The 72,089-nt window shown below is 43.6% G+C and overlaps 1 long non-coding RNA gene across 1 annotated transcript; it reads right to left on the bottom strand.

Annotated features, from left to right (window-relative positions):
- Positions 1-29,031: 29,031 nt before the first annotated feature.
- Positions 29,032-53,888, bottom strand: LOC130311508 (uncharacterized). Its single transcript, XR_008859853.1, has 3 exons — positions 53,817-53,888; positions 39,175-39,285; positions 29,032-29,144 (listed from the first exon to the last, which is right to left on the bottom strand). It is a non-coding gene; the product is annotated as an uncharacterized LOC130311508 (long non-coding RNA).
- Between the last annotated feature and the right edge of the window lie 18,201 nt (positions 53,889-72,089).

The raw sequence follows: 72,089 nt of genomic DNA, 5'->3' as shown, positions 1-72,089 counted from the left end.
GACTCCAGAATAGCATGACAGCTGGACATTTTTTTTTTGGATGAAGCAATGAGGTAAAACATCAACCACTGTGGCCAATGATTGACTGAGCGGTCACTGAGTGGGTAGGTTCTATGGGGCTGGGACGAAGCAGAACCCTCTTTCTGCTTTTGACATACTCCTTGCCTCCACCATGCTCCTCTGGGCTTTATTACAATATCACCAAATGGTTCAACAATCAACATCTTCGGGAGGCATTTATAGACATCAGAGAAAAGTCATCCAAATCTGCCAAATTCAGCAGGAACGGCAGATTATATAATTTGTATCTGGGTCTTACAAATTTCCTCTAACAGTTGATGTTGAAAAGAAGTTTTAAGCATGTTGGATTTTATCTGCCTAATTTTTTTGCTGTCTGGGAGATAAGTGTATGGAGGGATCGGAAGAGAACGGTACCTCCCAATTAGATCAGAGTAACACAAATGGAATCCCATAAAATCCAAAATCTTCGATTAATCCAAATGAAAAAAGTGTAGAATAAAAAATATAGTTGAGTAAAAAACAAAACACAGACATGTTTCAATCTATTCATAGATCTTATTCATAGCAAACAAAAAATACAGTGGGGTAAAAAAACACAAAACACTGTCGCATTTCAGTCTATTAATAGATCTTATTCATATGAAATATTCGCTATAAGATCTATTAATAGATCGAAACACTGTTTCATTTTTTTTTTTTTTTACTGCACTGTAATTGTTTTTTCTACACTTTGTTAAATTAAGTTTAATTCATGATTTTTTTAATTTTTTTTTATTCTGGTGCTCTTTTTCCTTTCGTGTTAGGGTGGGTTCACACTACGTTTTGTCCCATACGGGAGCGCATACGGCAGGAGGGAGCTAAAAGCTCGCGCTCCCGTATGTAACCGTATGCGCTCCCGTATGCCATTCACTTCAATGAGCCGACCGGAGTGAAACGTTCGGTCCGGTCGGCTCATTTTTGCGCCGTATGCGCTTTTACAACCGGACCTAAAACCGTGGTTGACCACGGTTTTAGGTCCGGTTGTAAAAGCGCATACGGCGCAAAAATGAGCCGACCGGACCGAACGTTTCACTCCGGTCGGCTCATTGAAGTGAATGGCATACGGGAGCGCATACGGTTACATACGGGAGCGCGAGCTTTTAGCTCCCCCCTGCCGTATGCGCTCCCGTATGGGACAAAACGTAGTGTGGACCCAGCCTAACTCTGACGTCTACAACTGGAATCCGACCCTGGTTATCTGCATCTAAGAAATACAACTTGTCTCCTACGTTGCCATGATTGTTCGAAGTTACATACGGTGAGCAGACCTAATGGGTTTTGTTGATTCCGTCCCCACTAAATTTGTCTGACTTTTCTCGCATGTCTAGGAGGGCCTCAAGATGCTGAGCCATTTGATTATTAAATTGTAATAAATCCCAGAGGTAACCATGTGTATGGTTACCTTTCGAAATATTTGATATAGTGAAATTCTTTTATATGACCATCCCATTCATCTGGCATGGGATAAATGAATGCAAGGAGACTAGACATGTAATGAAAGGCAAATTTAATTTAGATAAAAGATGTCTTTGGGGCGATATGATCACAATGTACAAATATATGAATGGACAGTATGGTGAACTTTCTAGTGATCTTTTTATACATAGGCCAGTTACCATGACATCATCACAGATGTTTTTTGTTTGTTTTTTAAATATAATATTACAGGTTATGGATACTAGATTTATGGGGATAGACCATTGATCCTGAGATTTATTCTGATGCCATATTGGAGTCAGGAAGGAATTTTTTCACTGTCATGGGGCAATTGGTAGTGATAGGGGTACGTTATTCACTTTAATGGAAGATGTGCTGCAATAACCATGTGAATATACAAAAAAGAAGGTTGCAGCAGCAATCTTGGTCAAAAAATAGAGGCTCTTAGCGCACTTTTTGATCAAAATGTTTCCCTCATCGACTACGCGGAGGTGACCTCATTTCGGATGAGACCCGAACACTCATTTCACTCACCTCTGCTGGGCATATGGCCTCTGACTGGGTGACATACTGGATCGACTATCAATTTAAAAAACCTCCTGTGAAAGAGGGAGGTGTGCAAGGCTACAGAGGGTTGCCACTCCCCCTAAATTGCATAGCAAAAACAAAAAGAAAAATAGTCATCACAACTACCTAATACACAGGTGCACGCTGCTGTGGCAAATACAGAGTATACAAAAAAGAAGGTTGCAGCAGCACTCTTGGTAAAAAAATAGAGGCTCTTAGCGCACTTTTTGATCAAAATGTGTCCCCCATCCACCATGTGGAGGTGGCCTCATTTCGGATGGGACCCTAACACTCATTTCACTCACCTCTGCTGGTCATATGGCCTCTGACTGGGTGAAATGCTGGATCCACTATCAATGTAAAAAACCTCCTGTGGAACAGGGAGGGGAGCACGGCTAAAGAGGGTGCCACTACCAGTGTATTAGAAAATTGTGCTGGCTATTTCTCTTTTTGTTTTTTGCTATGCAATTTAGGCGGAGTGGCACCCTCTTTAGCCATGCACCCCTTCCTGTTTCACAGGAGTTTTTTTAAATTGATAGTGGATCCAGCATGTCACCCAGTCAGAGGCTATATGCCCAGCAGAGTTGAGTGAAATTAGTGTTAGGGTCTCATCCAAAATGAGGCAACCTCCGCATGGTGGATGGGGGGACACGTATTGATCAAAAAGTGTGCTAAGAGTCTCCATTTTTTGACCGAGAGTGCTGCTGCAACCTTCTTTTTTGTATGCTCTGTATTTGCCACAGCAGCGTGCACCCATGTATTAGGTAGTTGTGCTGGCGATGTTTCTTTTTTTTTTTCCTTTTTGTTTTAACCCTGTGAATAGGTCAGTGCTTCTTAACCAGGGTGCCACCACTTGTTGCAAAACTACAACTCTCAGCATGCCCGGACAGCCAACGGCTGTCCGGGCATGCTGGGAGTTGTAGTTTTACAACAGCAGCAGGCACCCTGGTTGGGAAACACTGGAATAGGCCATCAATAATGCTTAGAGTTGTAGTTATGAAACAGCAGGAGGCACCCTGGTTGGGAAACAACACTGGAATAGGCCATCAATAATGCTGAGAGTTGTAATTTTCCCACAGTAGGAGGCACCCTAGTTGGGAAACACTGGAATAGGCCATCAATAATGCTGGGAGTTGTAGTTTTGCAACAGCAGGAGGCACTCTGGTTGGGAAACACTGGAATAGGCCATCAATAATGTTCGGAATTGTAGTTTTGCATCAGAAGGAGGCACCCTTGTTGGGAAACACAAAAAATAGTACATCAATAATGCTGGGAGTTGTAGCTTTGCAACAGCAGGAGGCACCCTGGTTGGAAAACACTAAAACAGTGCATCAAAATAAGCACATGCAGTAGCACACAAGAGACTGTACTGTTACCTCTTTATAAATTAGAACCATATACGGAATATTGCGTACCGCGTTGGTCAGTGTACAGAAAATGCGTATAACAGCAGGGTTGAAGGGTAAAATGGGTGCAGTATCAAGGTATTACAGAATATTAAAACTGAGGTCCTTGAAAATGAGCAGGTACTGCTAAAAAAAAATCCCAAAATGTCTAAGCACCTGCAGAACAGGATAGACTCTTCACCCAGCCAATAAACAATGGAATTAGGAAACCGACGGAGCATGTTCAGCCACCAGGCGTTTGACATCACTATTGTTATTTTCCACCTCATTGAACACAAACACGAGTTTTAGGCAGCAGGAGGTATCAGACTTGCTTCACTTGTAGCCATGTTTCCACCAACAAGAACATGACAGTATCCTCTTTCCAACGTTACTGTAGCATAAAGAGAGATAAAGAGTGTCGTGTACGCTTCTTCTGGAGGTAATAAGCCATCGCAAGACCAACTTCACACTTTGCTCATCTGTCAAGGGGAGTTCTTGTACAAAACAATAACCTAATGTTTTGGTAGGCCGGCTCCAGGCCACTTAGCAAGTGAGGAGGCATGGCTGGAATGCCAGGTATGTCTACAGAGCGAAGCAGTGCAGGCAGGCTGACGCCAGGAGAGAATAGGCAGGTACCTATTGAGTTACAGGATTTCTACAAATCTAATCCACGGTGTAACGTGAGACTTACTACAGAGTCAGCTTCTGCCAGGCCTGCAAAAATATCAAGATCTGAGGAGCCTTGAAGCAATGATCCCTTTTAACACATAATAGCAATGGCCACATACATCATGAGGGATCATTTGTACACACTCCATTCTACGGGAGCGTGATATCACTTAATAGGCACGGACCTGGATCTGGAGTGTCCGCATTCACACATAAATCCGCTGCCGATATCTGGCGTAAGCCTGTGACGAATGCAAAGCAAGAGCTGCACGGGTTATGTCTGGATTGTGATGCAGATTTCCAAGCAGATTCCTTGTATATTTTACGCTTGATACAGTGAAAAGAGTGAACTCTATAGTGAAAACCTACAATGAGCATTGCAATTGACATGCTGGAGATTTTCACATTTCCATGCAAAAAAAATATTCTGCTGTATGTGGATAGGATTTGTTTTGAAACTATAATCCGCTAAAGAGTTGAGAAATGTAAATATAGTAAATTCACCAGGCATGAATTTACCCATATTGGGAATATATCAATTAAATACAAATGTAGAAAAATATATATTTTTTTTTTATTCCATGAAGGGGCTCATTGGTTCCTTCAGATGTATCAGGATACAATTCCACTTGGCTTTTATTCCACTGAATAAAAACGCCAGAAAAAACGCCAGTGCAATTTCTTGGTGTTTTTTCAGGCGATTTTGCATTTCAGTTGAAATAGTATTTTTGGCCCCTTTTGCATTTAAAAAAAAGGATGCAGTAGGGATGGGAAAAAATGTATTTAAGGACATTTTTATTTTTTTATAATGAACATTTAAATGAATTTTTAATAAAGTGTGTATGTGTGTTTCACTTTTTTTTTCTCACATTTTTTTAGGTAGTACTACTACTCCCAGCAAGGAACAGACTGTTCTATGATGGGAGTAGTAGTACCTGTACTAATAGACAGATCGCCCCGGGTGTCAGTCCTGACATCCGATGCGATCGTCCATAATATAGTAGAGATGTGGAGCGGCTCTATACAGTGCTTGCATCTCTGCTCTGTACTCCAGGCAGTGATGTGAATAGAACATCACTCATTCATATTTTCCGCCAAGAGTGGGGATTAGCTGGATGGTTGCAGCAAATCACTGCTCTCAGCGGGAAATATGAATGAGTGATGTTCTATTCATATCACTGGCCGGAGTATAGTGCAGAGATGCGGAGCGCAGGAGAAAGCCACTCCGTATCTCTGCAATAGATAGGACGATCGCAGCGGGTGTCAAAACTGACACTTGCTGTGATCTTTCCTTAACTGCAGATACTACTACTCCCATCATGGAGCACACTCTGATCCATGTTGGGAGCTGTAGTACCTGCAGTTAAGGAAAGATCACAGCGGATGTCACTCCTGACACCTGCTGTGATCCTCCAGTATAATGTATAGATGCGGGCGGCCGCTCTTCTATGGTCCCCTCCACTGACGTATATACACACCTATTCATATTTCCCAGAGAGAGTTGTGATTGGCTGGAACCATCTGGCCAATCACAGCTCCCTGCGGAAATATGAATAAGTGTATATATACGGTAGTGCAGGGGACCATAGAAGAGCGGCAGGCCGCATTTATAAATTATACAGAATGATCGCAACAGAACCCAGGGCAATCTGTCAATTAGTACAGATACTACTACTCCCATCATGGAACAGTATGTCCCATACTGGGAGTAGTAGTACCACCTAAAAAATTAAGACAAAAAAGAGAAAACACACACACTACATTTTAATTATTGTCGGCTATATTTTTAGTGCCCTGCACACATAAATTGATCCCTGTTTAAAAATGTATAAAAATGTTGTTATAAAAAAGATAAATTTAGGTAAATACGAATTTTTCCATCACTACTTTTTTATTATTTTTTTTTAATGGTACCCTATGAAATTTTATTAAAAAAGGTATCTCCATCACTTTTTTGGAAGTCCAAAAGAGAATAAACTGCCTGCAAAAATGCCAAAGTTTAAACCCACATGGTATTTTTTTTTGTTCTTTTTTTTAACCGCCATGATTTCAGGGAAAAAACACCATAGGCTCAACATGCTGCGATTTTGCAAAACCGCCAAGGAGCTGAAAAATGGCAAAAAAGAGTAAAAAAACTTTACTTAAAAAATGCCAAACTGAAAAGCACCATTTGGATAAAGAATTTTGTGATTTCTCATTGATTTACAGCTAACATCTGGCCACATCATTTTTTGGACGAAAAAACGCCATGCGGCAGAATTGGCGTTTTTACCCCCCCCCCCCCCCCCCAAAAAAAAAAAAAAAATTCCAGCCTCAGTGCGTGGCTTTATTCATCTTGTATTATAAGCAGCTATGTTTCATCTCACACAGCCCTGGGCGGGGACATATACTTACCAGCACCCCTGACTCTGTGACTCTGGCCATGGCCCTGTCCCATTGGCTTGATTGATGGCTTGCGTCATTGTTCTGCTCCCTAAGCAGACAGGGCAGAGTGCTGACGCGAGCCATCACTCAAGTTGATGGGGTGGGGCCATGGCCGGAGCGACAGGGAGCTACGGGTGCTGGTAAGTATTAGTACTTGTGACTTTTCTGGGGGTAAAAAATGTTCCCCTGTGGATGGTGAGGATACAGATTTTACCATATAAAATGTGTTGCGTTATATATTATAAAATCTGATGATTGGTTCCCTTTAAGGTTCAGTATGTGAAAGACCAATTTTTTTAGGCACGGCTAAATAAAACATTTTTTAAATCGAAATTGCAGTAGATGATACAATAATATACAAGTGATGAACTAAGATAGCTTCAGGAGCAATGCAGTAATGGACAATGCACACTATTGGATCTCTGCACAGTTTAACTCTGGGCAGAGATCTGAAGGTGGCCAGCATTAACTGAATCAGCCCCCCATAGCCAGCAATGGTACCTGTTATCTGCTCTGTATTCTGCCAAAAAAAAATGAATATGGTCATTCTTTTGGTGGTGAAAGCTCTGCCGTTGAGATACCATAGTGTGCACTGTGCAGCAGAATCCCATTGATAGAAATGGGACTCTGATGTACTGGAATTTCTTCACTTGAAAATTCTGTAGTGTGCATGGACCCTAAGTGTATGTCTTTACATCTATTTCTCAGGTCCAAAAGAGGAATATTCAAAGAGCAATGAGGGACAGAGGGACTTGAGTAAAAAGTAGGGACTGAAGGAGACACTTGGGAGCTATTGTGAGGTAGTTTCTTAAAATATGTAAAGACGCAAGTGCAAGTACCAATACCTATAGAAGTCCAGCATATTATCAACATAAACAATGCACTTTATATTATATACTGTGTATTTTTGCAAATAATTATCCATTTCAAGTTCATTTTTACATATAATCATCCATTTCAAGTTCATCTCTTTTATTTTTGGAGAAGAAACATAAATTCTGGACCTGGCTAGGGGAAAACGACATCATTATTTATCGTGACACATAAAAGAGCAACATAAAGGATGTGTTTAGAACGTCACATGTCCTTATTCATAGACTAAAAGAGTCAATTGTCCAAAATGTCTTAATCAAATGTTAAAGTTCATTTCTCTTTTCCTTTTCGACTACCGGCCTACCTACCATGTGCATTGCTGAGGAAGTGCTTTTCTTTGGAGCCAAGGGGACTAGGTAGATATTTTGTTATGGAGTCTCTTATTTTTGGAATTCTACATACAGTATACTTTATTTTACAATTACTTTCTCTGGTAAAATGGCTTTTTGTCACCAGGGACTCTTTAAGAAGACTGAACTGTGCTGTTGGCTTTTCTGTTTCAGCTTGCAGTATAAATGAGACCAAAACAAACCAAAATGATATTGACCCCAAGTCTCAGGTTTCATATGAGGTTTTAGGTGTCCATCAATGAAAACTGTTGTCCTAACTCCTTTCTTCCATTAATCAGTAGATCACTCCAAGCATGGTAAACACTACCGGACTAATATTTATCATGGTTTTGCGCAACTGACTTACTACACAAATGGTATGATAAAAAGATAATAGATAGATAGATAGATATTTTAGTAAGAAAAGATTCAAAATAACTTTATTTATTCAAATGTTTGTCCTAAGCACTGATTGAAAGGTATATCTGTATGTAAACTCATAAGGCAAGGCTGTCACCTACGGAGTAGGACCACCCACTGAAGCTTCAATCCAAAATGTGGTGTAAATGAATAAATTATTGATTATTAGTTATACAGAATATTTTTCCTCAAAGAAATATATATACCTGCTCAGCTTCTCCTGCTCTATTACATTTTACCTGCAGATCATACTTATTGAGCCCCTCTTTTCTATAAATGTAGCCTGTATGAGAGAAATAATCAATAAATAATATTTTATAGGGTATCCTTGTGACCCTATGGACCTACAGAATAAAGATAATTGCACTGTGTAGAAATAGAAGCCCCCAAAAGTAGCAAAATGGTGTTTTTTATTTTTTATTTCACCCCACAAATATATATTTTTCGGTTTTGCGGTAGATTTGTTATTAAATGATTGATGCAATTACAAAGTACAATTGATGATGCAGACAATCCCTTATATGGGTCTGTAGGTGAAAAATTGCAAGGGTTATGATTTTTAGAAGGGAAGGAGGTAAAAACAAAAGTGCAAAAATGAAAATTAGCCTGGTCTATAAGGTCAAAATGGGCTTCGTCCTTAAGGGGTTAACAGTGCTTTGAGGTATGGGTGGAATGCCAGTGTGAGTGGTCTCCTATTGTCTTATTTTTGGGAAATGTATTGACTCATTGAGCAATTAATTAATTAATTAATTAATCAGTTTTCAATAATTGCTTCTAATAACAGTGGAGGCCAAAGGTGCAAAAGAGAAAAGGTTTCAGTTCTTCTGACTTCTATAGTAACAAGGAGCCCCTAGTTGGGGGAACCCACAATCCAGCCTTCTTTTAAAGGGGTAATCCAGTGTTTAAAAAACATACAAAATAAATAACATGGTGCTGGAGGGGGAGTTAGAAAACTACTCATACACCAATCTTCTCTTCCTGCTTCCGAGACAAGGACTTGTTACAGGACCTGCCACCTCAGCCAATCTCTGGCCAAGACAGAATGAGACAGGTCCTGCAACATATCCATGTCTCAGAAGCAGAAAGAATAGAGAAGACCGGGGGGCATGAATGGAGGCAAAGGGAACCATTGGGGGACCAGGGTAGGTCAGTGTACATTTTTTATTCCCTTCCCCAGCACCATATCATTCTTTACAAAACAATGGATTACCCCTATGATTGTGGGTCTTCCCCCTCCTAGGGTGTCCTTTTTCCTGTAAGCACCTGTCATACTCATATCCTGCAGAAAGGCAGAGGAGATGAAACCTTTCCCTATGGCCCCATGCGCGTGCTCCGTTATTAGAAAAAAAACATTGGGTGAGTATTCCCATTTGCTATAGGGAAAGGGGGATAAGTGGTTAAAAACAATATCAACTCATTATAGTCAGACATAACCCAAAAGGTATATGATCAAGACAAGCACAAGTGTAAACTTGACCTAAATGACATAGAAAACTTGTCGAGTTATCCATTAAACTTAAAAATCCAATTATACTTTATCATGGAGAAGCTTCTTAAGCAAAGAGCAAATGCTCCTCACAGATCATAAAACTATAAAAAACAAAGACACAACGCAGTGGTTATAAATTTAAATGGTGAAAACTGTAAGGAATAAGTAGCATTTATTGTCTCCCCGGCGATATTTATTACCATAATTAATGTTATCTCTGCTTTGAGATAAACCAGATTTCCAGGATTTATTATTACTTCTTATGCATATATATTTTTGCACAATGGGATTAAGGCGCTCATACAGCAGGCATCTATTTATTTCACATTTTGACAGGTTAATACCATATCACTGTAATGTTTATGTTCTAGATAAAGGTTATAAAAGAAAAACCCTTTGCATCTGACCCTGTGGAATTTCATCAATCCAGGACTGATACTGCTTTAAGAAATGTGATATATGTATTACTGGGAAGGGTACAACATGTGAACATGTACACCCTGTTCCAAATTATTATGCAAATTATATTTCCCTCTTTTACCTAACTAATTGATGTAAATAACAGTCAGCATAATTCTCATGTGATCGAGTACAATTCATATTTTATTAAAATCCTATGATAACAGTATTTTTCTTAAACATTAAAAAACTTACAATGCACTGTTCCAAATTATTACACACAGTAAGTTTCAAAACACTTTATAGGTTGTAAAGAACTGAAAATTGTAATTTGTTGTGTTTGCAGCATATTTACTAAAATCAAAAGTTATTTCAATCAAACTTTTAACAACATTTTAACTTTTTAAACAATTTAACAGGTCACGTTGCATGTTAACATAGGACCTTTATTTGATAGCATCTTCACAAGTCTTGCATCCATTGAACTTGTGAGTTTTTGGACAGTTTCTGCTTGTATTTGTTTGCAAGATGTCAGAATAGCCTCCCAGAGCTGCTGTTTGGATGTAAACTGCCTCCCACCCTCATATATATTTTGCTTGAGGATGCTCCAAAGTTTCTCAATAGGATTGAGGTCAGGTGAGGATGGAGGCCACACCATGACTTTCTCTCCTTTTAACCTCGTAGTAGCCATTGATGCAAAAGTATTCTTTGCAGCATGAGATGGTGCATTGTCATGCATGAGGATGATTTTATTATGGAAAACATAGTTCTTCCTTCTGTACCAGGGAAGAAAGTGGTCAGTCAGAAACTCCACATACTTTGCAGAGGTCCTCTTTACACCTTTGGAGACCCAAAAGGGGCTGACAAGCTCTCTTTCCATATATCTGGCCCAAAACATGACTCCATCACCGCCTTGCTGACGTCGCAGCCTTGTTGGAACATCCACTACTCCATCCATCTGGACCATTCAGGATTGCACGGCACTCATCAGTGAACGTGACTGTTTAAAATATAGTCTTCATGTATTTTTCTGCCCAATGCAGCCGTTTCTGCTTGTGAGCATTGGTTAGTGGTGGCCAAATAGAAAGTTTATGCACAGTTGCTAGACTCTGGAGGACTCTACTCCTTGATGTCCATGGGACTCCAGAGGCACCAGCAGCTTCAACTATCTGTTTGCTGTTATGTAATGGTATTTAAGCAGCTGCTCTCTTGATCCGATGCCTGGATCTGGCAGAAATCTTCAACAATGTGCCTTTATCTACACGAACATGTGTGTGCTCTGAATCAGCCACAAATCTCTTAATAGTGCGATGATCAAGCAAAATTTTCGTGAAATATCTAATGTTTTCATACCTCGTCCAAGGCATTGAACTATTTCACTCTTTTTGGCAGCAGAGAGATCCTTTTTCTTTCCTATATTTCTTTAAAATGGTGCTCTTCTGAATAATGCGGAACACCCACCTAGTAGCTTTTCCTTAAATTGGGCTCACCTGGCAATCTAATTATCACAGGTGTCCGAGATTGTTTTCAGTGATCAAAAGAGCCCTGTGACACAATGCCATCCATGAGTTAAACTTAAAAACTAAATATTTAATCTTTGCGACACTTAAATAGAATTTGCATAATAATTTGGAACAGGGTGTAGAAAAAGCTAAAGGTCTTAAAGTGGTACTGTCACAGGGACATGTCAAAAGTTTTGATCAGTCTGGGTCTCAGTACCGATCAGGAGAACGAACCCCAAGAGGAGCTTGGTCTTGCTGTTCACTGCCCGGCTCATAGTGATTGTTGTCTCTTTACTCCATAGACTTATAATGAAGCACAGAGACAAAGATCACTAGATTGGCGGGGGTCTCAGCACCTTCAGCTTTGCTTCTATGTTTCTGCTTTAAAGCACAACTGTAATGATTTTTAACCCCCATAAACCAGCCCCAGCTTGACAAAGTTGTTAGAAATAACAGTGAAATCATACCTTTTTCTGCTTTCTAGCAGCTTTAATGATTCTAAAAAATGCTTTTAATGATAGTCAGCAACAGTCAGTGATGCAATGCGGGTGGCCAGATCATTCCGCTACAGCATTACACATTGGGCTATAGGGAGCAAGTACTAGCAGAAAGAGAACTAGTGCTTGCTGTAACTGCTGGCTGCCCGCATCACCGGAGTGCATAGATGAACGGGCGCCGTTTATTCTTCTACAGTACAGTACAGTAATAAGGGCTCTCAGTGCTGGGCCCTGCTGACCAATCACACAGCACTGATATACAGGGGATAGGCGTGGCGGTTACGGGCATAGCCACGCCTATCCGACTGTTGCTGACAATCCTTAAAAGTATTTTTTAGCATCATTAAAGCTGCTAGAAAGCAGCAAAAGGTATGATTTAACTGTTATTTCTAACAACTTTGTCAAGCTGGGGCTGGTTTATTGGGGTTAAAACTCATGACAGTTGCGCTTTAAAGGGGTACTCCGCCCCTAGACTTCTTATCCCCTATCCAAAGAATAGGGGATAAGATGTCAGATCGCCAGGGTCCCGCTGCTGGGGACCCCGGGAATCGCTGCTGCAGCACCCCGCTATCATTACAGCACAGAGCGAGTTCGCTCTGCACGTAATGACGCGCAATACAGGGGCCGGAGCATCGTTACGTCACGGCTCCGCCCCTCATGATGTCACGGCCCGCCCCTTTCAATACAAGTCTATGGGAAGGGGAGCAGCGGTCGTCACGCCCCCTGCCATAGACTTGCATTAAGGGAACGGGCCGTGATGTCACGAGGGGCGGAGCCATGACGTCACGCGGCTCCGTCCCCTGTATCGCCCGTCATTACACACAGAGCAAACTCGCTCTGTGCTGTAATGATAGTGCAGTGCCGCAGCGGCGATCCCGGGGCTCCCCAGCAGCGGCACCGCTGCGATCTGACATCTTATCCCCTATCCTTTGGATAGGGGATAAGATGCCTAGGGGGGGAGTACCCCTTTAAAGATGGGTGAAAGGTGTATAGATTCAGTCAAAGTTAAAGGGGTATTCCTGCCATAGACACTTTATAAAGGATAGGGGATAAGATGTCTGATTCCGGGGATCCCGCAGCTGGGACCCCCACAATCTATAAATGGAGGGGGCATGGCTTGACACCTCCAGTCCCGGAAACACAGAGGTTTGCGAGACTGGAGCATCTGCCTGGCATAGAATGCGGGTGCTGCACAGAGATCGTGCGGGTCCCAGCAGCTATGGATAGGGGATATGAAATCTAGAGGATTCCTCCTCTATGCGACTTTTCTGCACAAAAAGTCAAAGTTGCGACTTTGTGTGTGTCTTTCACAATAAATCTGTTACCACTGCAAAGGGAAAACGAAAATTTATTTTTGCTAGATCGTTTTTACTAACAGCCAAACGTCACAAAAAAGTTCTCTGGCGCACATGCAATATTTCTTGCGCCAAATATATTTTTTTAAATGCTCAAACGACAATGATAAATCTCCCCCCTATGTTCTCTTTGGTTTGTATGGGACTTTCACATGTTATTCTAAAAAGTCTTCTATTTTGTGTTTGCAAATTCTCCTTCATTACCTCTTCAAAGTATGGGATGCTTCCTCTGAATATTGATATTCGTCTTGACCATCTAATGTGCATGGGTCCTCCAGACTTCCATAGAACAACATATGTCAGGGATGTTAAGTATCAGGCAGTTTGATTTCAACCACCCAATCCTGTTATTCACAGGGAGATAAGTCATGGCTCTCCCTATGACTATGATGACTAAGGACACGCTGTCCGAAACACACCAGTCATTTTTTATGGATATTTTGTACATCTGCACATACATCTGTATGCTTCAATACACAATTGTTGATATTTTATGGACTGCAACCTTGTGAGCTGGATCTTCTTTGGGGGACATTTATCATTGGCTTTACACCACTTCAATGTTCTAAATGTCCCCGCAAATTTTGTGCAATTGCATTTTTTTGTGCAACTTTTGGTGCAATTTTCGGTAGAACATCTTTCAAAGTTGTCTACTGTTTGGTGCATCGTAGACCACTTTTTGCAGTGGATCTGTATTTATTATTGCGCAAATTAAAATTAGAAGTGTTGTGATCAGCATTCTAAGTATGCACTTTTAACTACTTTATATTTTGTATCTTAGCAATGTCTTCAGCTTCTTCTTGGGTTGTAGGTCTTTTTTCCCCGTGTTCCTGTCTTTATGTGTGTACCTCTTCCTATAGATTCTTTTGGCATTGTTTACTTATAGGCTGCAACAGCGACATACACAGGAAAGTGGAAATCTGTGAAACTTTGAGGACAAGAGAAGCTCCATAACTCTAGGCAACAGCTGGATTTTCATTTTTTACAGATGAAATTTATGCAACTCATTGCACAAATTTAACACATTATGAAAAGCATTGACTATGACTTGTTTGCATTCACGATATAGGGGTAAATTTATCAAAACCTGTGCAGAGGAAAACTTGCCCAGTTGCCCATAGCAACCAATCAGATCGCTTCTTTCATTTTTAACAAGGCCTCTGCAAAATGAAAGAAGCGATCTGATTGGTTGCTATGGGCAACTGGGCAAGTTTGCCTCTGCACAGGTTTTGATAAATCTCCCCCATAATGCTTATCTTTTGTAGTCAAGACTGACTACAGGTATTCATGTGTATTTTACGCTCTCCATTTGATAAGCCTACTTCATGTACCCAGGTTTGTGTTCAACTGAATTTTGGCTTAAAAAATCTTCATTTGACAGTTTCTGGCTGGCAGAAATCATCATGGCGGTCTGGGCAGAGGGAGAATAAAAGGAATAAAAATGTCACCAGTTACTGGATACTGAATATAACACTGTAATCTATATAGTTAACATTTAGAGTAATTTAGGTATGGTGAATTGCTTCTTTTTAGGTGGTTTTTAGGTAGATCAATCCCCTTAATACCCTCAGACACAGGATCAGTCCAAAAAAAAAAAAAAAAAGACTCTTTTTATTAAAGGGGTCACAAGAAGTGGCGGAGGTACTAAGACATCAGTTTGCTCTTTAAGTAAGTGGGGTGGGGTATAGTTTGCGCAATCCTTGTGAGGGGAGATATTAAAAGGGTCAGGGATTCTAAAGGGAGCAGTGATGTATTAAGGTTTCCTGCAGCCCTAGTTCAGCCTAAGGGTGGTGGTAATGGGCTTAGCCTGGGGAATGGAAGGGGCAAGTTCAGTGTAGGGGTGTGGTTCACCTTACCATAGCCATGTGCGAAGAGGACCAGTGTGGTGCCCCGGTACTGCATCCTATCCGGTACCTGTGTATATAGGTCCCCATAGCCAGAGTCCCTAGGACATCGGGTCCTTATTGTCTAGTCCACCCCTAGTCACCTCTCATCTAGGTATGAGTTATCTAGTAATTATTTATGATTTATATATAAAGGATTGTATAAATGTATAGAAATAGTTAATTACCTGTCCGGTGCGTAGCAGGACCTGCGGGTTACGTGATCAGGTAAACTCTATGGTTTTTGCTTAAGGACCTTTGGAGGTCCCTGTGACGTATTGCACCCACCATGCTTTGTGACGGTGAGTGACAGATATTTGGACCAATAGAAACAACCCCGCCCCTGCCCATATAAGAGAGCGGCGGCCATGATTTCTCTCGTTCCTGTGCAGCCAAGCAGTAAGCATCTCTCTTGTTCCCGGGCTGTCAAACGAGCAGGATCTGCGCAGCTATCTTCCGCAGTGAGTTAGGCCCGAGCCTTGGGGCAACGGCTGATCTCAGTGATCAGAATCATGAGTGTATCAATCCCTAAGCACTCTGCAAGATCACCGGACCTTATCTATCCCCTAAATCCGGACAGATCTTCGCAAATTACCCTAAATTCAGAGACTTGTATTACTATTTAAGGTCCGCAACAACTTTCAGTCACTGAACTATATAGAGACTGTTTGCATGAGACTGTTATTGTGAATTGGATGTACTGCAAGCCTTTCAGAAAAGTTTATCCAAGTTCAAGTACCTTGTGGACCTTCAGTCATTTTGTGTATGTACCTATCGTTACTGGGAAGGGCGGCGATAGGTCGGAGAATTACCTCAGCATACTAGCCCTCAGCCTGCCGTCACGAACTATAGGGTTAACCTTAACCCCTCACCTGCCTAAACAACACCCCAACTACCATACACCCCCCAAGGGCTACCACACCAGGGACTTGGTAACTTCAGGCTGCTGCCTCCTCTGCAAGCCTCTTCTCCTGCTTCACAGCCCCCCTAGGGTCGTCTCCCCTCTTCTCCACTGGGGGCTCCAGCTTTTCCTAAGGCATGGTAGGAGGTTGGTGGGAGGTTGACGCTCTCTTGGAGACAGGCACAGCGAAACAATGATAGATAAGTGGAAAGTGTCAGCTGAGGAAATGTTTGTGAATTGGCTTACAGTTATTGAGTGTCCCCTGCTGGCTCCGAAGTTGTTTATGCCTCTCTATGGCTTACATTCTCCCCCTCTCTCTAAGAAACAGTTCAGGTCTTTTGGGGCAGCATCTCTGCTGCACCATTTAAACTGCTTCCCTAGGCCTGGGCCTTGTTCGCCTAGTGGTAAATATGCCACTGATAGGGTAGATAGTGGGTGACATGGGGGGGGGTACAGAAAGGGGGTGGCAAGTCTTCCTACCTGAGATACAGTGGGGCAAAAAAGTATTCAGTCAGGCCCCAATTGTGCAAGTTCTCTCACTTAAAAGATGAGAGAGGCCTGTAATTTTCATCATAGGTATACCACAACTATGAGAGACATAATGGGGAAAAAATCCATAAAATCACAATGACTGATTTTTAAAGAATTTATTTGCAAATTATGATGGAAAATAAGAATTTGGTCACCTACAAACTAGCAAGATTTCTGGCTCTCACAGACCTGTAACTTCTTCTTTAAGAGTCTCCTCTGTCTTCCACTCGTTACCTGTATTAATGGCTCCTGTTTGAACTTGTTATCAGTATAAAAGACACCTGTCCACAACCTCAAACAGTCACACTCCAAACTCCACTATGGCCAAGACCAAAGAGCTGTCCAAGGACACCAGAAACAAAATTGTAGACCTGTACCAGGCTGGGAAGACTGAATCTGCAATAGGCAAGCAGCTTGGTGTGAAGAACTCAACTGTGGGAGCAATTATTAGAAAATGGAAGACATACAAGACCACTGATGATCTCCATCTGGGGCTCCACGCAAGATCTCACCCGTGGTGTCAAAATGATCACAAGAACAGTGAACAGAAATCCAGGAACCACACGGGGGGGACCTAGTGAATTACCTGCAGAGAGCTGGGACCAAAGTAACAAAGGCTACATCAGTAACACACTACGCCGCCAGGGACTAAAATCATGCAGTGCCAGACTTGTCCCCCTGCTTAAGCCAGTACATGTCCTGGTCCATCTGAAGTTTGCTATAGAGTATTTGGATGATCCAGAAGAGATAACTTTTGGTAAAACTTTTTGGTAAAAACTCAACTCGTCGTGTTTGGAGGAGAAAGAGTGCTGAGTTGCTTATAAAGAACACCATACCTACTGCGAAGCATGGAGGTTGAAATATCATGCTTTGGGGCTGTTTTTCTGCTAAGAGACCAGGACAACTGATCCCTCTAAAGGAATGAATGGGGCCAAGTATCCTGAGATTTTGAGTGAAAACCTCCTTCCATCAGCAAGGGCATTTAAAATGAAATGGGCTGGGTCTTTCAGCATGGTCACAAACACACCACCTGGGCAATGAAAGAGTGGCTTCATAAGAAGCAATTCAAGGTCCTGGAGTGGCCTAGCCAGCCTCCAGATCTCAACCCCATAGAAAACCTTTGGAGGGAGTTGAAAGTCTGTGTTTCCCAGTGACAGCCCCAAAACATCACTGCTCTAGAGGAGATCTGCATGGAGGAATGGGCCAAAGTACTAGCAAGAGTGTGTGAAAACTTTGTGAAGAAAACTTACAGAAAACTTTTGACCTCTATCATTGCCAACAAAGGGTATATAACAAAGTATTGAGATGAACTTTTGTTAATGACCAAATACTTATTTTCCACCATAATTTGCAAATAAATTCTTTAAACATCAGACAATGTGATTTTATGGATTTTTTTTTCTCATTCTGTCTCTCATAGTTGAGGTATACCCATGATGAAAATTACAGGCCTCACTGTACATTGCATATTAGGACACAATTAAAAAAAAATAATAATAATAACTTTCTGATACTTAAAGAATATTAGACTAGGAAGTCTAAAAATGTGCCAAAATATTTACATGCTGTGTGATTTTTGTGTTGCATCGTTACACCACCTATTAGTTGGCTTCCATACACAATGATGCCATTTTGGGGCATAAACCCTAAAAGAGGCATAATAAATGTGACATAAGGCATGTACACCATTTTATTAGCACACATAGCACGTGAATCCTGGCACATTCCCTATTTTAAAGCTGCCCCATTGTGAAACTTTTCATTATACAACAGCTTTATTTCAGAAACTGTTATACCCCTTTAGGTTTGAATGAAAGCTGAAACCATTTGGTAAAAATGTTTTAACAGATGAAATCCCTAAATGCCGATTTACCTACTGTATACATATATAGCAGCGCTGAACATGTCATTTAACGCTGTGGCTACATTTTCAGTAAACATAAGATAGCACATTTTTCTTTAGGCCTATGGAAAACTAAACGCAGCACATACAATTGTATGATCAGTTCTAGCAATAGTGGCTCTGCTCTATCTGAGAAACTCAGCTCTGCTTAATCAGATAACTTCAGCTTTGCTAACCTACTCAAGTAACCATGTCCTTCACATTCAGTAATGCTACTTTTGACCAACCCGGCATTTCTACAGTGACGTTCCTAGCTCGGCTACATCTCAGCCACTTTCCACAGCTCTTTCTCTGATGTAGGTCTCTCATCTCTTTGAAATGCCTACGTTTATTTAGTGGAAATTGTAGCAAAAGCCTATTACAAACATCCAGAGGTTATGTTACCTCTACTACTTCCACTTCTAGTACATTATATTGTTGCAATGAGCTTTTGAATGGTCCTAACCTATTTTTCCCGCACAGAAGAATGTCCCTGATCTTCTCAATGTGATTATTCTCCAGTTTACACGTCTTTACCATTTATTTCTGACAGATTGAATAGCAGATAGAATTGTTCGGTTTTATTGTTGCTACATCCTGAGTTTGAGAATATGTCCTTAAGTATAAGGGGAAACAATGATAAAAGAGTTTTCTTTATGGAAAGCGAATAGCAAGAAGCTTCTCAGATGTTCTACCATTGTGCAACAAGCTGGACACTTGGAGAAGTTTATTCAATTAAAGGGATCAGCTTGGTCTCCCTTGTTCCATGACAAATACGTTTAAGCTATTGTCTGTCCCTGTCAGCAAAAGAAATCGAATCAGCCTATAGGAGAAGTCTAATATGATTACAGTATAATTGTATTTAATCGGGGAATTCACAGTGTAAACCTAGACCATTCTCAGCATCCTGGATCACCGAGGAGTCTTTGATGTGCAGAACCATTAAGGGACATATGTAGAAAAAAGGAGATTTGGACCATGATGTTTTCTGCAAAAGATTCACAGAGATCTGCTAAAATGTATCAGTAGGTACAGAAATGGGTATAGGACCTAAAGCAAGGGGCAGCTAGCATATGTGTGTGTGGGTGAGGGGGATGTCTGTCATCCCATTTCACTTATCTATATATATAAAACTCAACGTGGGGGTGTGTGTGTGTGTGTGTGTGTGTGTGTGTATGTATGTGTGTGTGTATGTTCCCCAAAAACTTCCAAATGGCAAAAGATATTAACATGAAACTTGGCACACATGTTACTTATATGTCAACAACAAGCATAGGATAGGTGATTTAACCCTTACTCACCCCCATTTGCCAGGGGCGGGGTTTATGTTTAAAGTCCTATACAAGTCAATGGGAATTATATGTTACTGCATAACTTCCAAACGGCTGGAGATATTTCGATAATACTAGGTCACATGTTACTTATATGTCCACTTAAAATATAGGATAGTTAATTTAACCCTTGACTACCCCCATTTGTAAGGGTCGGGGTTTTTGTTTAAAGTCCCATGCAAATCAATGGGAAATGTATGTTCCCACATAACTTCCGTACGGCTGGAGATATTTCAATACCTGGTACACATAATACGGGTCGGGATATGAGGTTGAGATAGGAGGTCGAGATAGCAGGTCAAGATAGGAGGACGGGATGGTCGGGATAGGAGGTCGCGTTAGGAGGTCAGGATATGAGGACTGGATAGGAGGTGGAGATAGGATGACGGGATAGGAGGTCGGGATAGGAGGTTGGGGTAGGAGGACGGGATAGGAGGTCGAGGTAGGAGGATGGGATAGAAGGACGGGATAGGAGGTCGGGAAAGGAGGTCGGGATAGGAGGTCGGGATAGGAGGATGGGATAGGAGGACGGGATAGGAGGTCGGGATAGGAGGTCGGGATAGGAGGACGGGATAGGAGGTCGAGATAGGAGGTTGGGATAGGAGGTTAGAGATAGGAGGTCGAGATAGGAGGTTGGGGTAGGAGGACAGGATAGGAGGTTGAGATAGGAGGACGGGATAGGAGGTCGGGAAAGGAGGTCCAGATAGGAGGTCGGGATAGGAGGATGGGATAGGAGGATGGGATAGGAGGTCAGGATATGAGGTCGGGATAGGAGGACGGGATAGGAGGACGGGATAGGAGGACGGGATAGGAGGACAGGATAGGAGGTCAGGATAGGAGGACAGGATAGGAGGTCAGAATAGGAGGTCATGATAGGAGGACGGGATAGGAGGTCAGGGTATGGGGACAGGATATGGGGTTGGGATATGACAACAATATATGGGGATGGGATTTGAAGTCAAAAGCTTCCTCCTTTGTTGATTTTCCTCCCCAACAAGGATGAGGAAGGAAAAACCGGGTAACGCCGGGTATTCAGCTAGTTTACAATAAAACGGGTTGAGTCATCTTAAAGAGCTACTCCAGTTTTTAACACCTATCACCTATTATGCCCTATCTGCAGGGTGTGGGTTAAGTTTCTCATTGCACGGATCTAACCACTGAGACCTCTGCAATGTTCAGAATGGGGCCCCGTCTCTCCCTGTGCATGGAGCAGTGTGTCAGCACCCACTCCATGAATTCTTATGGAAATGCCGGAGATACACTGTAGACAGTGCATACAATATGTGCCGACACACTGCTCCATGCATAGGGAGAGACAGCCCATTCTGGAGATGGTAGATTAGGTCTCAGTGATCAGGCCCCCGGTGATGAAAAAAATGTATCCCCTTTCCTGCGGATAGGGTATAGGTTTTGAAGTACTGGTTTATCCACAGAATAACTATCGATTAAAGGGGACTTGACCGTGATCTTGAGAACTGAGACCCCAATCTCCCACTCCATTAATTCTTTATGGAAGCCAAGAAAATAGACTAGTACGATATTCAGGCTGATTCTGGCAGGTACCATAAAGAATGACCAAGGGCACACATGCAAGACCCGTAGTCCCATTCTAACCGGAGATCGGGATCCCCATTCTCAAGATCGCAGTGGGGAGAGCCAAATGGTCAGACCCCCCCACGATCAGCCAAGTAGGGGGATGGCTTTATAAGATAGAACCACCTCTTTAAAAAAGACTTATATTGGGCATTTGACACTGCCCCCCCATAGACACCTATTAAGTAAATTAAAACAGTCTGTGTGTGGTATTGCAAGTTGTTATACCACACACAATCTGAGGACAAGTGTAATGCTGTTTTTGGATGAAAGCAGCTATGTTTTTAAATCTAGATCAGGTGCTTCTGTGTTTTGGGACGTGACGTCACAGGCCTGCTCATCCAATCAGCAGTTTCCCGCCCCAGCCGCTGCTTAGCTGAACATGTCCCTTATTTATTATTTTTTGGACAGGATAATCCCTTTAAAATCAATGTTTCTGTTTTGGCAGATGACAAGATTTGTTCTTGAAGAAAAAAAGAAATCCAATGCAGGATGGATGGAGTGAATTAGTCCTTTCATTCCCAAAAAAAATCAACAATGGGGTGTATCAGGTATGTACCTAACTTAGTCATACTGATTTGTTCTCTAGTACAATCTATGGAAGATGTGCATCAATTGCAAGCTGACTTAGGGCAGACATATTTACCATTCGTATGAGTAAGGGGTCCCCCAAAATGTTGCGTCAGACCCTGATGGCTCCCAACTAGTGTGTAAGACCTCTCCTAGGATGGACGTTTGCCTTTTACCATCTAAAAGCTGTGAAAAAACTGCAGAATATGTTTTAATGGATGTATTTTTTTAATGGATGTAATTTACAAATCTGCTTAACTTTCTGGCATCACTTGATTTAAAAAAAAAAAAGTTTTCCACTGGAGTACCCCTTTAACCCAAAATACATAAAGGGATACAGACAATACAGTGTAGGCCATTAGTGTCAGGTGCGAACCATGTCACACAGAACACTAGCCTATTGACCAGGTTTTAAGAATCTTTGCCATAGTCTTCCCTGTGATAGCATGAACCTAGGTTTGGAAAAGAAGTTTATCATCAAGGAAGAACATACATACATGCCCCCAACTCCCCACAAACACCAGCCTTTTATGGTTAAAGGGGTACTCTGGTGGAAAACTTTTTTTTATCAGCTGGAGCCAGAAAGTTAAACAGATTTGTAAATTACTTCTATTAAAAATTCTTAATCCTTCCAGTACTTATTAGCTGCTGTATACTACAGAGGAAATTATTTTCTTTTTGGATTTCTTTTCTGTGGTCACGACCACAGTGCTTTCTGCTGACACCTCTGCTTATTTCAGGAACTGTCCAGAGCAGCATATGTTTGCTATGGGAATTTGATCCTGCTCTGGACAGTTCCTGACATGGACAGAGGTGTCAGCAGAGAGCACTGTGGTCATGACAGAAAATAAATTCAAAAAGAAAATAATTTCCTCTGTAGTATACAGCCACTAATAAGTACTGGAAGGATTAAGATTTTTTTTAATGGATGTAATTTACAAATCTGTTTAACTTTCTGGAATCAGTTGATTTAAAAAAAAAAAAAAGTTTTCCACCTGAGTACCCCTTTAACCCAAAATACATAAAGGGATACAGACACTACAGTGTAGGCCATTAGTGTCAGGTGTGAACCATGTCACACAGAACAATAGCCTATTGACCAGGTTTTAAGAATCTTTGCCATAGCCTTCCCTGTGATAGCATGAACCTACCCAATAAGAAAGAACCATGGAGATCATGAAGGCTAACAATTTGGATGTTTTTAATACACTCACTGTTTGTCAGCGACAGTGATGTGGATAGAGCAAATAATTGATAGGCTTTTCTTGGGTCTTATAGCATGCTCTAAATATCCTACTTGTACAGAATTTCAGTTGGGTTTAAAATATGAAAATGATTATGTTGAACCACATGTGCACCACAATTCTTCTCCCTTGGAAGAATTGCCATATTATCCCTGTATATCTGTTTTTACATTGTGGGAGAAATACTCTTAAGGTGTACCTGTAAAAAGAAAAAAAAAACATGTCATAGAGAGTTTACACACTGAACAATCAATAAAACTAGCAAAGAACCAAGTTGGTCCCATAGAATTACATTAGGAGTCCTTCTCTGGCCTAGAGCAAGAAGATATTGCACTTAGGGCACACTTATCCTGGTTCATTCTAGCTAATGATCATGGTCTCAATAAGCAGACCCAGCCAATTAAAACTTTTTATATGTTTCAATGACATGGCTAAAGTTTATTAAAGTGGCAGTGCCAATTTTAACGAGTAAGTAAATTATTGGTGACAATGATAAATAAGCATAATAAAAGAAAATACTTTAAACTACATAAACCAACACATCCAAGCTAAAGTTATTCTTTTAACATATTCCTGTAACTTTTGAGACTTAGTAAGATTCAGAAAAAAAGTTCTAAACATCTTTCCTTGGGAGGGCAAAGTTAGAACTGATCGCCTAGGCCCTCCCTGTAGACCACCAGTCTAGTTTGTCCACTTGTCTCACTTTTCTTTGTTGTTACTGTCATTTCCTCATAGGAATCTCAATGAACTTGACTCTACTAAGCTATTGTATAGAAAGAAGATATGTGTCTTTCCAGATCCCTGGGGAAAATGATCAAATTACGAAGCAGCAATCATGAGTAAAAATGTTGAACTTAGATAATTACATGATTGCCAGAAAGATAGATCACAAAGAATGGGCCCCCCCGGAGCCAAACACAAGATGCTATAAAAAAAAAAAAGACTGTTACTCCCCAGGAATAGACTATACTCAAGCAAACTGGCCCTTGTTATCTTTAATACTTTAGGCAACAAACACTTAATAAAATAAATAAATAACTAAAAAACAAACAAATATAAATAAATAAACAAATGAATAAATAAATAAAGGCATAAATAAATAAATATTCTAATTTTGACTATGAATTTGAAATCACTAACAGGAGAATTGAAATTACTATGGAAAATAACAATTCCACAGGACTTTTACCAACTTGTCCTACTCCATTCTCCAATCCAAAGTTAGTATGTTGCCGAAGGCGTTTGTTAACTACCTGACTTGTACACAATACCTGGGATAGAACAAGTATGTCGAGAGTCTTGGAATGGCGTTCTTTAGAAAAGAAGCAGTGATTAGCACTGGTCCAGTAGTCACTGGATTATCTCTATAGAGGAGACTATGTTAGCATTATTGACGCTGACAGACAATTTGTATCAATTACTAAAGTCTTAATCCTGAACATTTTGGAGTGTCAGGGAGACATCAGGAGTAGACTGCTAGTGGCCCTGAGGGTACCTCGTAGCTTATAATTACAGTATGTGTGAAGAAGAGCCCGAGGACAAGGGAGAAAAATCTTTAGAGAGTCTATTATCAGATCATTAGACTTAGGCTTTATTGAGGCTGACGGGCAATTATACGTATTGAAAATGGATTTAGACAAATGGCTGTTTCTGTAAATAAAGGACTGGCCTAATTATTTTTTAGATATTTTTTACATTTTCAACATTACTCTAGTAATATTGTTTTTATACCTTTTTTAAAGAAGAAAAGCTTCAGAGAACATTTAGTGCATCAATCATATTCATGCAAGTAGATGTCCAGCTCATAGGGGGTGTAGAGTCAAATGCTCAAAGTGTATTAGGTGCACCAATATGGGATAATTGTTATGTGCCTCAATGTATTTTTTTTTTTTTTTTTTTTGCCTTTCTCCGGTTCAATAGAGTAGAAATATAGGTTGGTAGTAGTATGGTAGAAGTATAAGGTTATAGGCCTTTGTGTTTTTTTTATCATTATCAACTATGTATGTTAAGAGGTATGCACCTCGCCCCAACTATCTCTTCAGCGGTTAAGAAACACCAAGAAAGTGTAAAATGAGATGTTTTTTTAAGAAATGTAGTATATGTTTTGATTCACAAATATTCTATGAAATCTTATGGATTAGTACAATGGGGGTAAACTTTTCTGACATGACATTGAGAATTGACAGAAGAGGAAACCATTGGAAGTCAAGGTGTGGTCATTAGCAAAAACTTTTTATATGATGTAAATAATAACATTATATGTATATTTGTACTATATATATATTGGTTATAAAATGTGTATATTTTTGGGTGAAAAAATGCTGTCCCTGCTTGTCCTCAGTGTACAGAACCCTGCTTGTCCTCAGTGTACAGAACCTTGCTTGTCCTCAGTGCACAGAGCCCTGCTTGTCCTCAGTGTACAGAGCCATGCTTGTCTTCAGTGTACAGAACCCTGCTTGTCCTCAGTGTACAGAGCCCTGCTTGTCCTCAGTGTACAGAGCCCTGCTTGTCATCAGTGTACAGAGCCCTGCTTGTCCTCAGTGTACAGAGCCCTGCTTGTCCTCAGTGTACGGAGTCCTGCTTGTCCTCAGTGTACAGAGCCCTGCTTGTCCTCAGTAAACAGAGCCCTGCTTCTCCTCAGTGCACAGAACCCTGCTTGTCTTCAGTGTACAGAGCCATGCTTGTCTTCAGTGTACAGAGCCCTGCTTGTCCTAAGTGTACAGAGCCCTGCTTGTCCTCTGTGTACAGAGCCCTGCTTGTCATCAGTGTACAGAGCCCTGCTTGTCCTCAGTGTACAGAGCCCTGCTTGTCCTCAGTGTACGGAGTCCTGCTTGTCCTCAGTGTACAGAGCCCTGCTTGTCCTCTGTACACTGAGAACTAGCAGGGCTCTGTACACTAAGTCCTGCTTTTCCTCAGTGTACAGAGCCCTGCTTGTCCTCAGTGCACAGAGCCCTGCGAGTCCTCAGTGTACAGAGCCCTGTTTGTTCTCAGTGTACAGAGCCCTGTTTGTCCTCAGTGCACAAAGCCCTGCTTGTCCTCAGTGTACAGAGCGCTGCTTGTTCTCAGTGTTCAGAGCCCTGCTTTTCCTCAGTGTACAGAGCCCTGCTTTTCCTCAGTGTACAGAGCCCTGCTTTTCCTCAGTGTACAGAGCCCTGCTTGTTCTCAGTGTACAGAGCCCTGCTTGTCCTCAGTGTACAGAGCCCTGCTTGTCCTCAGTGTACGGAGTCCTGCTTGTCCTCAGTGTACAGAGCCCTGCTTGTCCTCAGTGTACAGAACCCTGCTTGTCCTCAGTGTACAGAGCCCTGCTTGCCCTCAGTGTACAGAGTCCTGCTTGTCCTCACTTCACAGAGCTCTGCTTGTCCTCAGTAGACAGAGCCCTGCTTGTCCTCAGTACACAGAGCCCTGCTTGTCATCAGTGTACAGAGCCCTGCTTGTCCTCAGTGTTCAGAGCCCTGCTTGTCCTCAGTGTAGAGTCCTGCTTGTCCTCAGTGTACAGAGCCCTGCTTGTCCTCACTGTACAGAGCCCTGCTTGTTCTCAGTGTACAGGGTCCTGCTTGTCTTCAGTGCACAGAGCCCTGCTTGTCCTCAGTGTACAGAGCCCTGTTTGTTCTCAGTGTACAGAGCCCTGCTTGTCCTCAGTGCACGCAGCCCTGCTTGTCCTCAGTTTACAGAGCCCTGCTTGTCCTCAGTGCACAGAGCCCTGTTTGTTCTCAGTGTACAGAGCCATGCTTGTCCTCAGTGCACGCAGCCCTGCTTGTCCTCATTGCACAGAGCCCTGCTTGTCCTCAGTGTACAGAGCCCTGCTTGTCCTCAGTGTTCAGAGCCCTGCTTGTCCTCAGTGTAGAGTCCTGCTTGTCCTCAGTGTACAGAGCCCTGCTTGTCCTCACTGTACAGAGCCCTGCTTGTTCTCAGTGTACAGGGCTCTGTACACTGAGGAAAAGCAGGGCTCTGTACACTGAGGAAAAGCAGGGCTCTGTACACTGAGAACAAGCAGCGCTCTGTACACTGAGGACAAGCAGGGCTTTGAGCACTGAGGACAAACAGGGCTCTGTACACTGAGAACAAACAGGGCTCTGTACACTGAGGACTCGCAGGGCTCTGTACACTGAGGAAAAGCAGGAGTTAGTGCACAGAGCCCTGCTTGTCCTCAGTGTACAGAGCCCTGTTTGTTCTCAGTATACAGAGCCCTGCTTGTCCTCAGTGCACGCAGCCCTGCTTGTCCTCAGTTTACAGAGCCCTGCTTGTCCTCAGTGCACAGAGCCCTGTTTGTTCTCAGTGTACAGAGCCCTGCTTGTCCTCAGTGTACAGAGCCCTGTTTGTTCTCAGTATACAGAGCCCTGCTTGTCCTCAGTGCACGCAGCCCTGCTTGTCCTCAGTTTACAGAGCCCTGCTTGTCCTCAGTGCACAGAGCCCTGTTTGTTCTCAGTGTACAGAGCCCTGCTTGTCCTCAGTGCACGCAGCCCTGCTTGTCCTCATTGTACAGAGCCCTGTTTGTCCTCAGTGTACAGAGCCCTGCTTGTCCTCAGTGTACAGAGCCTTGGTTGTCCTCATTGTACAGAGTCCTGCTTGTCCTCAGTGTACAGAGTCCTGCTTGTCCTCAGTGTACAGAGCCCTGCTTGTCCTCAGTGTACAGAGCCCTGCTTGTCCTCGGTGTACAGAGCCCTGCTTGTCCTCACTGCACAGAGCCCTGCTTATCCACCTATACTTTCTGTATTTGGTCTCTTCACAGAGATACACAGGCAATAGCTGCAGGGGAAAAATATACCAATTTTTTTAACAATGTATATTACAAATATACATATAATGTTGTTTTTGCTAATGACAGGTACACTACCAAACAGGGACACAGAGCGCGGAGGCTCCTTCTTTCTAAAAATTGGTCTTAGGATCCATAGAAAACTCAGTGTGGTTTGAGGGTCGACCCTATTATAAGGAGGTGCCAAACTTTTTGTGATATAAATCTAGCAATGTTTATATAAAAAGTTTTATTTTTTTTAAATGTAAAAAAAAAAAAAAACATTTTTATTATGGCTGGCCAATCACATTCCAGGAATAAAGCACCAACTATCACACTACACCCCCCCTAATAATAGCCTCCTAGTTTCACATGTCTTATTTTCCAGTTCAGTAGGACATAGCTATGTGATGTAATCTTCTCTCTGTTTATTGTATTATTCTCTCTTGTATTTTGCTGCTACCACCTTGATGTATTTGTGGAGTGCAAATTCCAGATACAAAGGGAACACTGTGGGATACATTGTCTCTCTATTCACTTTCTCCAATTTTCCCATTATCAAATTAAATGGAAGAACATTTTGATTGGTTTTTACAAATATCTCTTTCTAAGAAATACATCTCTGCATTAGAAGAATAGGTAGATGGGATCTAAAGTGGAGCGTAAGACACTATAGCTGGGTGGGCTCCATAAGCAGAATGTCCTGACAACAACAAATGTAATTGCTGAAATCAGCTTACACCAATTACACCCTGTGTTCTAGGATGTCGACCTGAAAAAACAAGCTTCTTTCTTCCTTTGTCCCCGAGATAACCAGTGGATGATGATGGTCAGTTTGAAATGCAGTGAATGAGAGATTTGGGACCTTTAATCTCACGAATACTCTTTGGCGCCAGAAAGCAAACAGTACACTCCCTAACCTGTTATCTTAGCCTCCTAAGCTTTCACTTCTTACCTGTCTACAGAGCATATTGATCGTCCCTTCTGTAACCACATGCACTGGACGCCACTCGGAGCCCCTTGGTTTGTATTGCTGAAGTCATCTTCACATCTACAAGATCATTCCTTTTATTTGATAAAGACATTAAAAGGTTACTCCACTGGAAAACTTTTTTTTTTAAATAAACTGGTGCCAGAAAGTTAAACAGATTTGTAATTTATTTCTATTAAAAAATCTTAATCCTTCCAGTACTTATCAGCTGCTGTTATGATCCACAGGACGTTCTTTTCTTTATGAATTTCCTTTCTGCCTGACCACAGTGTTCTCTACTGACATCTCTGTCCATTTTAGGAACTGTTTGTATGAGCAAATCCCCATAGAAAACCTATCCTGCTCTGGACAGTTCCTAAAATGGACAGAGGTGTCAGAAGAGAGCACTGTGGTGACACAGAAAGTAAATTTAAAAAGAATAGAACTTCCTGTGGATCATAACAGCAGCTGATAATTACTGGAATGATTAAGATTTTTTAATAGAAGTAATTTACAAATCTTTTTAACTTTCTGGCACCTTTTTCATGTACCACTGCCTGCACCAATTTGCCTACTACCTACTGAAGTGCTTCCCATCCTAGAATTAGTATCTATCTAATCCATATGCCTGAGTAACATCTCACCATGTTTTGAACATACTATCATTTCCAATATGTTAGAAAAGATTTTAATCAATGTTCCATCATGGTTTAAGAAACAATAATTCAAAGCCAGCTCCACCCATGTAGTAGAGAGCAAGGAGTTCAATCCCCTATTGTAGTTGAGGATAGCATAATGGCTCCAGCGCTTGATTTCAGTTAATAAAATCACTAAATATGTTCACATCATAATAGCAATTATCTATATCTCATATCAATCTTTCTCATCTCTATCTATTATCTGTCTGTCAATCTCATATCTATCTATCATCCATTTATCTATCTATATATTATCTGCATGCATATATATATATATATATATATATATATATATATAAATATATATATATATATATATATATATTATCCATATATCTATCCATCTCATATTTATCTATCTATCTAGCTAACCTATCGTATCTCTCTCTCTCTCTCTCTCTCTCTCTCTCTCTCTCTATCTCTCTCTCTCTCTATCATCTCATATCTATGTATCTATCTATCTTTCTATCTATATCTCCATAAATGTCTAGTATCTTTCAAGTATGTCTCTGCCTATCCAATACATATCTATCCATAAATCTACCACACCATCTTGTGAAGTTTGTAGTTTGCATCTTATTTTTTTATAATGTATTTATTACATTATATGTAAGGTTTGGTCAAAGTTTTAGTTATAATAGTATTATTATTTGCAATAGCAGCATTGCTATTGCATTTATCCTGATTGTTATTTTTATAATCATCATCATCATCATTTAACTCATCACCACCATTATCCCATTAATGGAAAATTCCACTAAAGAGTGCAAAATGCACTTATTTAGTTCTTCCTGTTGACCAGAGTGCCCCATTACATGTGATTATATAGGAGATACTAGGAGAGGTTTCCAAATTATAAAATAGCAGCAAGAAATGTGGGGTTTGTGTTGTTGTCCTAATCACAATGGCATGATGTTACTCCGAAGTATGGACCTTCTAGAACGCTACAAGGTAGATAGATAAAATATAGATAAGTGTGAGCTAGATAGATAGGAGATAGATAGATAGATAGATAGATAGATAGATAGATAGGAGATGGATAGATAGATAGATAGATAGGAGATGGATATGAGATAGATAGATAGATAGATAGATAGAAAGATAGATATATAGATAATAGATAGATATGAGATAGATAGATAGATAGATAGATGATAGATAGATATAAGATAGATGGATAGATAGATAGATAGACAGATAGATAGGAGATAGATAGATAGATAGATAGATGTGAGAGAGAGAGAGAGAGAGAGAGAGAGAGAGAGAGATAGTAACATAGGTCTAGAGGTAAAAATTCCTTCCTACCTCCAAATATGACAGTCAGAATAAATCCTTGGATCAACGTTCTGTCCCTATAAATCTAGAATCCATAACCAGTGATGTTATTATTCTCCAAAAATGCATCCAGACCCTTTTTAAATTCTTTTACAAAGTTCACCATGACCACCTCCTCAGGCAGAGAATTCCACAGTCTCACTGCTCTTACAGTAAAGAACCCCCGTCTGGGCTGTTGTAGAAACCTTCTTTCCTAAAGACGTCGAGGATGCCACCTTGTTATAGATACAGTCCTGGGTATCAATACATCATGGGAGAGATCTCTGTACTGTCCCCTGATATATTTAGTTATTAGGTCTCCCCTAAGCCTTCTTTTTTCTAAACTAAATAAGCCTAATTCTGATAATCTTTCTGGGTACTGTAGTCCTCCCATTCCCCGTATTACCCTGGTTGCCCGTCTTTGAACCCTCTCTAGCTCCACTATATCTTTCTTGTGCACTGGTGCCCATTACTGTACACAGTATTCTATGTGTGATCTGACTAGTGATTTGTACAGTGGTAGAATTATTTCCTTGTCGTGGACATCTATGCCCCTATTGATGCACCCCATGATTTTATTTGCCTTGGCAGCAGCTGCCAAACACTGGTCACTACAGCTAAATTTACTGTTAACTAAGACTCCCAAGTTGTTTTCCACGTCAGTCGTCCCAAGTGTTCTCCCATTTAATACATAATCCCAGCCCGGATTTTTCTTCCCCATAAGCATTACCTTACATTTATCAGTGTTGAACCTCATCTGCCACTTCCCAGCCCAAACCTCCAACCTATCCAGATCCATTTGTAACAGTGCACTGTTACTGGATTTTGCTAAAGCATTTGATACTGTCCCTCATAGTCGTCTGACAGGTAAGTTAAGGTCTTTGGGCTTGGAAACTTTAGTTTGTAACTGGATTGAACACTGGCTCATGGATCGTACCCAGAGAGTGGTGGTCAATGATTCGTACTCTGATTGGTCCCCGGTTATTAGTGGTGTACCCCAAGGTTCAGTACTGGGCCCGCTGTTGTTTAATTTATTTATCAATGATATAGAACACGGTATTAACAGCTCTGTTTCTATCTTTGCAGATGACACCAAGCTTTGTAGCACAGTACAGTCTATAGAGGATGTGCATAAGTTACAAGATGACTTGGATAGACTAAGTGTCTGGGCATCCACTTGGCAAATGAGGTTCAATGTGGATAAATGTAAAGTTATGCATCTGGGTACTAATAACCTGCATGCATCATATGTCTTAGGGGGGATTAAACTGTCAGAGTCACTGGTAAAGAAGGATCTGGGTGTACTTGTAGATCACAGACTACAGAATAGCATGCAATGTCAGGCTGCTGCTTCCAAAGCCAGCAGGATATTGTCATGTATCAAAAGAGGTATGGACTCAAGGGACAGGGACATAATACTCCCCCTTTATAAAGCATTGGTACGGCCTCACCTGGAATATGCTGTTCAGTTTTGGTCACCTGTCCATAAAAGGGACACTGCGGAGCTGGAAAGGGTGCAGAGACGTGCGACTAAACTAATATGGGGCATGGAACATTTTATCTACGAGGAACGATTAAAGGAGTTACAATTGTTTAGTCTTGAGAAGAGACATTTAAGGGGGGATATGATAAACGTAAATAAGTATATAAATGGCCCATACAAAAAATATGGAGAAAAACTGTTCCAGGTTAAACCCCCCCCAAAGGACGAGGGGGCACTCCCTCCGTCTAGAGAAGAAAAGGTTTAGTCTCAAGGGGCGACACGCCTTCTTTACCATGAGAACTGTGAACTTATGGAACAGTCTACCTCAGGAACTGGTCACAGCAGGAACAATTAATAGCTTTAAAACAGGATTAGATACATTCCTGGAACAAAATAACATTAATGCTTATGCAGAATTATAAAACTACATCCCTTTCCCTTATCCTCTTACACCCTTCACTTCAATTCTCTGGTTGGACTTGATGGACGTATGTCTTTTTTCAACCATACTAACTATGTCTGAACTATGACTATGTCTGAACTGTCCCCTACTGTGTTTACCGCTTTACAGAGTTTAGTATCATCTGCAAAGATTGCTACTTTACTATTCAACCCCTCTACAAGGTCATTAATGAATATATTATATGGGACAGGACCCAAGACTGACCCCTTTGGTACCCCACTAGTAACAGTCACCCAATCAGAATAAGTACCATTAATAACCACCCTCTGTTTCCTATCACTGAGCCAGTTACTTACCCACTTACACACATTCTCCCCCAGCCCAATCCTTCTCATTTTATGCACCATTCGTTTATGTGGCACTGTATCAAATGCTTTGGAAAAATCCATATATACGACATCCAGCGATTCCCACTGGTCCAGTCTGGAGCTCACCTCCTCAAAAAAGCTGATCAGGTTAGTTTGACAGGACCGATCTCTCATAAAGCCATGCTGATATGGAGTCATGCAATTATTTTTATCAAGATGCTCCAAAATAGCATCCCTTAGAAAACCCTCAAACAATTTACATTCAACGGAGGTTAAACAGGTCTATAATTCCCAGGGTCACCCTTTGACCCCTTTTTAAATATTGGCATCACATTTGCCATGCGCCAGTCCTGGAGAATAGTCTCTATAGAGTCCCTGAATATTAAAAATAGGGGTCTGTCTCTTACATCACCTAATTCCTTTAGAACACGGGGGTGAATGCCATCTGGGCCTGGTGATTTGTCTATTTAGATTTTTTGTATGCGGCACTGTACTTCTTCCTGGGTTAGACAGGTGACCTGTACTGAAAAGTTTACCATATCTCGTTGTATTTCACCTGGCATTTCATTTTCCTCGGTGAATACTGTGGAGAAGAATTTGTTTAATATATTTACTTTTTCCTGATCCCCGTTTATAATTTCTTCCTCGTCATATTTTAAAGGGCCTACGCTTTCATTTTTTACATTTTTGCTATTTATATAGTTAAAGAACATTTTGGGGTTAGTTTTACTCTCTTTGGCAATGAGTCTTTCTGCTTTTATCTGTTTTTTACATAATTTACCTTTTTCTCTACAGCTTTTTAATGCTTCTTCACTGCCGTCATTTTTTAGTAGTTTAAATGCTTTATATTTGTCACTTATTGCCCCCTTAACATTTTTATTCATCCATATTGGTTTTCTTTTATTCCTGACCCTTTAATTAATTTCCATAAAGTATAAACCTCTTACAGTGAGAATTTAAAATATTCTTAAAAGTCTTCCATTTAGTGTCAGTATTATTGTTTTTGAGGACATGATCCATATTTATATTGTTAAGGGCTTCTCTGAGTTGGTCAAACTTTGCTTTCCTAAAGTTCATTGTTTTTGTGGCACCTCGAGAGATTCACTTATTAAAGAACAAGTTATAATGTATTATATTATGATCAATATTTACTAGGTGTCCTTTTACCTGCACATTAGTTACTCTGTCAGGTCTGTTGGTTAATATTAAGTCTAGTAGGGTGCCCCCTCTGGGCCAGATAATTGTCTTTAGCTATAGTGGGAAACCTGTTTCCTTTATAAGATTCCCAGGTCTCAGTCTTCCAGTTTATATCAGGATTGTTAAAGTCCCCATTTATTATCACCTCATTCTGATTTGCTGCCTTGTTTATTTGCCTCAGTAATTGATTTTCTGGCTCTTCCATCATGTTTAGTGGCTTATAGCAAACCCCTATCAGAATTTTTTTTATTTTTATCTCCATATATTTCTACCCATAATGACTCCACAATATTGTTTCCCTCCAGTATATCCTCCCGCAGTGCGGCCTCCAGACTGGACTTTACATAAAGACAAACTCCTCCCCCTTTACATTTTGTCCGATCCTTCCTGACTAGACGATAACTCTGTATGTTGACTGCCCAGTCACAGCTATCGTCCAACCAAGTCTCTGTTATACCCACTATGTCATAATTCTCCTCAGACATTATCAACTCCAGTTCGTCAGTTTTTTTGGACAGACTTCTGGCATTAGTAAACATGCAATTCAATGGTACATGTTTTTTTTTCCCTATGAAGCCTATCCCTATTAACTATTCTAAGCCCTCCCTCTGCTCCACCCCAAGTATATTAATAAGTCCCGCCTCTCTATCTACACTAACTTCCCCTTCTACATTGTAGGTTCCCTCCCCTCCAGTCCCTAGTTTAAACACTTCTCCACCCTTCTAGCCATCTTCTCCCCAAGCACAGCTGCACCCTCCCTCAAGGACACTCCACCTACCTCTTACTTTGTCATTGGTGCCAATATGTACCATGATCGCTGGGTCCTCTCCAGCTCCACCCAGCAACCTGTCAACCCCATCCGTGATGTGCCGAACTTGGGCGCCAGGTAGACAACACACTTTTCGACGATCCCGGTCTTTCCCCTTAATAATTGAGTCCCCCACTACCAGAACCTGTCTGGCCTGCCCTGCACTCCTCCTTCCCTCCTTACTGGAGCAGACACTTCCCTGGCGGTCAGAGGCAGGGTCCTACTGCAGTACTGCCAGCTCTGAAATGGCATCCCCCTCACCTGTTTTTTCGCTGCATTTTGAGTGCTGCAGCCATTTTTTGTTTTGTCTCGATCCGGACCTCTGACCATGGACCGTTGGCCAACTGCACCTATTCATTTTTTACACTTGGTTGTGGTGCTCTTCTGATATTTTTTCTATATATAGATAGATACCATACATAATTATGAGAGATAGATAGATAGATAGAAAGATAGATATGATATAGATAGATAGTAAATAATGCAGGCACTTCAAAATAATCCATATATTTAATATTTACAAGTCTTTGCACTTGTAGTGTACAGATAAATAAATCATTATTTGATCCATTTAATGATATTATGGTTTACGTGTGGTTATTTAAATATCATTATATATCTTTTTAAACATATTCCCAATCCTTACAATATGTAACTGTATAAATCCAACACAATCCCCCTCCAGAATCAGGAAAAGGTCTATCTATTCCCATCCTACATATGACCGGCTAGTTCTATTGAATATTATAGATGTCTAACTACACAATTCATTGACATTCTCCATTAATGTCTTTGTCAATAAAAGGAATGAGTTACAGGGCTGAGTTTATTTGGCCCGTCTCATCACAATGTCATCTGTGGTTTTCCACGACTGTAGGTAGATCCACCAAGTTATCTAAAGTAAGTTGTCATGCTACATTAAACAACAATGCCTCAGTGGTTATATAGAAAGTTCAGCTCTGCTGCACCCATGTAGAAATGTGCTCTTTATCCAGCAACTATTCCATTGTATGTTCTTTTTTTTTGGCCTTCTTGAGATCCATAAGTCTTTGTATGAGGATTTGCTCTGAAACGTTAGGCAAGATTCTATCTAAGGTACTTCAACATCTCCAGTTTCCATCTGTAAATTGACAGACCTCTCTCTGGACAGTGAAATACATCAGAGTACAATATTTACTCGCCCAAGATGAAGTAAGATTTATAGAGAGGTCTGACTTCAGCTCAAGAGCCTGAATACTATGTAGAAGGGGGCACTCAACAATGAAACACCCAAAGATTAAGTGTCTGTATGCATTAGCTAGATAAGACTTGAAGTATGGTGTTGTACACATACTGTAGGCTCTTGTTCCTTGTTGAGATATTCCATTATAATATTTCAAATGGTCATTGGTCATCACAAATCTATCCCAGAAATACTTGGGAGACAAGAGTGTGGTTTTAACATTTCATTTATTCATATACACAATAAGTACAATTGCTGACTGGATGCTTAAGAAAAAGTTCTAACTTTTTACTCCATGTTATTTTTAGGCCCAACTTAAAGTACCAAATACAGTATTATTATTGAATTTAGTGTATATCTTGTATGCAGTGAGCTCCTATGCTCCCCCTAGTGGTGGCTGCAGACAGATACAATTTTTGCATTTCTAAAAGTATTACATAGGGATGAGTTTTTTGAGTCAAATACTGCAAAAATAAAGTATGCTCCCCTGCCCTGATCCTCTGCTGCAGCAATTCAGTGATCTCCACTTCTTCCTACTTCTGAAGACGTGCCAACCCTGCAAGGGATGCCTGCTTAGTCAATAACTGAACGAGGCAGGATACCGCTGTGGCCAGTAACAGGCTGAGCAGTTTCTGCTGTCAGAGGCCGCTGTATACCCAAGTGTAAAGACTGCATTTTCTGCCTTTAAGTCTCTTATATGCAGAATGGATGAAACAGTGTTGGCGCATCTCTTGCTTACACGATGACCAGGGCAAATGTCAGGTGCTACATGCTAGGGTCTAATAATCATATGAAAATAATTGTTTTTTAATGTAACTTGGACTCCAGTTACAGAAGTATTTTTTTTTATTACAATGAATATATTATAAAAAAAATCATAGATCAAAATAAAAAGTAGGCATTAGAAATTCCATATGAGGTATAGTTAGATAGTTTTTTTTATTATACTTTATTTTTACAATTTTGGGATCTTCAAGTATTTTAAATTCACAGTTTTTGCCTAAACCTTTCTCTGCAGTGCTACCACAGAAAAAAATGTTTCTTGCATTCACTCTCTATTTTGATTGGGGATCCTGAACATGGACCCCTCTATTCATAAAGAATTATAAAACATTATATAACAATGGATTCAAACTTTGGTGGATGTTTTACATATGATCTGTCAAATATCTATTGTTGCCTTTCATTGAGATTCTAAGGATCATTGCTTGTAAGACTGGTTTCACACCGGTGTACTCCAGGTGCATTTTTAAATCTATATTACAACAGTGAGTCCTGGCCTGACCGGTGGTGGGATGATAGTTCAGGTGGTACTGCTTGGACTTGCCCCAGGGTACCCAACCATATGCTATGGGCTGTTTACAAAACCCTCCAAGCTGTAGTCATGCAAAACCCCCTTGGCTCTTTCAAGAGTCAATTTCTCCTACAGTCCCAGCAGACTCCTCTGAAATGAACACTCGCCAGGTTGACAAATGTGTTCATCCTTAGACACTGTCTGCACAGAGTTCTATAAGCGGCTCACTTTTGTGGATAGACTACCTCAGCACACCAAGACCAGGTCAGCACACTATTTTCTCTCCAAGGCTCACTCGATGATGTTGAGAAGAACGATCTCACCTGCTGGTCCCAAAAAGTATTCTAGACAACACAATGTTGACCAAGCACTGAGCGGGCAGAGTATATGGCTCCCTGCTACTGCAGGTGCGCTCGTGTCTGAGCTAGAGACCGGACCTCAGGGTTGTTGCCCCATGGAGAGGACCCTCCTGTTTACTGTCTGCCCCCACACGGCCAGGCTTTAGGAGCAAACTATACATGTGTGATTTTCTTTACAGGAACTGAATATCTGGGGGTGCCTTATAATTGTGCTCTGTGTTACTGGGGAAACTTAGTCCCATAGAACTGGAAATATACAGTATCTATTGCTTTGGTATAATTATTTTTACAAAGCGTGACACTAATGTGGAACCTTTAGTGTGATCTCTTGATACCTCTTTTGTCTCCCTGTTAGGTGTTGGAGCTATACCTGCAGGATGCATATTGATGACCCCACATTCCCCCTGATGACGCCATAGATTGTGGCAGAAAGGAAGCAGATTGTTGGTCTCTTTAATATTTCACACACTGTTCATATAATGGTTATTTACTGTATTTGATGAGGTGTGCTGTCGGTCCGACGTAAGACCAGTTTCTACTAACAACATTTTTTATAGGTGTTGGGTTCACAGGTAGAAATGGTAAACTTATAGCTATATTTAATACAAGTTAAGTTTTAATGCACTTTCCTCTTTTTTTAGACAACACACTGTGCAGTATTTCCACAGACCCTGCGTTACCCACTTCTGCCTTCAGTTTTCCACCACCTTCACTGAAATAGACACTCTGCATCGGATACACAATGCTTTCCCCGGCAAACAAGCCCACTGTCATTTTCAGGTCTAGTAAAAGTTGTGAGAGAATGATATCCGTATACCTGGTACTTGACAACCTTTGACCTTTTCAAAAACATGTCATTGATTTTCAGCTGTCCATGATGATATATCTTGTCTATCCATCTTATTTTACTGACCCAAAGGCCAACACAACTAAAACAAGAACAACCTGCTTGTTCACTCCTAGAACACAGATCACCTACCCCAGCCATGACCAACCAGTTACACTGCTCCCAGGGTCTTCTATAACTTTTTTCAGCTTCAGCCTCAAACATTTTTTTTAATGAACTTTCTAAAATCTTCTATTTCATTTCCTGTTATAAAAAAACAAATTGTTCAGTACAACTGCATAATGTTATCAATTATACATTGTTATGCAATGCTACCAGTTGCTCTACAATAATAATACATTTGAAAGGGTTCATAGTCAAGCAGATGGTGCCTAAAAATTATTCTTAACATTTCTTATTGCTTATAGAGCAGCAACACAACGGGGCACTTATCAAAACCTGTGTACAGGAAGAGTGGCAAGTGCCCATAGCAACCAATCAGATTGCTGCTGTCATTTTTAATAGGCCTTTTGAAGCAATCTGATTGGCGACTATAGGCAACTGCACCACTCTACCTCTGCACAGGTTTTGATGAATCTCCCCCATTGTGTGCACACTAGAACCAATTTCTTAGGACTTGTATTTTTTAGTGTGCATAGGAAAACCATACAGACACAAAGAGTACATGCAGAGGTTACAGAGAAGATGACTGCTGAGTAATATAATATTTTTAGTAAACAAGTTTATGTGACATTAGGATTTAGGACTCATTGTAATATTGAGCTCTAAAATAGATGAAGGTATTTAGCAGGAGAGGTTTGCTTTGGGCTTTGCTCCTACTCTGGACAGCTCCTGGCACAGAGGTGTCAGCAGAGAGCACTGTGGTCAGATTGGAAAGAGCTACACAACTTTCTCTAGAACATACAGCAGCTGACAAGTATTGCGGGCCTTAATATTTTTACTGAGTGGATGCATGGAATATTCCTGTAGTCGTGGCCGCTGCACATATATTGAATGAGTTTATGCATGGGATAGGCATAAGGATATGCTTCATATAAGATAGGGAGAGGGACTTTTTATATAGTATTCAGAATATTGGGAAGACCAGATGGGTCAAATTGGTCTAATCTGCAGACACATTTTATGTTTCAAATCTTCATACCTTTCTGGCACTAGTTGATTTAAAAAATATATATATATAACCACCACACTACCCTACCCCTTTAAAGGGGTACTCCGCCCCTGGACATGTCATCGACTATCCAAAGGGGTACACATCCATCCAGCCCCCTCCCATAGACATCCCCTATCCTTTGGATAGGGGATAAAATGTCAAGGGGCGGAGATATGACATTGGGCTGATGAGGATAAATGGACTATTACTGCATAGCAGAGCTTACCTTACCATCTGAAGATATTATTATGAGGCCTATTTAGAGGCCTGGGCTCATGTCTGCCCAATATACTGAATAAGATGACTAGTCCCTGGCCCTATCTTTTATGAAGGATAGCCTTATACCTATCCCATAAAGTGCTTTAACTCCTTCACTCTGTTTGAAGCAACCACTTCTGCAGGAAGGCTATTCCATGCATCCATTACTCTCTCAGTAAAATAATACTTCCTGATATTACTGCAGAAACCTTTGTCCCCCTAATTTAAACTATGTCCTCTTGTGGTAGTTTTTCTTCTTTTAACCCCTTAAGGATCCTTGACGTATGCGTACGTCATGACACCCTGGTAATTAACCCCTTAAGGACCAGGCCATTTTACACCTTAGGACCAGAGCGTTTTTTGAACATCTGACCACTGTCACTTTAAACATTAATAACTCCGGAATGCTTTTACCTATCATTCTGATTCCGAGAATGCTTTTTCGTGACATATTCTACTTTATGTTATTGGTAAAATTTTGTCGATAATTGCATTGTTTCTTATTGAAAAATTCCAAAATTCCTAACTTTGAAGCTCTCTGCTTGTAAGGAAAATGGATAATCCTAATAATTTTTTTTTATTCACATATACAATATGTCCACTTTATGTTTGCATCATAAAATTTACGTGTTTTTACTTTTGGAAGACACCAGAGGGCTTCAAAGTTCAGCAGCAATTTTCCAATTTTTCACAAAATTTCCAAAATCACAATTTTTCAGGGACCAGTTCAGGTTTGAAGTGGATTTGAAGGGTCTTCATCTTAGAAATAGCCCACAAATGACCCCATTATAAAAACTGCAGCCCCAAAGTATTCAATATGACATTCAGTCAGCATTTTAACCCTTTAGGTGTTTCACAGGAATAGCAGCAAAGTGAAGGAGAAAATTCACAATCTTCATTTTTTACACTCACATCTTCTTGTAGACCTAATTTTTGAATTTTTACAAGGGGTAAAAGGAGAAAATGTATACTTATATTTGTAGCCCAATGTGTCTCGAGTAAGCACATACCTTATATGTCTATGTAAATTGTTCGGCGGGCGCAGTAGAGGGCTCAGAAGCGAAGGAGCGACAAGGGGATTTTGGAGAGTACGTTTTTCTGAAATGGTTTTTGGGGGGCATGTTGCATTTAGGAAGCCCCTATGGTGCCAGAACAGGAAAAAAAACACATGCCATACCATTTTGGAAACTAGACCCCTTGAGGAATGTAACAAGGAATAAAGAGAGCCTTAATACCCCACAGGTGTTTCACGACTTTGCATATGTAAAAAAAATGTTTAAAAAATTCACAAAAATGTGTGTTTCCCCCCCAAATTTCACATTTATGCAAGGGTTAATAGCAGAAAATACCCCCCAAAATTTGTAACCCCATCTCTTCTGGGTATGGAGGTACCCCATAAGTTGACCTGAAGTGCACTACGGGCGAACTACAATGCTCAGAAGAGAAGGAGTCATATTTGGCTTTTTGAGAGCAAATTTTGCTCGGGGGGCATGTCACATTTAGGAAGCCCCTATGGTGCCAGGACAGCAAAATAACCCCCACATGGCATACCATTTTGGAAACTAGACCCCTTGAGGAACGTAACAAGGGGTACAGTGAGCATTTACCCTCCACTGGTGTCTGTCAGATCTTTGGAACAGTGGGCTGTACAAAATTTTTTATTTGCACAGCCCACTGTTCCAAAGATCTGTCAGACACCAGTGGGGTGTAAATTCTTACTGCACCCCTCATTACATTCCGTGAGGGGTGTAGTTTCCGAAATGGGGTCACATGTGGGTTTTTGTTTTTTTTGCGTTTGTCCAAACCGCTGTAACAATCAGCCACCCCTGTGCAAATCACCTCAAATGTACATGGTGCACTCTCCCTTCTGGGCCTTGTTGTGCCCCCCCAGAGCACTTTGCGCCCACATATGGGGTATCTCCGTAGTCAGGAGAAATTGTATTACAAATTTTGGGGGGCTTTTTTTCCCTTTTAACTCTTGTCTAAATGAAAAGTATAGGGCAACACCAGCATGTTAGTGTAAAAAATAAAACATTTTTACACTAACATGCTGGTGTAGACCCCAACTTCACCTTTTCATAAGGGGTGAAAGGAGAAAAAGCCCCCCAAAATTTATTAGGCAATTTCTCCCGAGTACGGCGATACCCCATATGTGACCCTAAACTGTTGCCTTGAAATACGACAGGGCTCCGAAGTGAGAGCGCCATGTGCATTTGAGGCCTGAATTAGGGATTTGCATAGGGGTGGACATAGGGGTATTCTACGCCAGTGATTCCCAAACAGGGTGCCTCCAGCTGTTGTAAAACTCCCAGCATGCCTGGACAGTCAACGGCTGTCCCGCAATACTGGGAGTTGTTGTTTTACAACAGCGGGAGGCTCCATTTTGGAAACAGTGGCGTACCAGACGTTTTTCATTTTTATTGGGGAGGGGGGCTGTGTAGGGGTATGTGTATATGTAGTGTTTTTTACTTTTTATTTTATTCTGTGTTAGTGTAGTGTAGTGTAGTGTTTTTAGGGTACAGTCACACGGGATTACAGCGAATTTCCTGCTGCGAGTTTGACCTGCCGTGCAAAATTTGCTGCATTGCAAACTTGCAGCCTGATACTCACTGTAAGCCCCCTGCCCATGTGAATGTATCCTGTACATTCACAGGGGGGGGAACCTCCAGCTGTTGCAAAACTACAACTCCCAGCATGCACGGTCTATCAGTTGGGAGTTGTGGTTTTGCAACAGCTGGAGGCACACGGGTTGGGAAACACTGAATTAGGAAACAGAATGTTTCCCAACCAGTGTGCCTCCAGTTGTTGCAAAACCACAACTCCCAAACATTCTCAGGCATGCTGGAAGTAGTAGTTCGGCAACATCTTTAGAGCCAGATGTTGCCGAACTACAACTCCCAGCATGCTTGGAGTTGTAGTTTTGCAACATCTGGAGGACTACAGTTTGCAGACCACTAATACAGTGGTTCCCAATCTGTGCCCTTCCAGATGTTGCAAAACTACAACTCCCAGTATGCCAAAACTGTCCAGGCATGCTGAGAGTTGTAGTTCTGCAACATCTGAAGGGCCAGATGTTATAGAACTACAACTCCCAGCATGCCTGGACAGTAAGGGCATGCTGAGGATGTGTAGTTTTGCAACATCTGGAAGCGCACAGTGGTCTCCAAACTGGGGACCTCCAGATGTTGCAAAACTACAACTCCCAGCATGCCCAGACGCCAAGGGCTGTCTGGGCATGCTGGGAGTTGTAGTATACAGGGTCCCAATACAGCAATGCATGTCACATTACGGCGACGTGCATTGCTGTAAAGGGCCCGACCGCGGCTGAAGAGGAACTCACCTGTCGCCGCCGCCGCCGTCTTCATCACCGGGATCCGGGTCTTCAGGGACGATGTAAGTACCAGCACTTCCCCGTCCCCCGCTGTGTCCTCCGGTCTTCTTCCCGTCCTCTCTGGACTTCCAGGGGCCGGGCAGGGCGGGAGGAAGTAACCGCCCCCCCCCTGCAATTGGTCGGTTAACTGTTACGCCGAGCGCTCCGGGTCCCCGCTCCTCCCCGGAGCGCTCGCTACACTTCCCTCACTGCAGCGCCCCGGTCGGTTCCACGGACCCGGGGCGCTGCGTTACCACCTCCGGCCGGGATGCGATTCGCGATGCGGGTAGCGCCCGCTCGCGATGCGCACCCCGGCTCCCGTACCTTACTCGCTCCCCGTCAGTTCTGTCCCGGCGCGCGCGGCCCCGCTCCCTAGGGCGCGCGCGCGCCGGGTCTTTGCGATTTAAAGGGCCACTGCACCGCTGATTGGTGCAGTGGTTCCAATTAGTGTTTACACCTGTGCACTTCCCTATATCACCTCACTTCCCCTTCACTCCCTCGCCGGATCTTGTTGCCCTAGTGCCAGTGAAAGCGTTCCTTGTGTGTTCCTTGCCTGTGATTCCAGACCTTCTGCCGTTGCCCCTGACTACGATCCTTGCTGCCTGCCCCGACCTTCTGCTACGTCCGACCTTGCTTCTGTCTACTCCCTTGTACCGCGCCTATCTTCAGCAGCCAGAGAGGTTGAGCCGTTGCTAGGGGATACGACCTGGTCACTACCGCCGCAGCAAGACCATCCCGCTTTGCGGCGGGCTCTGGTGAAAACCAGTAGTGACTTAGAACCGATCCTCTAGCACGGTCCACGCCAATCCCTCTCTGGCACAGAGGATCCACTACCTGCCAGCCGGCATCGTGACAGTAGATCCGGCCATGGATCCCGCTGAAGTTCCTCTGCCAGTTGTCGCTGACCTCACCACGGTGGTCGCCCAGCAGTCACAACAGATTGCGCAACAAGGCCAACAGCTGTCTCAACTGACTGTTATGCTACAACAGTTACTACCACAGCTCCAGCAATCATCTCCTCCGCCAGCTCCTGTACCTCCTCCGCAGCGAGTGGCCGCTTCTGGAATACGACTATCCTTGCCGGATAAATTTGATGGGGACTCTAAGTTTTGCCGTGGCTTTCTTTCCCAATGTTCATTACACTTGGAGATGATGTCGGACCAGTTCCCCACTGAAAGGTCTAAGGTGGCTTTCGTAGTCAGCCTGCTGTCTGGAAAAGCCCTGGCTTGGGCCACACCGCTCTGGGACCGCAATGACCCCGTCACTGCCTCTGTACACTCCTTCTTCTCGGAAATTCGAAGTGTCTTTGAGGAACCTGCCCGAGCCTCTTCTGCTGAGACTGCCCTGTTGAACCTGGTCCAGGGTAATTCTTCCGTTGGCGAGTATGCCGTACAGTTCCGTACCCTTGCTTCAGAATTATCCTGGAATAATGAGGCACTCTGCGCGACCTTTAAAAAAGGCCTATCCAGCAACATTAAAGATGTTCTGGCTGCACGAGAAATCCCTGCTAACCTACATGAACTCATCCATCTTGCCACTCGCATTGACATGCGTTTTTCCGAACGGCGTCAGGAGCTCCGCCAGGATATGGACTCTGTTCGCACGAGGCGTTTCTTCTCCCCGGCTCCTCTCTCCTCTGGTCCCCTGCAATCTGTTCCTGTGCCTCCCGCCGTGGAGGCTATGCAGGTCGACCGGTCTCGCCTGACACCCCAAGAGAGGACACGACGCCGCATGGAGAATCTCTGCCTGTACTGTGCTAGTACCGAACACTTTCTGAAGGATTGTCCTATCCGTCCTCCCCGCCTGGAAAGACGTCCGCTGACTCCGCACAAAGGTGAGACAGTCCTTGATGTCTACTCTGCTTCTCCACGTCTTACTGTGCCTGTGCGGATGTCTGCCTCTGCCTTCTCCTTCTCTGCTGTGGCCTTCTTGGACTCTGGATCTGCAGGAAATTTCATCTTAGCCTCTCTCGTCAACAAGTTCAACATCCCGGTGACCAGTCTCGCCAGACCCCTCTACATCAATTGTGTAAACAATGAAAGATTGGACTGTACTATACGTTTCCGCACGGAGCCCCTTCTAATGTGCATCGGATCTCATCACGAGAGGATTGAACTGTTGGTCCTCCCCAATTGCACTTCTGAAATCCTTCTTGGACTTCCCTGGCTTCAACTCCATTCCCCAATCCTGGATTGGTCCACTGGGGAGATCAAGAGTTGGGGGCCCTCTTGTTCCAAGGACTGCTTAAAACCGGTTCCCAGTAAACCTTGCCGTGTCCCTGTGCTTCCTCATGTAACCGGTCTCCCTAAGGCCTATATGGACTTTGCGGACGTTTTTTGCAAAAAACAAGCTGAGACTCTACCTCCTCACAGGCCTTATGATTGTCCCATTGACCTCCTCCCGGGCACTACTCCACCCCGGGGCAGAATCTATCCTCTGTCCGTCCCAGAGACTCTTGCCATGTCTGAATACGTCCAAGAAAATTTAAAAAAGGGCTTTATCCGTAAATCCTCCTCTCCTGCCGGAGCCGGATTTTTCTTTGTGTCCAAAAAAGATGGCTCTCTACGTCCTTGCATTGACTACCGCGGTCTTAATAAAATCACGGTTAAGAACCGCTACCCCCTACCCCTCATCTCTGAACTCTTTGATCGTCTCCAAGGTGCCCATATTTTTACCAAACTGGACTTAAGAGGTGCTTATAATCTCATCCGCATCAGAGAGGGGGATGAATGGAAAACGGCATTTAACACCAGAGATGGACACTTTGAGTATCTGGTCATGCCCTTTGGTCTATGCAACGCCCCTGCCGTCTTCCAAGACTTTGTTAATGAAATTTTTCGTGATCTACTATACTCCTGTGTTGTTGTATATCTGGACGATATCCTGATTTTTTCTGCCAATCTAGAAGAACACCGCCAGCATGTCCGTATGGTTCTTCAGAGACTTCGTGATAATCAACTCTATGCCAAAATAGAGAAATGTCTGTTTGAATGCCAATCTCTTCCTTTTCTAGGATACTTGGTCTCTGGCCAGGGACTACAAATGGACCCAGATAAACTCTCTGCCGTCTTAGATTGGCCACGCCCCTCCGGACTCCGTGCCATCCAACGTTTTTTGGGGTTCGCCAATTATTACAGGCAATTTATTCCACATTTTTCTACCATTGTGGCTCCTATTGTGGCTTTAACAAAAAAAAATGCCGATCCCAAGTCCTGGCCTCCTCAAGCGGAAGACGCCTTTAAACGACTCAAGTCTGCCTTTTCTTCGGCTCCCGTGCTCTCCAGACCTGACCCATCTAAACCCTTCCTATTGGAGGTTGATGCCTCCTCAGTGGGAGCTGGAGCTGTCCTTCTACAAAAAAACTCTTCCGGGCATGCTGTTACTTGTGGGTTTTTTTCCAGGACCTTCTCTCCGGCGGAGAGGAACTACTCCATCGGGGATCGAGAGCTTCTAGCCATTAAATTAGCACTTGAGGAATGGAGGCATCTGCTGGAGGGATCAAGATTTCCAGTTATTATTTACACCGATCACAAGAACCTCTCCTACCTCCAGTCTGCCCAACGGCTGAATCCTCGTCAGGCCAGGTGGTCTCTGTTCTTTGCCCGATTTAATTTTGAAATTCACTTTCGGCCTGCTGATAAAAACATTAGGGCCGATGCTCTCTCTCGTTCCTCAGATGCCTCTGAAATTGAACTCTCTCCTCAACACATCATTCCTCCTGACTGCCTGATTTCCACTTCTCCAGCCTCCATCAGGCAAACTCCTCCAGGAAAGACCTTTGTTTCTCCACGCCAACGCCTTGGGATCCTCAAATGGGGTCACTCCTCCCATCTCGCAGGTCATGCGGGCATCAAGAAATCTGTGCAACTCATCTCTCGCTTCTATTGGTGGCCGACTCTAGAGACTGATGTGGTGGACTTTGTGCGAGCCTGCACTATCTGTGCCCGGGATAAGACTCCTCGCCAGAAGCCCGCTGGTTTTCTTCATCCTCTACCTGTCCCCGAACAACCTTGGTCTCTGATTGGTATGGATTTTATTACTGACTTACCCCCATCCCATGGCAACACTGTTATTTGGGTGGTCGTTGATCGATTCTCCAAAATGGCACATTTCATCCCTCTTCCTGGCCTTCCTTCAGCGCCTCAGTTGGCTAAACAATTTTTTGTACACATTTTTCGTCTTCACGGGTTGCCTACACAGATCGTCTCGGATAGAGGCGTCCAATTTGTGTCTAAATTCTGGAGGGCTCTCTGTAAACAACTCAAGATTAAATTAAATTTTTCTTCTGCATACCATCCTCAATCCAATGGACAAGTAGAGAGAATTAACCAGATCTTGGGTGACTATTTACGACATTTTGTTTCCTCCCGCCAGGATGACTGGGCAGATCTTCTACCTTGGGCCGAATTCTCGTATAATTTCAGAATCTCTGAATCTTCCTCCAAATCTCCGTTTTTCGTGGTGTACGGCCGTCACCCTCTTCCCCCCCTCCCTACCCCCTTGCCCTCTGGTCTGCCCGCTGTGGATGAAATTTCTCGTGATCTTTCCACCATATGGAAAGAGACCCAAAATTCTCTCTTACAGGCTTCTTCTCGCATGAAGAGATTCGCAGATAAGAAAAGAAGAGCTCCTCCCATTTTTTCCCCTGGAGACAAGGTATGGCTCTCCGCTAAATATGTCCGTTTCCGTGTCCCGAGCTATAAGTTGGGACCACGCTATCTTGGTCCTTTTAAAGTTTTGTGTCAAATTAATCCTGTCTCTTACAAACTTCTTCTTCCTCCTTCTCTTCGTATCCCTAATGCCTTTCACGTCTCTCTTCTTAAACCTCTCATCCTCAACCGTTTTTCTCCTAAATCTGTTCCTCCCACTCCTGTTTCCGGCTCCTCGGACATCTTCTCTGTCAAAGAGATTTTGGCCTCTAAAAAGGTCAGGGGAAGAACTTTTTTTTTAGTGGATTGGGAGGGTTGTGGTCCAGAAGAGAGGTCCTGGGAACCTGAGGACAATATCCTGGACAAAAGTCTGATCCTCAGGTTCTCAGGCCCCAAGAAGAGGGGGAGACCCAAGGGGGGGGGTACTGTTACGCCGAGCGCTCCGGGTCCCCGCTCCTCCCCGGAGCGCTCGCTACACTTCCCTCACTGCAGCGCCCCGGTCGGTTCCACGGACCCGGGGCGCTGCGTTACCACCTCCGGCCGGGATGCGATTCGCGATGCGGGTAGCGCCCGCTCGCGATGCGCACCCCGGCTCCCGTACCTTACTCGCTCCCCGTCAGTTCTGTCCCGGCGCGCGCGGCCCCGCTCCCTAGGGCGCGCGCGCGCCGGGTCTTTGCGATTTAAAGGGCCACTGCACCGCTGATTGGTGCAGTGGTTCCAATTAGTGTTTACACCTGTGCACTTCCCTATATCACCTCACTTCCCCTTCACTCCCTCGCCGGATCTTGTTGCCCTAGTGCCAGTGAAAGCGTTCCTTGTGTGTTCCTTGCCTGTGATTCCAGACCTTCTGCCGTTGCCCCTGACTACGATCCTTGCTGCCTGCCCCGACCTTCTGCTACGTCCGACCTTGCTTCTGTCTACTCCCTTGTACCGCGCCTATCTTCAGCAGCCAGAGAGGTTGAGCCGTTGCTAGGGGATACGACCTGGTCACTACCGCCGCAGCAAGACCATCCCGCTTTGCGGCGGGCTCTGGTGAAAACCAGTAGTGACTTAGAACCGATCCTCTAGCACGGTCCACGCCAATCCCTCTCTGGCACAGAGGATCCACTACCTGCCAGCCGGCATCGTGACATTAACTAACCGAAGAATTGCAGGGGATCGGAGGAGGTGGCAGGCTTGCCACCTCACTCCTAGCCTTCAGCATGGTCCTGGCTGTCTGTGACAGCCGGGATCATGCAAAATTACCGGGCGGTCGGGTCCCAGAGACCCGATCAGCCCGGTATCGCCGCAGATCGCAAGGGCGATTTCCCTTGCGATTTGCGGCTATCGCCGACATGGGGGGCCTACATGGCCCTCCTCGGCGTTTGCCCTGGATGCCTGCTGAAGGATTTCAGCAGGCACCCGGTTCCGATCTCTGCCCGGCGAGCGGCAGGGACCGGAAAACGCCATGACGTCCTGGGACATCATTGGTCCTTAAGGCCCAGGGTGCCATGACGTCCCTGCGCATCGGGCGGGGATTGGACAGGGATGCCTGCTGAAATCATTCAGCAGGCATTCCGTGCAAACGCCCATGTCGGCGATTGCGGCAAATCGCAAGTGAAATCACACTTGCGATTTGCGCGATTCCGGGTCATTACGGGTCTATGGTGACCCGGAATAGAAGGGGGATCACGGGTGTCCATGACACCTACAATCCCCCTGAAGCAATAGGAGTGAGGTGGCAGGGGTGCCACCCCTCCTATCCCTGCTATTGGTGGTCTAGACGCGTCCACCAATAGCAGATCGGGGAGCGGGGGGGTTAACTTTCGTTTTCCCCATCCTACCCACCCACAATAGGCGGGGCAGGATGGGGAAACGACACAGGACCGGGCGCCGAAGATCCACTTACCGATCCGGAGGCTGCGGGCGACGGAGATCGGCGGACAGCGACGGAGATCGGCAGGCGGCGACGTCGTCCGGCTGGATCCTACTGAAGCCAGGGAGTTGCCTAGCAACATCTGGAGGGTACAGTCTGAGACCACTAGATAGTGGTCTCTAACTGTAGCCCTCCAGATGTTGCAAAACTACAACTCCCAGCATGCCCAGACAGCTGTTTGGGCATGCTGGAATATGTAGTTTTGTAACAGCTGGAGGGCTACAGTTTGAGACCACTATCTAGTGGTCTCTAAACTGTATCCCTCCAGATCTTGCAAAACTACAACTCCTAGCATGCCCAAACAGCTGTTTGCTGTCCGGGCATGCTGGGATTTATAGTTTTGCAACATCTGGAGGGTCACAGTTTGGAGATCACTTTGCAGTGTTCTGTAAAACTGTAGCCCTCCAGATGTTGCAAAACTGCAAATCCCATCATGCCCAAACAGCTGTCTCGGCATGCTGGGAGTTGTAGTTGCGTACCTCCAGCTGTTGCATGACTACATCTCCCAACATGCCTTTCGGTGATCAGTACATGCTGGGAGTTGTAGTTTTGCAACAGCTGGAGGCACACTGGTTGGAAAATACTGAGTTAGATAACAGAAGCTAACTGAAGGTTTTCCAACCAGTGTGCCTCCATGCTGGGAGTTGTAGTTGCGTACCTCCAGCTGTTGCAAAACTACAACTCCCAGCATGCACGAGATAGTACATGCTGGGAATTGTAGTTTTGAAACAGCTGGAGGTTTGCCCCCCCCCCCCCCCCCCCCCCCCCATGTGAACGTACAGGGTACAGGGTGTTGCCCCATACTTTTTATTTTCACAAGCGTTAAAAGGAAAATTTGTAACGTAATTTCTCCTGAGTACGGAAATACCCCATATGTGGGCGTAAAATGCTCTGCAGGTGCACAACAAGGCTCAGGAGTGAGAGCGCACTATGTACATTTGAGGCCTAAATTGGTGATTTGCACAGGGATGGCTGATTTTACAGCGGTTCTGACATAAATGCAAAAAAAGAAATTCCCACATGTGACCCCATTTTGGAAACTACACCCCTCACGTAATGTAATAAGGGGTATAGTGAGCATTTACACCCCACAGGTGTCTGACAGATTTTTGGAACAGTGGTCCGTGAAAATGAAAAATGTAATTTTTCATTTGCACAGCCCACTGTTCCAAAGATCTGTCAAACGCCAGTGGGGTGTAAATACTCACTGCACCCCTTATTAAATTCTGTGAGGGGTGTAGTTTCCAAAATAGGGTCACATGTGGGGGGGTCCACTGTTCTGGCACCACAGAGGACTTTGTAAACGCACATGGCCCCCGACTTCCATTCCAAACTATTTTTCTTCCCAAAAGCCCAATGGTGCTCCTTCTCTTCGGAGCATTTTAGTGCACCAGCAGAGCACTTGACATCCACACATGGGGTATTTCCATACTCAGAAGAGATGGGGTTACAAATTTTGAGGGGCATTTTGTCCTATTATCCCTTGTAAACATTTAAAATTTTAGGGAAAACCAGCATTTTAGTGAAAAAAAAAAAAAAAAACATTTACACATCCAAAAGTCGTCAAACACCTGTGGGGTGTTAAGGCTCAATGGACCCCTTGTTACGTACCTTGAGGGGTGTAGTTTCCAAAATAGTATAGTATGCCATGTGTTTTTTTTTTTTGCTGTCCTGGCACCATAGTGGCTTCCTAAATGGGACATGCCCCCAAAACTATTTCAGCAAAATTTGCTTTTCAAAAGCCAAGTGTGACTCCTTCTCTTCTGAGCATTATAGTTTGCCCGCAAAGCATTTTACGTCCTAATATGGGGTGTTTCCATACTCAGAAGAGATGGGGTTACAAATTTTGGGGGGCATTTTGTCGGATTATCCCTTGTAAAAATGTTAAATTTGAGGGAAAACTAGCATTTTAGTATAAAAAAATAAAAAATAATTTACACATCCAACTTTAACGAAAAGCCGTCAAACACCTGTGAGGTGTTAAGGCTCACTAGTCCCCTTGTTACATGCCTTGAGGGGTGTAGTTTCCAAAATAGTATGCAATGTGGGTTTTATTTTTGCTGTTCTGGCACCATAGGGGCTTCCTTAATGTGACATGCCCCCCAAAAACCATTTCAGAAAAACTCACTCTCCAAAATCCCACTGTCGCTCCTTCCCTTCTGAGCCCTCTACTGCGCCCGCCGAACACTTGACATACACATATGAGGTATTTCCTTACTCAAGAGAAATTGGGTTACACATTTTTGGAAGAATTCTCTCATTTTACCTCTTGTAAAAATGCAATAACTGGGTCTACAAGAACATGCCAGTGTAAAAAATGAAGATTTTGACTTTTTCTCCTTCAATTTACTGCTATTCCTGTGAAACACCTAAAGGGTTAAAAAACCTTTTGAATGTCATTTTGAATATTTTGTGGGGTGCAGTTTTTATAATGGGTCATTTGTGGGGTATTTCTAATAAGAAGGTCCTTCAAATCCACTTCAAAACAGCACTGGTCCCTGAAAAATTTCGATTTTGAAAATTTTGTGAAAAATTTGAAAATTGCTGCTGTACTTTGAAGCCCTCTGGTGTCTTCCAAAAGTAAAAACATGTCAACTTTATGATGGAAACATAAAGTAGACATATTGTGTATGGGAATCAATACATAATTTATTTGGAATATTCATTTTCCTTATAAGCAGAGAGCTTTTTTTTCATCAAATTTGTGAATTTTTTACCAAGAAATGATGCAAGTATCAACAACATTTTACCACTAACATAAAGTAGAATATGTCACGAAAAAACAAACTCGGAATCAGAATGGCAGGTAAAAGCATCTCAAAGTTAGTAATGTTTAAAGTGACAGTGGTCAGATGTGCAAAAAATGGCCGTGTCCTACAGTGAAAATTGGTTGGGTCCTTAAGGGGTTAAATATACTCCCCTCCTTTACCGTGTTGATTCCCTTTATTTATTTAAAAGTCTCTATCATATCTCCTCTGTCTCTTCTTTCTTCTATACATGTTAAGGGCTTTTATCCTTTCCCAGTAAGTTTTATCCCACAATCCATGTACTAGTTTAGTATCTTCTCTGAACTCTCTCTAGAGTATCTATATCCTTCTGGAGATACAGTCTCTATATAGTGTTTTGTACTGATTAAAAATATTCCTATGGAGCTTCTCCTGTATTCAAGATTATGTAATGGAAATATTGAATTCAATTCTGTGGGATGTGCGGTCATTGTTTGGCTTGTGGCTTTTGCTGGATTGCTATTTATATGTGTGGAAGAGCACTACTTTTTGTGGTGCCCACCTATTTTCTATATATATATATATATATATATATATATATATAAAACATGCTCTCTTTTCTTGCAAAATGTAAGTGGCTTTAAAGGGTGTGTGACAAAAGGTATAAAGCAACTTTGCAATTTTAGATAAAAAAAATCCTTACCATTTCATGTATACACCTTTACGTTGCATCCTCCTATGTATCTCCCTTAATCTGCACTCTCATATACTGTCTGTATGTAAGCAAGAAGATGAGGCATAAGGAATGAAATAACACAGAACTGTAGAGCCATAGTACAAACACTTTGTAGTCTTTTACCATAGCGTTATTTACATAATCATAGTAGCTGTATAGACAAAATGGTAGGGTGACTTGTAACGTTTTTTTTTTTGGTTTGTTTGTTTTTTATAAACACTGTTGCAACATTTTTTTTTGTTCTGTCCCCAGAATCCATTCTTTTTATTTTAAACTTACCTGTATGAGTTCTTTATAGATAGAATAAAGTATGGGATTTTGTAACTAAGACCAGTGCTGGAATTGTTTACCTCCCTTCTTACTAATTTTTTTAACCCCTATCCTGCTGCTGTGATTTTTTGACCTTTTTTTTTTTTGCTTCTTGCTCAGACATAAAACAGCAGCAGCTTCCTACTATTTTCAATTGGATTCTGCTGCACCATTCACACTGCGGAATTTCGTTCTACTGTAGAAATTCCAGATCTTAGAACATGTTCATTCATAGACGGAGACTGCTCGGAAATGTGTGAATGAGCCCTTAGAGTTATAACATAGATACTGTATACATTTTAAATTTATTTTCTTTTTTTATTTTACCATACATTTAAATACAGTAGGAAATCCTTTTTCTTCCTGCCATACAGTGCAGAAGTAATATATATCTTTAAAAATTTGTAAGCGGCAAATAAGAAATAAAACCCACTGTAACCTGCTAGAAATAGCAAAGAGTTAAACTATATAGTCAAACATTAATCCCTGGCTCGGAGGAACTCAGAACGAGTCTTTTTCCTGTTTTTCCGTCTCTATTTTCTCTTCTCTGCTTTGATTTAAGCTTTAAAGCATCCAGTGTTTTAACTGTTTCTGTTTAATCCAAGGCAATGAAACAGGCCTGTTTATCCCCTTATAGTTTCCAGAAATACGGTTTGGCGGTTTTATTACCTAATTTTTAGCATATTGGAGCTCTCCAAAATCCAAACAGGAAAACTGCTATATGTGTCTGGACTAAAGGGTCCGAATATTCATAATTCAGCGCGGCACGTGGGGGCAGCAGGCAGGTTTTTTTCATTTGGCCCTACAGTTATCGCTTCTAATTTTCACCTTTTCTTGCTTTAAGAAAACTCGTGTAATTTGTGCCCGTATATCTAGTCTTTTACTATTTTCTGCCATTTTCCTGGAGATCATAAATGCACAATACCCAGCTTAACTAATGATGCTACCGTACCATACCTCGCAAAATGAGAAGCAGATGAACCTGCTGAACGTATAATGGTTGTATTTATACAATGTATTACATTTCAGAGATTTGTGATACAATATTATTCAGGAGGCATCTGGCTTTTAGAAGATTTGCACCTATGTTTAAACAGGAATGGAGTCTGAACGAAATGCAGAGTGTTCTGACCTCCTACTTAGAATTTGTCAGGTTAAATTTGGTTTTGCAATTATTACAGTGACTAATACATGTATTAGAGAGGGGATTTGCCTTTTCTGGGGGGATTTCATCCATGGGTATAATATGGCTCTTGTGTAGACCTCTCACATGTGAAATAAGGAATTACATTGTTTCTTAACGTCTTCTTAGCCAACATTTGAAGGCCTAATTTAACTTTTTAAAATTGGTGACCAATTATCTAGAAAGACCATCGATACCATATTGGGGGGGGTCCAACACCCAGCCATGTCACCAAGGATTGTCCTGAAGTTGTCCATAGGTTTTAGATTAATAGCCACCAAACTCACAGACTTTGGCAAGATGTTCCGACCATCTAATGGAAACATGTTTCCACCTCTTCCCCTAAGTTTAATGTTGGGAAAAAGAAGGATTGGTTAGTTTCCTCTTGCTAACTCTTCTTTATCCATTTATAATGCATGCATGCAAGTTGAGTGTGTATGGGTGTGGGAAGTTTAGGAAAAATAACAATATATTTTGGAAAAAAAAAATTATTGCTTCACATCCACATGTTGTACATTGACCTATTCCTTCTCAGTGGTATTACAAAATCTAACATCTGGTAGTTAGTATACATTTTGATCAAAGAATAAAAACCTGCTTGCCACATCATGGCCATCTGATTCAAGTCAATCCCTAACTTAAAATGGCATGGCACTGGGTGGCGACCACCACTATCACAACAACAGTGCCTATGGGGGAATGACCCAGTGGTCCGGCAGCCCCACAACAGAAAGATCTAGCCTCCTCTGGGTCAACTCTTCCCACAGACACAGCTACAATAGCTGCAACACAGCACCACCCTTGTGTAAAAAGATTACCATGTGCACCCACCCTGGGAGAAGCCAGGTATAAAGCTTTAAGCAATCTCCCATCTCCTTAGAGATATAAAAGTGCTTGACTGACAGCGGATGTGTGTGGACAGCTTTTGATTGATGAAGGGATGTACAATGACATCAGAGAGACCCTGTAAAAGAATAGTATATGGGCCTCACATTTTTGATGACAATACGTGCTAGCCCTAGACCACCTCAGTTATGGTTTGTGTTATTGTAAAGCAGGAATGAGAATGAGCATAGTTTCTTACATGCAGTCTAATTCATAGTAAGGAGCTCTAAATGAAGCTGGTGGAATAAAAAGAAAAGAGAAGTTATTTCTAGTTGTAGTCTCCTAATCTATTAATATATATATATTTTTTTTAACTATACGACTGTGGTCACTAGTCATAGGAAATGTGCAGAATGCTAGCAGAAATGTCAAACCAAGCTTATATAACTGCAGGAAACTCTAAAATATCACCCGGGTTATTTCCTAGTGTGGAACGGATCGTCAATGTCAGGAGTGATTCCATGAGACCAAATGGAGCCGCTATCAGGTTACAGGGTAGAGATGTTAAACTGCACATGAGTGTCTGTCAGATTATATCAAAGACTTGAACACTGGTGGAAATGGTGGGTATGACAGATTGCAGGGTAACCCTACAGTCAGGAGGAGCAGCTGCTGCCCTGGTCATTGTGTCTGCACTGATTTGGTCTTCATGATATATATGTTGTTCTATTACTCTGATCTAGTTTTAGCCTAGTTATCTAGCATAGCAGAAAAGCAGAATAGTCTAGCACAATTCAGTTCTAGATTGGACGAGGGTGAAGCTGTGGATGTTGTGTATCTGGATTTTTCTAAGGCATTTGATTCTGGGCCTAAAGGAGAATATATCTAAATAGGTAAGCAACTGGTTCAGTGATAGGATCGGTCGCTGTTAATAATGGGGTACCAAAAGGTTAAGGATTGGATCAAATTATTTTCAATATGTTTATTAATAACCTTGTAGAGGGATTTCATAATAGAATTTAGTATTTGAAGATGCTAAATCAAAATGGAAGAAAAAAGATCCCTTGTGTAGGTATACTGATAGCCCTAGCACCAAACCATCAAGTGCCTACTAACCTTGTATAGTTGTGCAAACCTTGTTCATAACATTATGTAAGGCACATATATTATACAGTGAGCTGCACTGAGGACCAGATCCAACAACCAGAATGGAAGCGGATAACTGGACAAACTGGACAGGAGAAGGACAAAATTTGAGTCTCAGGATAGGGCCCTGCTATAGAGATGTAATGAACATAAATTCAGGATTTTTGTATTTATTACATAACAGGACAATACATTTTGGTGCTCACTTTTGTCTTTCTTAGGTCCGTAATTTAAAAGTCTATAACAAACACGCAAAAAACAGACATACAGGTATAGCTTTTATGGAAAGAGAATACCTTTGTCATAAATTTAATCCATACAAAAACAATTGGCATATGTTTAATAAACAAAATTAAATTATGACATAAAGACTGACAAGCGGTGGTACATAACAATCCATTGTAAGTACTCAAATGAATGGAGGAAGGACTAATCGTTTGACTTGCTGGAAGCGTACACAGAATGGCGCCCCTTTTATACTAAAGCTACTTATTTCTAGTGAAAAATGAGTGATGTAGGCTAGGAATCAACTAGGTACATGTCATTTAAAGAAGTAGCTGAAAAATGCCACTATTGTAATGACAAGGTTTTCATTAATAAAGACTAAGGGTTAACGTGTGTGGTATAGCGCCTGAGGCACTTCCTACTAAAACAATATATTTGGCCCAGTAGATACCTCAAGGGGTAAGATAAGGCAAGCCAGAATTTAGACATGGGGTGTGGGCAAGACAGCATAATCAGGAACAGACAGAAGAAACATGGCGGGTGGCAAAAGTTTATAGTATGTTATTTGTATTAGTCACAGGAACACGTCGCCCCACAAGCCACCTGCTTGACATATCTCCTGGAGTTATGTAAACAGAGTAGTCAACAGGGCTAAACAGTAGCCAACAACTCCCATTAGAGTTAGTTTCAATTTTAAGACACAACGTGTTTCCTAATCTTAACTAATAGCAAATCACAATTCTTCAGGGAAAGGAAAGAGTCCAGGTAGGACTTGCCATCACTTATCAAAAGTCACATATATTTATATATATATATATATATATATATATATATATATATATATATCGCATCAAGTCCCAGGAAGGTTAATCTTTAATAAGCATTAAAAATTCATCACATAGGAGATTTCAGTTTCCATAAATTGAACATTGCGTCGGACATTTGTCAAAATTCAAAAAAAAAGTTAAAACATTAGAACCTGTGTATAAGGAAAATAGCCATAAGAAAATGAACCCCAAATAAAGGTACCATAGGAAGTGAAGAATTTTATTAACTACTGGTCAAACGATTTCCCAGATATGTCGGGGTTGCAGCAGGATGATCAGCACTAAGATGGTAAAATGGGAGCCCACAAAAGAGAAATGCAGGACTAAGTATATATTTTATATTCATAAACAGCTAACCCCAAATACTAAAATTGAGGCACCTATATACTACCAAAAAGCAGCTGATCATATTACCATATTACCCCAAGACATGTTATCCTCTATCCAAAGCATAAGATGTCTGATCGCGGGTCCGGCCACTTGGACCCCCGGGAACTCAGGGCCAATGCTGCGGCCTTCTGAACACGGAAGCTTGGAGCTTCTGTGTTCGTGATGTCACGCTTGTACAAAGCCGTCACTTGTACAAAGCCTGCTCCCATAGACATGAATGGAGGAAGCGTGATGGCTGTGATCACTCACTCATCTGGCACGGAGTGGAGTTTGCTCCCAGCACCGGATGACTGGAGAGTTGCCCCGGGGATCAGACATCATATCCCATATCCTTTGAATAGGGGATAAGATGTCTAGGGGCAGAGTAACCCTTTAAGATGAAACAGAATCCAGCTCAATATATTTCTAATGAGGCATATATACTACATATGAGGTATCATTTTTATTCAATTTTTCATTCATTTTACAATAATGAATGCATTTCTATATGTTGTGAAACTTTGGTTTTCATGCCCCCTCCCATAGACTTGCATAGCGGGGGCGGGGCGTGACGTCACACGGGGGCGGAGTCGTGATGTCACGATACTCCGGCCCCTTGGTCGCCACCCGGCTGTTTGTGAGCTGGCACCGCGGTGTGCAGCTCAAACAGGTGGGTGACGTATACAAGATTGCAGGGGTCCCCAGCAGCAGGACCCCCGTGGTGAGAGATCTTATCCCCTATCAAAAAAAACAACAAAAACATGAGGAACAATTTTAAGACTCACTCGGATTGTGTAAAAAAAAAAATAATTAATACCATACCCACTTTTAGGAAAATTAACTGAAAATAAAGAAAAACTGTGAAATTACAGTAACAAAACACTAATAAATAAAGTAAAATGCATGTGTTAATAATTGCATTTCCCAAATTTACACAGAGCTCGTGGTAGCACTGTGATCAATAGCCGACTTGCTTTTATTTATATCATTGTGATTGCAACATGTGTTGGGATTTTTCTGACTTTTTAGGATATGTCCCTACAAGATCCAGTATTCGTATTTTTTTTATAAATCTTATATTTGTGCGTGCACTGTTATTAACATTCTTGCATGTTATTCAAAGTAATAAAACAACTTAATAAAAAATAAATATCTAAAACTAAATATCGAAAATTCTTTTTTTTTCCATGTGAAAAAAAAAGACACACCCTTAATTTCCTCTCATACCCACAGATCTCAGATGCAATGTACATGTGGTTCTTTTCCCCGAGGTCACTGGGGACTTGTGTAGATAAATTATTTACACAAGTATCCCCTTCGAATATCCCATCTGTCGACTAGCTGTTTCTGTTTAATCTCTCTGTTTTCAGTAAAGTTAAGACTGTAAATGAGATGAGAAGCTCAGGGCGAAATGTTTTGCCAGGTTTAAGAAAAACTGAAGTGGCAGATTTGGTGAAAGAAATATTTAAGAAAAAAAAAAAAAAACAGTACTTGTTCTATTTCAATGTGCTATTCATACCACGGTATCAAAGGAGAGCTGTGTTTGTGGAAGGTCTCCTAAGTCAGGACTTCTGTTTTCTTCAATTACGTCCATCGCCAATTAACCATGTCCAATTTTTTGTTATGTCTCCAGGTCACATATTATAAACCTTTTGTGATGTGCCACGGGGTGCGATGTGAGGTGTATGGGGCAGATGTTGTAGCCCAGGGGCAGATGGTGTTAACCCCTAAATGTTCGTGATTCCAGGGTGTGGTTTTACCGAGAACCACCCGAACGATAGCACCGCTAGTCCTAGTTAGGCAGGGCAAATAAGAGACCAAGGCCAGGTCAGGGTTAACGGTAGCATTACTGAGGTAGACAGATGGTACAGTCTTTACAGCTAGGCCAGGATCCCAGAGAGGTGACTAGTAACACAAGAGACCTTGCAACTTGCTGGGACTTGCAGTAACTTGACAGAGTTTAACACAGCCACGCTGACTATAATAGACTTGACTTGACTGAAAATAGTGACAGCAGACAGAGATGACTTGACTTACTTGAGCTGAAATTTAGGTTTGAGCCCTCCAGGTGTGCTAGACACTGGCTCTGAGACATCTGGACTGGACTTGACCTCAGCAGAAAGTGAATCACAAGAGAGTGATTGTAGTACCTCCCCCTCTTATAAGGGGGGCTGAGCAAGGAGCCCATAGGCTAGCTACGGGTCATCTGATCACCTGGTGCTCTCGCGGTAACAAAACATGTTACGTTAACATGTGACAATATTATCATGTGATCATTAACCATGTTGTTACGCCGAGCGCTCCGGGTCCCCGCTCCTCCCCGGAGCGCTCGCTTCACTCTCCCCGCTGCAGCGCTCCGGTCACATCCTCTGACCCGGGGCGCTGCGATTCCGCTGCCAGCCGGGATGCGATTCGCGATGCGGGTAGCGCCCGCTCGCGATGCGCACCCCGGCTCCCGTACCTGACTCGCTCTCCGTCTGTCCTGTCCCGGCGCGCGCGGCCCCGCTCCCTAGGGCGCGCGCGCGCCGGGTCTCTGCGATTTAAAGGGCCACTGCACCGCTGATTGGCGCAGTGGTTCCAATTAGTGTGTTCACCTGTGCACTTCCCTATATCACCTCACTTCCCCTGCACTCCCTTGCCGGATCTTGTTGCCATTGTGCCAGTGAAAGCGTTCCTTGTGTGTTCCTAGCCTGTGTTCCAGACCTTCTGCCGTTGCCCCTGACTACGATCCTTGCTGCCTGCCCCGACCTTCTGCTACGTCCGACCTTGCTTCTGCCTACTCCCTTGTACCGCGCCTATCTTCAGCAGCCAGAGAGGTGAGCCGTTGCTAGTGGATACGACCTGGTCACTACCGCCGCAGCAAGACCATCCCGCTTTGCGGCGGGCTCTGGTGAAAACCAGTAGTGGCTTAGAACCGGTCCACTAGCACGGTCCACGCCAATCCCTCTCTGGCACAGAGGATCCACTACCTGCCAGCCGGCATCGTGACAGTAGATCCGGCCATGGATCCCGCTGAAGTTCCTCTGCCAGTTGTCGCTGACCTCACCACGGTGGTCGCCCAGCAGTCACAACAGATAGCGCAACAAGGCCAACAGCTGTCTCAACTGACCGTTATGCTACAACAGTTACTACCACAGCTTCAGCAGTCATCTCCTCCGCCAGCTCCTGCACCTCCTCCGCAGCGAGTGGCCGCTCCTGGGCTACGCCTATCCTTGCCGGATAAATTTGATGGGGACTCTAAGTTTTGCCGTGGCTTTCTTTCCCAATGTTCCCTGCATCTGGAGATGATGTCGGACCTGTTTCCCACTGAAAGGTCTAAGGTGGCTTTTGTAGTCAGCCTTCTGTCCGGAAAAGCCCTGTCATGGGCCACACCGCTCTGGGACCGCAATGACCCCGTCACTGCCTCTGTACACTCCTTCTTCTCGGAAATCCGAAGTGTCTTTGAGGAACCTGCCCGAGCCTCTTCTGCTGAGACTGCCCTGTTGAACCTGGTCCAGGGTAATTCTTCCGTTGGCGAGTATGCCGTACAATTCCGTACTCTTGCTTCAGAATTGTCCTGGAATAATGAGGCCCTCTGCGCGACCTTCAAAAAAGGCCTATCCAGCAACATTAAAGATGTTCTGGCCGCACGAGAAATTCCTGCTAATCTACATGAACTTATTCACCTAGCCACTCGCATTGACATGCGTTTTTCCGAAAGGCGTCAGGAACTCCGCCAAGATATGGACTCTGTTCGCACGAGGCGTTTCTTCTCCTCGGCTCCTCTCTCCTCTGGTCCCCTGCAATCTGTTCCTGTGCCTCCCGCCGTGGAGGCTATGCAGGTCGACCGGTCTCGCCTGACACCTCAAGAGAGGACACGACGCCGTATGGAGAACCTCTGCCTGTACTGTGCTAGTACCGAACACTTCCTGAGGGATTGTCCTATCCGTCCTCCCCGCCTGGAAAGACGTACGCTGACTCCGCACAAGGGTGAGACAGTCCTTGATGTCTACTCTGCTTCTCCACGTCTTACTGTGCCTGTGCGGATGTCTGCCTCTGCCTTCTCCTTCTCTACTGTGGCCTTCTTGGACTCTGGATCTGCAGGAAATTTTATTTTGGCCTCTCTCGTCAACAGGTTCAACATCCCGGTGACCAGTCTCGCCAGACCCCTCTACATCAATTGTGTTAATAATGAAAGATTGGACTGTACCATACGTTTCCGCACGGAGCCCCTTCTTATGAGCATCGGATCTCATCACGAGAGGATTGAACTTTTGGTCCTCCCCAATTGCACCTCGGAAATTCTCCTTGGACTTCCCTGGCTTCAACTTCATTCCCCAACCCTGGATTGGTCCACTGGGGAGATCAAGAGTTGGGGGTCCTCTTGTTCCAAGAACTGTCTAAAACCGGTTCCCAGTAACCCTTGCCGTAACTCTGTGGTTCCTCCAGTAACCGGTCTTCCTAAGGCCTATATGGACTTCGCGGATGTTTTCTGCAAAAAACAAGCTGAGACTCTACCTCCTCACAGGCCTTATGATTGTCCTATCGACCTCCTCCCGGGCACTACTCCACCCCGGGGCAGAATTTATCCTCTCTCTGCCCCAGAGACTCTTGCCATGTCTGAATACGTCCAGGAGAATCTAAAAAAGGGCTTTATCCGTAAATCCTCCTCTCCTGCCGGAGCCGGATTTTTCTTTGTGTCCAAAAAAGATGGCTCCCTACGTCCTTGCATTGACTACCGCGGTCTTAATAAAATCACGGTTAAGAACCGCTACCCCTTACCCCTCATCTCTGAACTCTTTGATCGCCTCCAAGGTGCCCACATCTTTACTAAATTGGACTTAAGAGGCGCCTATAACCTCATCCGCATCAGAGAGGGGGATGAGTGGAAAACGGCATTTAACACCAGAGATGGACACTTTGAGTATCTGGTCATGCCCTTTGGCCTGTGCAACGCCCCTGCCGTCTTCCAAGACTTTGTCAATGAAATTTTTCGTGATCTGTTATACTCCTGTGTTGTTGTATATCTGGACGATATCCTAATTTTTTCTGCCAATCTAGAAGAACACCGCCAGCATGTCCGTATGGTTCTTCAGAGACTTCGTGACAATCAACTCTATGCCAAAATTGAGAAATGTCTGTTTGAATGCCAATCTCTTCCTTTTCTAGGATATTTGGTCTCTGGCCAGGGACTACAGATGGATCCAGACAAACTCTCTGCCGTCTTAGATTGGCCACGCCCCTCCGGACTCCGTGCTATCCAACGCTTTTTGGGGTTCGCCAATTATTACAGGCAATTTATTCCACATTTTTCTACCATCGTGGCTCCTATCGTGGCTTTAACCAAAAAAAATGCTGATCCCAAGTCCTGGCCTCCTCAAGCAGAAGACGCCTTTAAACGACTCAAGTCTGCCTTTTCTTCGGCTCCCGTCCTCTCCAGACCTGACCCTTCCAAACCCTTCCTATTGGAGGTTGATGCCTCCTCAGTGGGAGCTGGAGCTGTTCTTCTACAAAAAAATTCTTCCGGGCATGCTGTCACTTGTGGTTTTTTCTCTAGGACCTTCTCTCCAGCGGAGAGGAACTACTCCATCGGGGATCGAGAGCTTCTAGCCATTAAATTAGCACTTGAGGAATGGAGGCATCTGCTGGAGGGATCAAGTTTTCCTGTTATTATCTACACCGACCACAAGAACCTCTCCTACCTCCAGTCTGCCCAACGGCTGAATCCTCGCCAGGCCCGGTGGTCTCTGTTCTTTGCCCGATTTAATTTTGAGATTCACTTTCGTCCTGCCGATAAGAACATTAGGGCCGATGCTCTCTCTCGTTCCTCGGATGCCTCAGAAGTTGAACTCTCTCCGCAACACATCATTCCACCTGACTGCCTGATCTCCACTTCTCCTGCCTCCATCAGGCAGACTCCTCCAGGAAAGACCTTTGTTTCTCCACGCCAACGCCTCGGAATCCTCAAATGGGGTCACTCCTCCCATCTCGCAGGTCATGCGGGCATCAAGAAATCTGTGCAACTCATCTCCCGCTTCTATTGGTGGCCGACTCTGGAGACGGATGTTGTGGACTTTGTGCGAGCCTGCACTATCTGTGCCCGGGATAAGACTCCTCGCCAGAAGCCCGCTGGTTTTCTTCATCCTCTGCCTGTCCCCGAACAGCCTTGGTCTCTGATTGGTATGGATTTTATTACTGATTTACCCCCTTCCCGTGGCAACACTGTTATTTGGGTGGTCGTTGATCGATTCTCCAAAATGGCACATTTCATCCCTCTTCCTGGTCTTCCTTCTGCGCCTCAGTTGGCTAAACAATTTTTTGTACACATTTTTCGTCTTCACGGGTTGCCTACGCAGATTGTCTCGGATAGAGGCGTCCAATTCGTGTCTAAATTCTGGAGGGCTCTCTGTAAACAACTCAAGATTAAATTAAATTTTTCTTCTGCATATCATCCCCAGTCCAATGGACAAGTAGAAAGAATTAACCAGATCTTGGGTGATTATTTGCGACATTTTGTTTCCTCCCGCCAGGATGACTGGGCAGATCTCCTCCCATGGGCCAAATTCTCGTATAACTTTAGGGTCTCTGAATCTTCCTCCAAATCCCCATTTTTCGTGGTGTACGGCCGTCACCCTCTTCCCCCCCTCCCTACTCCCTTGCCCTCTGGTCTGCCCGCTGTGGATGAAATTTCTCGTGACCTTTCCATCATATGGAGAGAGACCCAAAATTCTCTCTTACAGGCTTCATCACGCATGAAGAGGTTCGCGGATAAGAAAAGAAGAGCTCCTCCCGTTTTTTCCCCTGGAGACAAGGTATGGCTCTCCGCTAAATATGTCCGCTTCCGTGTCCCTAGCTACAAGTTGGGACCACGCTATCTTGGTCCTTTCAAAATTTTGTGTCAAATTAATCCTGTCTCTTATAAACTTCTTCTTCCTCCTTCTCTTCGTATCCCTAATGCCTTTCACGTCTCTCTTCTCAAACCACTCATCCTCAACCGTTTTTCTCCCAAATCTGTTCCTCCCACTCCTGTTTCCGGCTCCTCGGACATCTTCTCTGTCAAAGAAATCTTAGCTTCCAAAAAGGTCAGAGGGAAAACTTTTTTTTTAGTGGACTGGGAGGGTTGTGGTCCTGAAGAGAGATCCTGGGAACCTGAGGACAACATCCTAGACAAAAGTCTGCTCCTCAGGTTCTCAGGCTCTAAGAAGAGGGGGAGACCCAAGGGGGGGGGTACTGTTACGCCGAGCGCTCCGGGTCCCCGCTCCTCCCCGGAGCGCTCGCTTCACTCTCCCCGCTGCAGCGCTCCGGTCACATCCTCTGACCCGGGGCGCTGCGATTCCGCTGCCAGCCGGGATGCGATTCGCGATGCGGGTAGCACCCGCTCGCGATGCGCACCCCGGCTCCCGTACCTGACTCGCTCTCCGTCTGTCCTGTCCCGGCGCGCGCGGCCCCGCTCCCTAGGGCGCGCGCGCGCCGGGTCTCTGCGATTTAAAGGGCCACTGCACCGCTGATTGGCGCAGTGGTTCCAATTAGTGTGTTCACCTGTGCACTTCCCTATATCACCTCACTTCCCCTGCACTCCCTTGCCGGATCTTGTTGCCATTGTGCCAGTGAAAGCGTTCCTTGTGTGTTCCTAGCCTGTGTTCCAGACCTTCTGCCGTTGCCCCTGACTACGATCCTTGCTGCCTGCCCCGACCTTCTGCTACGTCCGACCTTGCTTCTGCCTACTCCCTTGTACCGCGCCTATCTTCAGCAGCCAGAGAGGTGAGCCGTTGCTAGTGGATACGACCTGGTCACTACCGCCGCAGCAAGACCATCCCGCTTTGCGGCGGGCTCTGGTGAAAACCAGTAGTGGCTTAGAACCGGTCCACTAGCACGGTCCACGCCAATCCCTCTCTGGCACAGAGGATCCACTACCTGCCAGCCGGCATCGTGACACATGTGACCATATCAAAGGTCCTTTACACATAATATACAACTATACAGATTATGGGGGTGCAGTGCAGGTGAGCCTTGGGGACGTGCAGGGACTCAAGCTGATATGACTGTGAGATGCATATCCCGTACTGGGACATCACACTTTGGTGTCCTTTTGTTTTGTATTACTATAGCAAAACTATCACAGAGTCTCAATGGCTGTGTACAAAATCCCTATACCAATGCCCAGAGGCCATAGAACTCCTTAGTTCTGTGTGCTGCATATGGAGTGACAGTCTCAAAGGAGTGTGACAGTCACAAAGGTGCCATGGTGGAGGGAAGCCTTACTACAACTCAAAGTGGGGACACACTATACATTAGACTGGCCATACGCATCAAATAAATGTCAGATGAGCCTGTCAACTTTTATTGTCCAACCATCTTGGGCCTTCCAACATTGGAAAACATAAATCTAAAAACTGTGAATGCAAATAGAGAAAACAGACATGGTCGCACATCCACAACATGCACAATGATCTAATGCTTTTCAGCAACATTTATTAAACTATCAGATCTTTAGTGTACTTTATGATCATGAAGGGCAAGCCCACTAGCCAGATCACGGCCACCTGTAAGTAGTGGGTCTCTAATGTCCTTAGCATAAAATGTAGTAGCACTGAGCGCCGAGCACCACCGCTGCAACACCAGTGCCCACAGGGGAAAGACCCACTGGAAGAGCAGCCCAAATGCCACTCAAACCAGTCCCAGGGCCACGCCTCCCCATAGACACGGTGCAGCGGCAACAATGGACACCACACAGCACCACACCAGTGTGAACAAGGTGTAAAAGCTCACTTACCATGTGCTCCCAGTCAGACTGGGAGGCTGCCAGAAAGGAAGGTGTGGTGCTGTGCGGCATCCATTGCTGCCGCGGCACCGTGTCTATGAGGAGGTGCGGCCCTCATGGTTTGAGTAGCATTGGGGCTGTTCTGCCAGTGGGTCATTCCACAACTGCATTGACGTGGTCTGAAATGGCAGGAGGTACTCAACCCCAAGTGCAGTTGTGCACCTACGCTGGGGTTGAGGTCCTGCATTTGTGGACCACAATATAGGTTCAGTACTGTGGTAGATGTAAACAATGACATTAGCTAACCCTCAAAACTGATGTAAAATTGAAACATTAGCCAATATATCCTTATATGAAGGACATAAATGAGCCCGTACACCTACGCCATGGTTTCTCAACACTAACCTACCTTTGCCGGATAAGCAAAACCAGGAGCCAAATTACAGCAGCATTAGGTCCGACTTGTAGACTGCTCCCCGGTTACCTCCAGTGTGACTAAGCACACATACAATGGGAGGGGGAGACAGGCTACAAGCCCCACCCTAGTTGGCTGATATATTGCCGGCCTTACAGGTGAAAGCTTAATGCTACCCAATATGATAAAAGGGTGCATTAGTATAAACTTTAGACATTAAAATTGCAGGAGGTGCTCAACCACAAATGCAGTTGTGCACCTACGTTGGGGTGGAGGTCCTGCACTTGTGGTCCATTGATATGGGCGATCCCCAGCATAATGTGCATACAATGGAGGATGCCTGCAGACGGTCAAAAGTACCACAATGACCACGTCAATGTAAGCTGTTTAACCCCTTAAGGACCAAGGGCGTACAGGTATGCCTTTGCTCCCTGGTACTTAAGGACCAAGGGCGTACCTGTATGCCCGTGGGAATTTCGGTCCCCGCCGCGCGCCGGGCGGGGACCGGGCTGGGGTGACTGCTGATATCTAGACCCCCCCCCCATGTCGGCGATCGGCGCAAATCGCAAGTGAATTCACACTTGCGATTTGCGCCCATTCCGGGTCATTCCGGGTCTATGGTGACCCGGTGACCCGGAAAATAAAGGGGATCGCGGATGTCCTAGACACCCACGATCCCCATGTAGCGATAGGAGTGAGGTGGCAGGGTTGCCACCCCTCCTATCCCTGCTATTGGTGGTCTAGACGCGACCACCAATAGCAGATCGAGGGCGGAGGGGTTTACTTTCGGTTTCCCTGTTCTGCCCACCCACAATTGGCAGGGCAGGACAGGGAAACCGACAGGGACCGGCGCCGAAGATCCACTTACCCATCAGCGACGGCAGCAGGCGACGATCAGCGGCGGCAGCGGGCGACGATCGGTGGAAGAAGAGGACGGCGACGCAGCTTCCTGGATCCGACGGAAGCCGGTGAGTTACTTAGCAACATCTGGAGGGCTACAGTCTGAGACCACTATAGTGGTCTCTAAACTGTAACCCTCCAGATGTTACAAAACTACAACTCCCAGCATGCCCAGAGAGCTGTTTAGGCTTGCTGGGAGTTGCAGTTTTGCAACAGCTGGAGGTCTACAGTTTGAGACCACTGCAAAGTGATCTCTATACTGTGCACCTCCAGATCTTGCAAAACTACAACTCCCAGCATGCCCACACAGCAGTTTGCTGTCTGGGCATGCTGGGAGTTGTAGTTTTGCAACATCTGGAGGTCCACAGTCTGGAGACCACTGTGCAGTGGTCTCTAAACTATAGCTCTCCAGATGTTGCAAAACTGCAACTCCCAGCAAGCCTAAACAGCAAACAGCTGTCTTTGCATGCTGGGAGTTGTAGTTGCGATCCCTCCAGCTGTTGCATAACTACATCTCCCAGCATGCCTTTCGGCGATCAGTACATGCTTGGAGTTGAAGTTTTGCAACAGCTGGAGGCACACTGGTTGGAAAATATTGAGTTAGGTAACAGAACCTAACTGAAGGTTTTCCAACCAGTGTGCCTCCAGCTGTTACAAAAGTACAACTCCCAGCATGCACGGTCTGTCAGTACATGCTGGGAGTTGTAGTTTTGAAACAGCTGGAGGTTTGCCCACCCATGTGAACGTACAGGGTACATTCACACTGGCGGGTTTACAGTAAGTTTTCTGCTTCAAGTATGAGCTGCGGCAAATTTTTTGCCGCAGTGCAAACTCCTAGCGGTAAATTCACTGTAAACCTCCGCCAGTGTGAATGTACCCTAAAAACACTACACTACCACATAATAAAGGGTAAAACACTGTCCCCCCAATAAAAATAAAAAATGTATTATACGGCAGTGTTTCCAAAACAGAGCCTCCAGCTGTTGCAAAACAACAACTCCCAGCATTTCCGGACAGCCACTGACTGTCCAGGCATGCTGGGAGTTTAGCAACAGCTGGAGGCTCCCTATTTGGGAATCACTGGCATAGAATACCCCTATGTCCACCCCTATGCAATTCCTAATTTAGTCCTCAAATGTGCATGGCGCTCTCTCACTTCAGAGCCCTGTCGTATTTCAAGGAAACAGTTTAGTGCCACATATGGGGTATCTCCGTACTCGGGAGAAATTGCACTACTAATTTTGGGGGCTTTTTTTCCTTTTACCCCTTATGAAAAAGAAAAGTTGGGGTCTACACCAGCCTGTTAGTGTAAAAAAATAATTTTCTTTACACTAACATGCTGGTGTTGTGCTTTACTTTTTATTTTCACGGGAGGTAAAAGGAAAAAAAGACCCCCAAAATTTGCAACGCAATTTCTCCTGAGTACGGAAATACCCTATATGTGGGCGTAAAATGCTCTGCGGACGCACAACAAGGCTCAGGAGTGAGAGCGCACCAATGTTCATTTGAGGCCTAAATTGGTGATTTGCACAGGGGTGGCTGATTTTACAGCGGTTCTGACATAAACCCAAAAAAATAAATATCCACATGTGACCCGAAGCGACACCCCTCACGGAATGTAACAAGGGGTATAGTGAGTCTGAACACCCCACAGGTGTTTGACAAATTTTCATTAAAGTTGGATGGGAAAATGAAAAAAAAATATTTTTTCACTAAAATGCTGGTGTCCCCCTAAACTTTTCATTTTCACAAGGGAAAATAAAAAAAAAGCCCCCCAAAATTTGTAACCCAATTTCTTCTAAGTAAGAACATACCCCATATGTGGATGTAAAGTGCTCTATGGGTGCACTACAATGCTCAAAAGAAAAGGAGTGCCATTGGGATTTTGAAGAGAAAATTTGTCTTGAATTGAAGGCCACTTGTGTTTATAAAGCCCCCATGGTACCAGAACAATGGACCCCCCCCCATATGTGACCCCATTTTGGAAACTACACCCCTCATGTAATGTTATAAGGGGTACAGTGAGCATTTATGCCCCACAGGTGTCTGACAGATTTTTGGAACAGTGATCCGTGAAAATGAAAAATTTAATTTTCCATCTGCACAGCCCACTGTTCCAAAGATCTGTCAAACGCCAGTGGGGTGTAAATGCTCACTGCACCACTTATTAAATTCTGTGAGGGGTGTAGTTTTCAAAATAGGGTCACATGTGGGGGGGTCCTCTGTTCTGGAACCACGGGGGGCTTTGTAAATGCACATGGCCCCTGACTACCATTCCAAACAAATTCTCTTTCCAAAAGCTCACTGTTGCTCCTCCTCTTCTGAGCATTGTAGTTTGCCCGTAGTGCACTCCAGGTCAACTTATGGGGTACCTCCATACTCAGAAGAGAGGGGGTTACACATTTTGGGGGGTATTTTCTGCTATTAACCCTTGCAAAAATGTGAAATTTGTGGGGAAACACATTTTAGTGAAAAAAAATGTTTTTTTTACATATGCAAAAGTCGTGAAACCCGAACAATTTACATAGACATATGAAGTATGTGCTTACTCGAGAGAAATTGGGCTACAAATATAAGTATATTGTCACGATGCCGGCTGGCAGGTAGTGGATCCTCTGTGCCAGAGAGGGATTGGCGTGGACCGTGCTAGTGGACCGGTTCTAAGTCACTACTGGTTTTCACCAGAGCCCGCCGCAAAGCGGGATGGTCTTGCTGCGGCGGTAGTGACCAGGTCGTATCCACTAGCAACGGCTCACCTCTCTGACTGCTGATGATAGGCGAGGTACAAGGGAGTAGACAGAAGCAAGGTTGGACGTAGCAGAAGGTCGGGGGCAGGCGGCAAGGTTCGTAGTCAGGGTGGATAGCAGAAGTTCTTGTACACAGGCTTTAGACACACAAAACGCTTTCACTAGGCACAAGGGCAACAAGATCCGGCAAGGGAGTGCATGGGAGGAGGTCAGATAAATGCAGGGAGCAGATGGAAGCCAATTAAGCTAATTGGGCCAGGCACCAATCATTGGTGCACTGGCCCTTTAAGTCTCAGGGAGCTGGTGCGCGCGCGCGCCCTAGAGAGCGGAGCCGCGCGCGCCAGCACATGACAGCAGGGGACGGGAACGGGTAAGTGACCTGGGATGCGATTCGCGAGCGGGCGCGTCCCGCTGTGCGAATCGCATCCCCAACGGCCATGACAGTGCAGCGCTCCCGGTCAGCGGGACTGACCGGGGAGCTGCAGGGAGAAAGACGCCGTGAGCGCTCCGGGGAGGAGCGGGGACCCGGAGCGCTAGGCGTAACAGTACCCCCC

The sequence above is a fragment of the Hyla sarda genome, chromosome 1, assembly GCF_029499605.1.
Source record: "Hyla sarda isolate aHylSar1 chromosome 1, aHylSar1.hap1, whole genome shotgun sequence".
Lineage (NCBI taxonomy): Eukaryota > Metazoa > Chordata > Amphibia > Anura > Hylidae > Hyla > Hyla sarda.
Note: the sequence above shows the minus strand (reverse complement) of the source record. Positions and strands in the feature narration are given on the sequence as shown.